The 72,089-nt window shown below is 34.7% G+C and overlaps 1 long non-coding RNA gene across 1 annotated transcript; it reads right to left on the bottom strand.

Moving 5' to 3' along the window:
- Positions 1-11,856: 11,856 nt before the first annotated feature.
- Positions 11,857-52,660, bottom strand: LOC147916459 (uncharacterized). Its single transcript, XR_015552925.1, has 3 exons — positions 52,407-52,660; positions 39,278-41,512; positions 11,857-13,114 (listed from the first exon to the last, which is right to left on the bottom strand). It is a non-coding gene; the product is annotated as an uncharacterized LOC147916459 (long non-coding RNA).
- Positions 52,661-72,089: the final 19,429 nt, after the last annotated feature.

The following is a 72,089-nucleotide window of genomic DNA, read 5'->3' as shown; positions in this document are numbered from 1 at the left end:
CTTTCAGTGTCTTTAGCGGGTGTGGGGAGCCCCAACACAGGTGGCTGCAAGGTCTAATAGCACATCCCTGTTGCAATTTTTCTTCTAAGTAAGTAGGCCCCCAATGTGGCTGGTTGTTAGGCTCAGGGGCTTACAATTGCTATAAGTCTCTGGACCATAAGGCTCTTGTCAGCTCTCTGAGGATTGCAGCTAGGTGGGGCTGGCCCCAGGCACAGGAGAGCCCAATTGTTTCAGGATTTATAAGGTGGGGCCGGGCCCCTATGTGGCTGTTTGAGAAGCACAAGTCTTCTGCAGCTGACATGCCCCGTTACCCACAGGGCCACACACACTGTCAACAAAATCCTGTCCCATGCACGTACCCCAACCCACTGAAGCGGACCCAGTCACCCCATGGCAGAGATACCACACACTCTACCAATGCCCCACACACTCCACCTGCCCCACAAAGTTGGACCCACTTGCCAGGCTGCAGAGAATCTAGGCACCCCACGTATGCAGGCCCACAAGTTGCCTGAGGGCTTGCTGTTGTGTGGGGCTAGTCCCTAGGGTGTGCTGCTTGCCTTGAGTGAGTTGGATTAAATCAGTGCTCTAGTGAGACTGACCCTAGGCTAGCAGGCCAGGGCGAAAAGTCCAATGGCATCTGCCATCATCTGTCAGCACGCTAGTACTAGGTCTCAACAATGGCTGCTGCCAATGTCCCAGTCCATGGAGAAGTCTCACCTCTCACTGAGATGTACCCAGAGCCTATCAGGTGGGTCTCTTTTCCCCAAAGGATTCTGCACCTTTCTTTCTGGTGATTTTTGGTTGCTTTCTGAAATGGGTGAATTTGTGCATGGGCCCTTTACGAGTTGTCTTTAATTTCCTTATGTCCCAGCTTTTCAGGTGGTATTCCTTGCTGTTGTTAGTAGCCAGCTAAGCCAGATATTATGACACTCATCTCAGTTGTGCTGGGTCCAAAAAATGCTTACAGCAGCAACACTTCCTAGCTCCAGTCCCCCACTCCTCCAGGGAAGGCTGTGAACCTTTGGATTGCCCCTGGGCAGCCGAGAAGCATTGCGGGTTGTGAAGGTGGTGGCTTTTTTTCTCTCCAGAAGGGAATTTATGCCTCTTTCACATCAATCAGGACTGTCGTTTTTTTGCAGGAGTTCCTCTTATCCAGTTTTCAGTTCTGTCTCAGGGGTAACTGTTCCAAGAGTAGTTGTAGGTCTGTTTTTTCTGTGGGAAGAGGTGAGTTCAGAGTCCGCCTAGGCTGCCATCTTGACTTCTCTCCAGAAAGACTTTAAATAATTGATCTAAGCTACCATCTCTTTAGATAGTAAAAGTTTAGTAAATCAAAGTAGAGAAAGAAAACAATAATGATTTTTCAATGAAATAGAAAACAAATGTTCAATAAAGAAAATCAATGAAGCCAAAAGCTAGATCCATCCATCAAATTTATAACACTCTAGAATTATATGGGTAAAGAAAAGAAAGAAATCAGCAACTGCCAATATTATCAATAAAAATGGGGAGTGGAGGGATGGGGGAGAGTCAATACAGACTCTTAAGTCATTTTGAAAGATGATAACAAGACATGAAAAATTTTATCCCAATAAAGTTGACAACTTAGATAAAATGGACAAACACCTCAAAAAATAAAACAAAACAGGACCTGGCAAAATCAATAGAAGAACAAAAAGGGAAACTGAACATTTCTTTACTAAAAATATTGAATCTGTTACAAAACACCTTCCCACAAAGAAAAATAATGGCCTAGAAACTGCTCCCAAAATTCAGGGGAAAATTCTACCAAATATGTAAGACAGTATCAAGACCATTTTAACAAACTATTTTCTAGTGAATAGAAATTAACAGATACTCATTCTCTGTTGGTCTGGAGGTGAATTTAATTGTCATTTTCCATACTGTGCTTACATTTCTCTCAGTACCAAAAGGAAATATTACTTCCTCCCTGGTATTTTCTTGATGACTAAAAGAAAAAGTCTAAATTAAATGTTAATTTTGACTTTAGTCACTAATGTCTATTTTCGCACCTTGCTGTTAGTGCAAATAGCTTTTAATTTAAATGCAATTTCCTGAGGGGACTTCAAATCAGTGAAGAACAAGTGGGAGCAGTGGCCCAGTTATTAGCATTTTTAGTTGTCACTATTCTAAGGAGAAAGGTAGAAAACAGCTGCCATTTGTCCCTCCATCTTTGCCGCATAAATTTCTCTCAGCTTCTCTGACGTATCCATCATAATAAATTCTACCATTTCCCACACGTTTCAAACCCTGTGCATGTAAAAAGTTGGTCCTTTTGTGAGGTGAGAGGTGGCGAAAGTCAGGAAGGAGGTCGTTGGCTGGCTTAAAAATGTTAATTCTCTTTTAAGGACCTGCATAACACTGATGAAAACAGGGAGGACGATGACAACATCATGATGATGAGTCCAATACCATAGTCCATTAAACTCCATGAAACATAGGCCATTGTCCTTAGTCTAAATACAGATTCTCTCATTTAAAAAAGAAAAGCAGCTTACAGGTGCCTGTGAATAAATTTGGAAGCATTTGTAAAGGCAGGTTTTGCTCTAGGCACAACCAACTGGAACATTTTATAGAATAACTATGCCCCACAGTTTCAATCTTTGCCTATAAGGGAATTCCTGATTGCTTTATACTGGATCTCTTACTAATAATACTCAAAACTTGAAGCTCCTGCTCTTAGATATTGCCTCTTAATGATTCTCTGTTCTCCTTAGTGCCACCTAAATTATTCAGATATTGGTTTATCATCTCTTCTCTATTGCCTCTTTTTGAAACTCCCCGCTGAGCTTAAATGTGCACAGAGGAATGCTCAGATAAAATAAAGAAGGAATTTTAGAGCAATAAGAATGCTGTCTTTCTCCACTCCAATATGAACATTTAAGACACATGTGAGATTCTTTTACCCCTGTTGGCTCTCACTTTTATTGCAACATCTTTACTCAAATTGGCAAAGTAGACAAACAGCTATTCCAGCATGATCTTTGTATACTAAACAACAGAGGATGGTGTTGCATTGATACAGCTAAATGGTTTTCTTTCTCCCAAGGTATCAGCCCACATATAAACTGTGTCTATTGTAGAGTCTGCTTTGTAGTTTTGTTGTTATAATGCATTTGGGAAAACAAAAAACAAAAAAGAGAAAGATATAGCATACTAATATGTTCCGTATAATATAGTCTGTGAGAATCTTATATAGGATTTAAACATGTCTCTAAATAATTCTAATTAGCTAAGCCATGTTTCTTTATTTCCACCTTAGTCTAAACTGTTAGTTTCCCTAGAACAGTAAACAATATTAATGAAGGCTAGCACACTAATCTTCAAAATATTCCTAAATTGAGAAATTGAAAATATTCATTATTTGAATGAGTTATTGAATGTTTGACAATAAAATTCTGATGGACTTATAATAGGTATTATCATCCTTTCTTTCACTTAAGAAAAACAGCCAAACTATATCCAGATAAGGCTTAAATTTATTAAAAGTGTTTAGCTGTCATTATACATATTTTATAGTCCTGAGAAATTTTGACATGTCATATGAAAAAAATTGAAGAAACTGATCTACTTGAATTCCTCCCCTAATAATGAGATGGGATTTATTCCCAATTGATCATCAGGGCCTTAATGGTCCCCTCAGTTTGACAAACTTTGGACTGGCTCTTACCTGACTCTAGGACCCTGACCTTCATTTTCTTAGCGCATTTACTTAAAAAAAACAAAACAAAAATCTTGTAATTGTAAATCATTTCTTTTCCTCTTTGAGATGTAAATCTTTTTAAAAGCCTTTTGCAAGTTTTACAACCTAGGACTGCCTTTCTCAAGGACCCAGGGGCCATCCTTTTGAAATGTAATCATTAAGGAAGATACCACTCTTATATATCAGTCTTTGTGGGAGGACAGGAGCCTAACATTGGTGTATGCCTTGCTCCAAGTTGTAAAAATACCATTTGTCACATAGATAGGAGAAAATTTACTTTCCTTTAGTCAAAGCCAAGATTCTCCACTATCAAAAATTCTACAACCTTTGTTTCAGTGGAGGCAAAGTCATACTGCATTCTGGCCTGCTCACCTGTTACACCAAACATAAATAAAGTCTTCCTTTCCTGCTTAACTTTTTCTGGTGCAATTTTTGCTTTGACATAATATAAATAAGTTGATATACATGTTTAATATAGAAAGCAGTCTAGTCTAAAATAAAGGTTCTTTATCTGTGAGACAAGAGATTTGAAACTTATTGCCATATTGGTTTGGTGTTAGGTAAATAACACCTTTTTTGTATTATTATACTTATTTTCTAAATATCTTTCCAGTTCTCACACAGGAATGCAAGGATTCTAAAAGCAAGCTTCCCAGTTGATTTAATATCAAGAAAACTTTGTTACTTGTCTTAATTTTTTTTTTCACCTTGTATCTAATTTTACTAGATTGGTTCTACCTCATATATGGGCCCTTGCTACAAACATATTATAACAGTGTATTTTATATATATATGATAACAATATAATATGTTGTATAATACAATGTAATAATATATATACACATATATTATATTATTATATATAACATGTTATATATAATAACATGTTATATATATAACATGTTATATATAATATATATTGTATATATTATAAGAAATTGGTTCACATGATTATGGAGGCTAAGAAGCCCCAAGATCTGCAGTTGGCAAGCTGGAGACTCAAGAGAATCAATGGTATAGTTCTAGTCCAAGTCCAAAGGCAAGAGAAGACGCATGTTCCAGATTGAAGAGAGTCAGGTAGAGAGACTGAATTTATCCTTATTCTATCTTTTTGTTCTATTTACTCCTTCAACAGATTGGATGAGGCCAACCCACTTTAGGAAGGGCAATCTGCTTTCCTCAGACTAAATCAAATGTTAATCTCATCCAGAAACACCCTCACAGACACACCCAGAATAATGTTTAACTAAATCTCTGGGCAGTCAGTGACCCAGTCAAGTTGACACATAAAATTAACCATCACAACTAGTGACTTCTACTCATGTTGTCTATCGAGCCTAAGATTCTGAATGGTTCAGGTTTGAATTTCTTTGATATTTTATTTTAAATATCTCTCAGTATTCACCCGAATTATTTCTTTGGGTCATTCAATGCCTAATAAAGTTATTTCAATCTTATTCTTATTCTAAATCAATATATCATTTAATAATCTTTATGAAAAATATCTTGTCAAATACCATTAATTTCCATTTGACTCACACTTAATTTACTTCCATTAAAGAAATTTTTCCATCTTGCATAACTCTTCTGATAAAATATCTAAGTAATTTAACTGGGAACATTTTGCTGTAATTTTTTTATAGAGAACTAACATGTTATATATCTCTAATAATCTCTATTTGGAATGTTCCATTATATTTCCATATATAGTAGAGGAAAAATATCTTCATTGGGAAATCCCATTCAGTGAAAATATTAAAAGGTATGTCTAGTTTTACTTGTGAGACTACTACATATTTTAGCTATAAAGAAAAACTGTGCTACACTCTAAAACATAATGAAAAGAAACAAAAAATTTAAAAAATGTTTCCTTTAATCTCTCCCTTTCTTCTATCAGAGATAAAATAAACAAAAGTGATTGTATCTTTCTGTATCAGAAACAGAAGGAAAGAAGTACTCTGATTTCTGATGATCTCAAGTGAAGATTATTTTATTGCAAATAAATATTTCAGATAAATTTTGTTTCTATTTAATGGCAAACAGATGAATTAAATGAAGACATGTAATTTTCACAACTTATATCTTTCAGTTAATTATTAGAAAAATTTCTAAATACAGTGTGCCGTGTAGTATGACTATTTATTTATAACACAAACACACACCTGTCTGTTCCTACATATACACACATACACACCCAACAAACACACACACAGAACTCTTGGATTCATTGAGAGTAAGAACAATGACTTTTTTAGTGTCCAATGTGTAGTAGATTATTGGTCTTTGTGAATGTTTGACTTTATAAATAAATACATTAGCACCTCATAGAGTTAAACAACAAGTTTAATAATTGTTTTCTGCAAAAAAGAAAGGGAACTAGAATTTTCAAAAAGGAATTGGGTTGAACCTGTAGATAAATTTGGGGAGTATTTCCAATTTCATAATACTAAGTATTCCAATCCATGATCATGGCGTATCTAAATTTCCTGAAAAATATTTTGTGCTTTTCAGTGTAAAAAACTTGTACTTCTTTTGTTAAATCTATACCCATTTACTTTTTCTTTTTGTTGCTACTGTAAATGCAATTGTATTCTTAATTTTGTTTTTGAATTGTTCATTGCAAGTGTATAAAATATAATTAAGTTTTGTATATTGATATTGCATTCTGCAACATTGCCAATCTCATTTCTTCGTTCTAATAGTGTGTTCTTGTGTGATTTTTCTTTTGATTCCTTAGGATTTATTATATACAAGATTATGCCATCTTTGCATAGAGATAAGTTTACTTCTTCCTTTCTAATCTGGATGCCTTTCTTCTTTTTCCTAATTGCCAATTCTAGAACCTTTAGTCTAATGTTGAATAGAAGTAGCATGAACCAACATCCTTGTCTTGTTCCTGATATTACAGGAAAAGCATTGATTTTTTTTACCATTAAATATGATGTTAGGCATGCACTTTTTCATAGAAGTACTTTACAGATTGAAGGAGTTTCTTCATATTCCTGTGGTGTAGAATGTTGTTATCATGAAAAGATGTTGGGTTTCACAAATATACTTTCTGTGCCTATTGAGATGACCACGTGTTTGCTACTTTTCGTCTTTAGTCTATTGATGCAGTATATGATGTTGATTGATTCTCAGATGTTAAAGTAACCTTTCATTCCTGAAATAAATTCCTCTTGGTCATGGTGTATAATGTTTTTTATGTTTCTGAGTTCACTTAGCTGCTATTTATTAAGAATTTTTCTGTCTATATTCATAAGCAGTATTAGTGTGTAGTTTTCTTTTCTTGTCATTTATTTGTCTGGTTTTGGCATCAGGTTGATACTGACCTCACAAAATAATTTAAGAAGTATTTCTTCCTCTTCTATTTTTTGGAAGAGTTGGTACTAATTCTTTTAACATTTGATAAAATTCATCAATGAAACCTTCTGTGTCTAGGCTTTTCTTTGTGAGGAGTTTCAAATTACTCATTCAGTGACTTTACTTGTTACAGGCTACTTAAAATTTCTATTTCTTCTTAATGCTGTCTTGGTACTTTGTGTCTTTCTACAAATTTGTCCATTTATTCAAGATTACATAATTTGTTAGCATACAGTAGTTTACGGTAGTCCATTCTAATCCTTTTTATTCTATAATGCCGTTAGTGATGTCTCCTTTTTCATTCCAGATTCTATTATTTAGAGTTTTTTCTCTTTTTTCCTCATCAATCTAACTAAAGGTTTGTGAATTTTGTTGATTTCTCAAAGGAGACACTTTGGATTTCATTTATTTTTCCATATTGTTTTTCTATTTACTGTTTCTATTATTTCCACTTTAATCCTTATTATTTTTTTCCTTCTGCTAGCTTTGGGTTTAGATTGCTCTTCTTTTTCTTGTTTCTTAAGGTGGAAGATTAGGCTATTGACTCGAGATCTTATTTTCCTTCTTAAAGTAGATACTTAAAGCTGTAAATTACCCTATAAGCACTATCTTACCTGCATCCCATAAGATTTGCTATGTTGTGCTTTCATTTTCATTCATTTCAAATTATTTTTAATAGACTTTATTTGTTAAAGCAGTTTTAGGTTCACAGCAAAATTGAGAGGAGGGTACAGAGATTTCCCCTATACTCCCTGCCTCTACACATGCATAGCCTCCCTGATTATCAACATACCCTACGAGAGTGGTATATTTGTTACAATTGATGTATGTACATTGACAGGCCATCAACCAGAGTCCATAATTTACATTAGGTTTCACTGTTGGTGTTGTACATTCTAGGGGTTTGGACAAACTTATGACATGTCACCACCATTATAGTATAACACAGAGTAGATTCATTGCCCTAAAAAAATTATTTTTTAATTCTCTCATAATTTCTTCTGTGTCCCATTGGTTATTTCAAAGTATGCTCCATAATTTCCACATATTTGTCAATACTCCAAATTTCCTTTTGATATTGATTTTTAATTTCATTTCATTTTAGAAAATACTTTGCATGATTTCAATCATTTTAAATTTATTGATACTTGTTTATGGTCTCCCTGGAAAATGTTTCACATGCCCTTGAAAAATGTGTATTCTGCTTTTGTTGGATGGAGTGTTTCATAGATATATTTTAGTTCTTATAAGTTTACAGTTTTGTTCAAGTCTTTTATATCACTATTGGTATTCTGCCTAATCTATCTATCCATTATTGAAAATGGGGCACTGAACTCTTCAGCTATTATTATTCAATTATTTCTCCATTTTATGTTAGCTTTTGCCTCATTTATTTGGGGGCTTTGTTTTTAATAAATATATCTTTATCATTGTTACATTCTCCTGATGAATCAACCTTTTGACTTTTACAAAATGTTCCTCTTTACTTTTAGTAATATTTTTTATTTTAAAATCTTTTTTTTTCTGATATCAGCATAGTTCCTTTAACTGTGTCATAGTTGCTGTTTCCATGGTATAACTTCTTCCATACTTTTATTTTCAACCTAAACGTTTCTTTAAAAAAAATCTTTCTCCAATAGACAGCTTATAGCTCAATCTTGGTTTTTTATCTCTACTTTTAACATTGTTGGAAAATCTCTGCTTTTCTATTGAAGCGTTTGCTTATATTTAGAGGGATTTCTGATAATGTAAGATTTATTCTAATCACTTTGCTATTTTCTTTCTACACATCTTATGAGATTTTTGTTCCTCTATTTCTCCATTGGTGCTTTCTTTTGTTTTAAATAGATCTATTGTACTGTATTTTTAAAATTATTTTCTTAGTGGTTTACTTTGGATTACAATTAACATCTTAACTTAAAACTATTTGGTCCAGATGGATATTAATTTAATTTCAATAATATACAAAAGCTTTGTTCCAATATAGCTTCATTTCTTCTCCTTCCTTTGTGCTATAATTATCATACAAAGTATAACTTCATACATTATATGCCAAAAAACATAGTTTTATAATCATTACTGTATGCAATTTTCTTTTAAATTCATATAGAAGAAAAGTGTTACAAATAAAAATACATTTATACTATCTTTTATATTTATCTGTGCAGTTTACCAGTAATCCCTACTTCTTCATGGTGGGTCAAGTTACTCTTTAGTGTCCTTTTATTTCAGCCTGAAGGACCTCTTTTAGTACTTTTTGTAGGGAAGGTCTTCTTGTGATGATTTCTTTCTGATTTGATTTGTCTTAATTTTTCCTTCATTTTTGAAGGAATATTTTGCTGGATATAGAGTTCTTCATTGAAGAACTCATATAGAGTTCTTCAAAGACTTCATAAAGTCTTTTTTGTTTTTTTCCCACCTTGAATGTGGTATCCCACTGCTTTTTGGCCTCCATGGTTTCCTAGGAGAAGTCACCTCTTCATCTTATTGACGATACCTTCGATATGATAAATTATTCTTTCTTTGTCTTTGGCATTCTACTGTTTGACTGTGATGTTTGTAAGTATGGATCTCTGAATTTTCCATACTTGAAGTTTGTTGAGCTCTTTTGATGTAAAAGATTTTATAAATAAATATATATATTTTGTATATATTATGTACATATATCTAAATAATATATACATAATCAAATATATATATTTGTATATATACAAAATTTAAATTATATATACAAAAAGTTTTCAGACATTATTTTTTAAATATTCTTTCTATCCTTTCTATCTCTGGAATTCCCATTATGTGTATGTTAGTGCAAATGACGGTGTCTGATAGGTCTCTGAGGGTCTACTTATTTTTCTTCAATCTAAATATTCAGACTAAATATTCTTATTTGACCTATCTTTATGTTCAGTGATTTTCTCTTCTGCAAGTTCAAATCTGCTGTTGTGATTTTCCAGTTTTAGTTATTTTACTCTTTTTCAATTCCAGATTTCCTTTTGGTTATTTTAAATAATTTCTAACTTTTTATTTTAATTCTGTTTGGTAAGACATTGTTCTCATGCTATATTTTAATTGCTTGGACATGATTTTCTATAATTATTTGAAGCTATCTATAATACCTGATTTAAATACTCTGTTTGATAACTCCAACAAATGGGCTTCATCAGGGATAATTTTGTTGACTTTTTTCAAGTTTGTGGACTATATTTTCCTGTTTCTTTGTGTGTCTCATATTTTGCTGTTGTTGAAAACTGGGCATTAAAAAATTTGGCAACTCTGGAAGTTAGAATAATCTATCAACAAAGTTTGTTGTTATTGCTGTTTGTGTTGTTATTTTTGCTACTTGTTTGTTTAATGATTTTCCTGGACTTGCTCAGTAATGTTTGTATTTTCCGTCATGTGCAGATTCTGAAGTCTCCACTTGGTCATGTTATTCATTAGCTAATGATCAAATGCCTTTGCCCATATATGTCCCACTCTTTGCTGAGGGGCTCTGTGTGTTTGTGGTGTGGCACTCTTTCAAGGCTCCAGCAGTCTGCAACCCTACCTCAGTCTCCACTTCTTGCTTGCCAAGAGCCTCAAGGTCAGCCAGACGTAAGAGATTAGGGCTTTCTCAGGTCTTTGCTAGTCATGAGCACAGTCTGCACATACATTTAGCCTTCTACAACCCAAAGAATATTTCAGAGCTTTCCAAGGCCCACTATAGACATCTCATTCTCTAAATTTTCCTTTTAAGTATTGTAGCCAGCCTTTTGTTTGCAAAAAATAGTATCACCATCTAGGGCAGTTGCAATGTTAAATAATTTCAGGCTAATTATTTTCAGCAAATGCTTTGGTAATAGGATTTCTCATTGAAGGAGCTCTGATTCAAATTAAGTAAAGACAATTCTTGTGAATGGGTTTTTTTTTTTTTCAGAGTGATTCCAGACAGATTAAATAGCTATTTGGGGATGGGGTTTTTTGGGCAACTACAAAGCCATTCTGTCACCTTCAGTGGCTGTTAGGCTGCGTGTTTTCGCAGTTGCCCTGGGTGTGAGACTGCTGCTTTTTAAAGGCTAACACAGCTCTGGAGAGAGGGGGATGGTAATGAATCAAGTTAAAACGCCACAAAGCTTTCTGTTCCCACTGGGACTCAGCTACTTTTCTGGAAGAAACACTCCTCAGACTGTTTAAAGCCTTTGATTAATTTGCAGAGGTCTGAAAATGTTGATTTTGACAATTCTACTAGGGCTCTAATTGCTTTTATGGAAAAGTGGCTTTACACAGGCCCTTCCTCTACCATTCTGGAAATGCCTCTCCACTTCCCCATTTTTAAATATAGTCTTTAAAATAAAGCATTCTCTTAACGCCATGTTTAGTATGACGAAGAACTAAATATATTTTTGTGCTTTTTAAATACTCTTTTCTTCTCTGGTGAAAAAAATGCCTTTTAATATATAATTTGTGTGAAATAGTAAAAAAACTAGGGGCCAGCCCCGTGGCATAGCAGTTAAGTGCACGTTCTCCGCTGCTGGCGGCCCGGGTTCCTATCCCCAGCGTGCGCTGACGCGCCGCTTGTCAGGCCATGCTGTGGCGGCGTCCCATATAAAGTGGAGGAAGATGGGCACGGATGTTAGCCCAGGGCCCGTCTTCCTCAGCCAAAAGGGGAGGATTGGCATGGATGTTAGCTCAGGGCTGATCTTCCTCACAAAAAAAAAAATCTAATATGTTTGCAATATATCTTTGCTGTATTATTTAAAGACTATTCAATTCTACAATAGAAAATAGGAGACACAATGAATAGAATAAAACAGCTTATAAAATGTACTAGAAAAAGTTAAAATAAGTACCTTATATGCATGCTGAACATAGTGAAGAATAAAAGAGCCAAGTATGCATCAAGCACTCATAAAACACATGAGACCCCAAAGATTCACAAAGCCTTAAATTAGCCATTTGTTTGTAATGCCTATTCGTGATACATGTACCTTCTGCTCTAAACACGCAGATAAAAGCAATAGTTGCTTAGCAGATAATCTATGAATTACAGTTAACAATCAAGAGTATTCTCCCTGCCTAAATCTTCTGCTTTCTCATTATTTCTGTTTACTAACGGATTCCACTTGTACAAGGCTTCTATTGCTTTCTCATTGTATTCTCTTTGTGACTTTTAGCTTCTTTCTCCATTAAAAATTAAGTAAATGACTAACTTATATCTTGTTCTACTCAAGAGAAGAAAATCTACTTGATTCCATTAATCACGATCATCATTATTTGGGTAGAGATTTAGTGCAGGACTTCTCAAGGACTGCTGATCTGGAAAGAATTAAGAGCCGAGTGCCTTAGATTAAAGTTGATTCTGGAAGCTGGGATATCCACACTGGTGGATATCAAGACACTCAATTGTGATCGGTGGACAGGATCAAAAGCCTAAGGATTACAGCAGTCTGGCATCTGACTTTTGGTCACACTACCCTTACAAGCCATGTCACAATTTGGGATTTTAACATTGCTTCCTATCCCTTATCCTTCTTGTCAGAATGTTATCAATGAACAAGATCATTTGATAGCTACTTACATTCTGAGAAACTTTTAGGTAAATGTTTCTTCTCAAAGAATTCCCTTCCATATATTGTTCTTGGTGAACCTGTGCCAAGTGAACTTGCATGAGCTTTAGAAGACAGAAGTGAAGCAGCAACCATATTAGGAAGGTAGGTACAGTCACCAGATCCTGTTGTTGCTCATAAAATTTTGCTGAAATGCGAGCTCACTCTGTTGGTTTGCAACAACATCTGTGTCCATAGCTCCTCCAAGAACCCTCATCTCCTCCTTTGGCTTCTCCAACTCCTGGACCAGGTGCATAATTAGTTCATGATGAAAGTATCCAACTTCTCCTGCAGGTCATCTGTATCACGGATGTTGGCAGCTTAGAGGCAGTGAGAGACCAACACAGGTTCCAGCTTTGTATTACAAGTTTCAAATTTCCTTGTTCTCTCCCACTACATGTTCATGTTTCCTTTCCAACTCCCTGTGCTTCTGAAGTCAGGCCTAGCCAGATGAAAAAGGAACATACAATGTTTAACCCACTGGCATAATTGGGTAAAGCCAAAGTATTATATTAAACTTCATATTCTATACCTGTCCTAGTTTTCATTTTCATATGATGCAATTCTTAATGTAAGAGCAGATCTGCCTTACGTCTTTTGTTGTGCTGTCTTGAGGTTATACATGATCCTTCATTAGCAGAAATTTGTTAACTTCATTTCCATTACAGTTACTCAACTCTTCTCTATTTCTGCTATCCCTATCAGTACCAATAAGCTGCCTCACGAAAGCTGAATGATGTCCTAAGAAAACACAGCAAGGGGGGCCTTTCAAGCTGTAGTATCAACAAGTAAGCAAATCCATGAATAATCAGGATTAAAAGGGTCTATAATTTAGAGCTGTAGAGTGTCTAAATTATAATAAATTGTGTAACACCATTATATGCAAAATTCTTTAAGAAAAATTACTATATGTTTCCCTCACAATTCCCCTTTGAGGAACAGAGTGATGCTGGAGGCCTCTTGTACAACTTGCAAGAGCCTACTCTATATATCTCTTTCCAATTCTCCTTTCAGTAATGTCATTTATACCACCAAATTGCCAAACACTACAAATCGCTCTCCCCCAATCAAGAGCCAGATTTTAGACATTTATCAGCAAACCACTTCAGATTTGTATCATTCCTGTATTATAAATATTAAAATAGAACCATAAAGCATTTGAATATTTTCCTCAGTGGTATAAAAACATGTAGTAAGAGAAGTAGTACAATAGCTATGGTTTTTCATCACAGTTTAATTTTTTTATTAAGGGCAAGTTTTTGACAAAATTAAAAAAAGGATGAAGAGCCATGGTTTGGTGAATACTGCCTTTGCAATAGTAGTTTCTCAGCAAAATTACTTTAGGAAGCTAGTGTGGATCATCAAAAAATAAACTGGAACACTGACTGAAAGAGTATTTTATATAAATAAATCCCAAGGATTTTCAAAGAACAAAACCATTTGATGAGAAATTTTTGTTGTGAGATTCGAATTACCACTTTTACTAGGTTTATTAGTTAGTACCTTATAATTTTCCAACTGCTACTTATGTGCTTCTTCTGCACATCAATATTTTTTATATTATTGAATAAAGTGTATCCATAAACACAAATTCAAATTTCTACATTCATAAATAAGCAAGAAGAAAAATACCATAGCGAATAATAAAATGCCTTAAAATAATAGTTAGATTTGTTTTGACTCAGAATCCATTAGAACAAGATATTATTTCAGTTAAATCTATCAGTTAAATGTCCTCCTCTCCCGAGAAAAAAAAAAAATCAAGGTATGATTTCTAAAGTTTTGATCAGCAATTATTTTTCACTGAATTTCTCCTCAAATTTGTATTTGATGGAAGAGTTCTGAATATATTTCAGTGCAAAACTTAAGCAAGAAAACAAAGCATTCATTAGCTTACACTTCATATTTGTTGAAAAGCATTGCATAGACTAATAGTTTAGATTTTAGAATTGTTTTATTTTTTTAAAAAAGCAGCTTACATGTGTATTTAAGATTAAAAAGGAGCAATAGAAGCATATATGAGAAAGAATACATGTAATAACTAAAAGAAAAGAGTCTCAAGAAATAGTAACTATGTTAATTAGCAAAACAATTCTCTTCTATACTAAGCAAATACACCTTAAATAACTTGAAAATGACGTCGTATAAATTTCCATTTGTTTCTATGGCAAAATTGTGTTAGCTTCACATAGCTATGCTTTTTAGGGCATAAATTTGTTCCAATGGATGACTACATTTCAGCCTAAACTAAACAAATGAAATAAGGAAAAGATATATTTGAAGCTGGAATATTTGATTTGTGTGCAAATAGTATTCACAAGAAGTCAAATTAGCTAACTCATTTTCTGTAGAGGTTATTTCCAAAGAGCACGGATAAAGTCCCAAAAGAAAGGACAATTAGCTACCAAATTCTTCAATGTTATTCAGTTTACAACAGACACAATTTTTCAGAAAGCTCCTAGAGCAAGCAAGAGCTAAATGTATTTTAATGGTAAAACATATCCTTCCAACTGTACTTCTTTGAGACAAGTCTCAACAAACTACAGTAGTGGCAAGAAATAGGTATTGTTGAGGTTACGTGCACAGTATCTGTCAAAATGAAATTAAGGAAAGTAAACAATCTAGTCAGAAAAAGACTCCTGAACTTACAGTATCTTTTATAGAAAAGATTTATAAATTCAGGACAATTTGTTGTCAGTGCCATCGAGTCAATTCCAACTTCTAGTGACCCTGTGTATAGCAGAGCGGAACCCTGTCCTGTCTTTTTACGCCATCCTCTCACCTTCTGGTGCTATACCAGACAATGTTTCAGTTTTTCATGTCCAGTTTTTTCAGAAGTGGGTGTCCAGGTCCTTCTTCCTAGTCTGTCTGAGTCTGGAAGTTCTGCTGAAACCTATCCACCCATGGGTGACCCTGCTGGTATTTGAAATACTGGTGGCATAGATTTCAGCATCACAGCAACACTCAGCTGCCACATTATGACAACTGACAGATGGATGGTGTGATTCCCGGACCAGGAAACAAACCGAACTGCAGCAGTGAGAGTGACAAATCTTAACCACTAGACTACCAGTGTAAGACAATAGGGCCTCTCAAATCAACATTATGTGAGTATTCTAATAGTGACATCACCCTTGAATCAGTTATCAGATAGAAAGGAATGAGTTCAAAATCACATCATAATCTCTTGCTAGTAGAAAATTCAGTATTCTTTTGAAATTATTTTTTAAAAAAATGTTCCTCAGTCTGACAATGATCTATGCTAAGTTCTAATCATATTTGCATAAAAACAGGAAGACATCATTAGATATAGGAAAAAGAAAAAAATATGCTAGAAGAATATTAGTAGATTGATGCCTTTGGAAATGCCCTGGTGATGGGGACAATTGTTTCTTTGAGAAACTTGGTAGCACTTGTTCTTTGGAGATCAGAATGACAAAGGAGGCTGATCACATGGAGTTGGAATGCCTGATATTAGTGGGGGTCCTGGGATTTCAGATTGCAGAGGCCAATTGTCTCTTTAACTAGGCAAAGCGGCATAATTTAAGCAGTGAGTAAGTGGCATTCAGGAGGCCTTAACTTAGAGGGAGCTCTGGCATTGATTAGTAAATCAATTTTCAGGGCCAAGATAGTTGGTCAAATGACTAAAGTTTTGCTTAACTTGTAGAATAAGAAAAATTGAAAGATATTATCAGCCACCCTAGTGGAAAATTTTGGTCTCTTGCTCAATGTTGTGATCAGAGCCACTTCATAGATACAAACCCAATGTCTGGAAGCTTGGTCCCATTGAATAGGGCCAAAAAACACGCAAGAAATTTCAGTACATAGTCTTCAATTCTCTGCAAAGGTATTTGTACGTATTTGGAAGGGTAACGGTGCACAAGGGAGAAGGGGATAACAAAGTATTTCAAAGACTTTTAGGTACAGATACGAGCTAACACCAATACCAGGAGCATGAACTTCTTTGACACGTTTTGGATTAGAGTTGGTGCTTATGAAAACAAAGAGCTAAATGGAGTATTGACGGAAGTTTAACTTATAAAAGTCAGGTGTCAGTTTTATATTTGATTTTGAAGGTAGAATATCTTTTTCTGGTGAAATGCAAATCAAAATCACAATGAGATGTCACTTCCCACCTAATAGAGTGGGTATAATTAACAGAAAAAAAGAAAAGAAGTTTTAGCAAGGACATGGAGAAATTGGAACCTTGTACATTGCTGGTGGGAAGGTAAAATGGTGCAACCAGAAGAAGGTTTTCTGTTCCTCAAAAGTTGAATATAAAACTACCACATGATCCAGCAATTCCATTCCTTGATATATACACAAAAGAACTGAAAGCAAATAGATATATTTTTCACCAATGCTCATAGCAGCATTATTTGCAAGAGCCAAAAGCTAGAAACAACCCAAGTTTCCATCCACTGACCAATGAAAAAGCCAAAATGTAGTATATACATACAATGGAATATTATTCAGTAATACAAAGGAATGAAGTTCTTAGACATGCTACAACATGAATACATCTTTAAAACATTATGCTAAGGTAGATAAGCCAGACATAAAAGGGCAGATATTGTAGGATTCCACTTATGTAGTATATCTGTATTAGGCAATTTCCTAGAGTCATAAAGTAGATTAGAGGTTATCATGGACTAGGAAGAGGGAGGAATTGGAAGTTATTGCTCAATGAGTATGGAGTTTCTCTTGGAGTATTAAGGTTTGAAAATAGATAGTGATGATCATTGCACAGCAATGTGAAAATAATGTCACTGAATCATACATTTAAAAATTGTTAAAATGGCACATTTTATGATATATATATCATTAAATATATATACCATTAAATATATTTAAATATATATTATATATATTACCACAATAAATTATCTTTTAAAAATGGTGCTGAAATAATGCACATTTATATGCAAAAATAAATAAATAAATCAATGTAGGCACTAAACTACTTACACTTTTCACAAAGATTAATTCAAAAGTGATCATATACTTAAATTGAAAATGTCTGCTACCACGTCTGATAAACCACTAGTATCCAAAACATACAAAGAACTCTTAAAACTCAACGATAAGAAAACAAATAACCGATTAAAAAAACGGCAGAAGATCTGAACAGATACCACACCAAAGAAGACATACAGATGGTAAATAAATATATTAAAAGATACTCAGCATCATATATCATTAGAGAACTGAAAATTAAAGTAACAATGAGGTGCCACCACACACCTATTAGAATGTCTGAAATCCAAAACCCAACCAGATGTGGATGAAGACACAGAGCAACAGGATCTCATTCATTGCTGGTGGGAATGAAAAATGATACAGCCACTTTGAAAGACAGTTTTCTAGTTTCCTGCAAAGCTAAATATAGTCTCACCATATGACCCAGCAATCACACTTATAGGCATTTACCCAATTCAATTGAAACTCTTCTGTATGATATTGTAAGGGTGAATTCATGACATTTTGCATTTGCCAAAACTTATAGAACTATACAACACAAAGAAATCTTAATGTAAATTATAGATGTTAGTTAATAATGGTGTATCAGTAATTATTCATTACTTGTTAATAGATGCTAATAATAAGTGAAACTCTGTGTGTGTGTGTGTGTGTGTGCAGGGTATACAGTAATCTTTGTACTTCTTGGTTTATTTTTACGTAAATTTAAAATTTCCTAAAAAATAAGGTCTATTAGTTTAAAAAAATAATAATGTTCTTTCTAGTATTTACCTATGAAATTTTGACCAAATGATTTTTCTCTGAAAATTAGTTCCTAGACAATAAAGCACTAAAGGAAGAGGATAATCTAATTAACTCTCTCTCCTCATCCTTACCTTTCCTGTTTTCGTGCACACCTTAATTTTTCTCGTTATTACTATGTCCCAAAATACTGCCCTGTAACCTGTAACCATCTTCTTTCTAAATCCTATGAATGAAGAAAGAAACGCAGTGTATTCATGTTGGACATCACAATAGCGTTGTTAAAATGACTTCTACTTTGTTTATACATTGATTAAAACATGAAATACTACTACGGAATTTATACTTCCATTACCATAATGTCCCAAAAGCAAATAGGTTTTGAGAAAGCAGAGCATGAATATATTTTATATCTCTTTTATTAAAACATTGGGTATTCAACTTAAAAGAGATAAAGTCTTTGTTTGTTTACTCTCTTTTAGTTACTTCACTGATGTAGATATAATTTGGTAAGATTAGAAGGCATATCAATATTTAATGATTTACACAATTTATTTCAATCTCTACATATTTAGTCAGTATGAATAAGGGGGCATAGGCATGCTCAATTTATATGCATAGGCCAGTTGTACTACTAAATCCTAAAAATTTCAGCCCTGATCCAGATAACGAAACATATCTTAAGGTGTATTTTTAGCATTCCTTTTTCATGGCAAGGAATACTTTAAATGATATAGTCATTTAAGAAAATAAGCAAGTTTAATAAGAAAAGTAGGATCCAACATAAAATTATTATTTCACTAAATATTTTTATATTTTGGTACTTTGCTTGTATATACAACATTAAAATGCTGCAACCATCATGGATATAAATTATCAAATAGAAATAAATTTAGAATGGAAATTGCATTTGACTGACTATGATGTATTATTTGTTGTAGTGTCAAAATTCATGAACAGTTTTTCATCATTCATTCTATACATGATTACTGAATGCTTACTGGGGACCAGGCATTGTTTTGAGTGTTGATTATACAGGGGTGAATGAAATAGTCAGGATCCTTGGACGTTGGATTATTAAACTAGTAAGTAAACAATTGGTTACAACATATTATAAGAACTGCATAGAAAATAAACAGTTTGCTACAGTAGAAATAAACAGAGAAATAGATCCTTTTTTTGAGATTATGCATTCAGGATAAACCTTTAAGAAGAAATAACATGTAAAATAAGATGAAAAATCTCAGAAAGAGATAGCCAAGAAAAGAAAAAGGAACAGCACATGTAAGGATCATCAGATAAGAAAGAAAGAAAATGTTCTATGAACTGAAAGAAAATCTATGTGCAAGGCAGAGTGAAGGTGGGTGAGTGACATGAGATGCAGTTGGAGATGTTAAGTAGGAATTGATTAATACAGAACGTGTTATAGGCTGAGTTGTGTACCCTAAAAATCCATATGTTGAACACCCAAGCCCCGGTAGCTCAGAATGTTACTGTATTTGGAGATAAGGACTTTAAAGAGGTGAGTAAATTAAAATGAGGCCATTGTGTTAGAGTCAGGCTCTAATCCAACATGACAGGTGTCCTTATAAGACAAGGAAGAGACACCAAGGACACTTGTGCACAGAGGGATGACCCTGTAAAGAGACATCAAGAGGGTGACCATCTGTAAGTCAAGGACAGAGGACTCAAGGGAAACCGACTCTGCTGGTATCTTGATCTTGGACTTCCAGCCTCCAGGACTATGAGCAAATAAATTTCTTTTGTTTAAGTCACCCAGTCTGTGATATTTTGCTAACGGTAGCAGTCACAAACTAATAGAATGTGCTAGGGAGTTAATTTGAATATTTGTTTGTTTTACAATGCAATGGGAAAGTTTTTATGCAGGAGTATGACTTGATGTGATTCACATTTTTTAAAGATTTCTTTGGTGTCTGGGTGAAGAGTGGACTAGAGAGCCGCGTTATGGCAGTGGGGAACCCAACTAAGAAGCTAATGAAATTAGCAAGTTGAGCAATGAGGAAGCCTGAATTCAGGTCTTATCAAGGGAGATGGATTCAAAAATATGTTTTAGTGATAGATCCTCAGAAATATTTATATATCACTGAGAAAGTGGAACAAGCAATTTTCAATGGACATTCCATACTTCAGTAAGTTTTAAAATATACCAGTTCTAAATGTATTTGTTTATTTCCAAAAATAGCTTTAGTCAGTATCAACAGTCCGTTCAATTCACGTATTTATCTTTTGAATAGTGAAGGCAGTAATATAGGTATTTGACGTTGTTTTTATTGTTTGTTTTATTGTGTTGTTGTTGTTTTGTGTTAGGTATGTGAAAGCTACAATTTTCATCTCTATGTGAAATTCAAAACCGCTAACTCTGTAGGGAAAATTACAAAGATTCCTTCAAAGTTAGAAATCTTTTTCATTTTTCAGACATAACGCCTTAAACAGCCCATATACTTCTATCCTAAGTATGTGGATTTTCAAGAATGCTTAATTTCATTTAATTAGAGCTAGAAGAAATTATTTACTATGCTATGAAATTATTTACAAATGCTAATTATTCACTAACACCTGATGATATATATCCCAATTTATGGAAAGTTCATTTAAGAATTTTTGACAAAAGAAGTGTCAATGATTGCTGGTAATGGTATCTAAGTACAAAATCCACAAATGGCAGAAGAGGTGAGCAACGCTGTACACAGACATCAATAATTCTAAGTTTAAATCATGGTACGTAATTAGGACATGCATCAAAAATCTAAAACTATAAGATATAGAATCAAAATACCTACGTATATACATATTAAAAAATCAAGAATCTCCTTTTATCTACACAACCCTAAATTCTTGTGTTTTCATTATTTTATAATGGTGAATGTTGATAAAAGCAGGTAATGCAATGTTTTCAAAGAGTAATAGAATTAGTTTAAAATGTACTATATCACCAAGGCATGTAATTACTTTATTTAAGAATAGATATGTACGTATGACAATAAAGATGCTCAGGGAAATCATGCTAACAAAATATAAAATATATACTTGAACATTAATGATGAGAAAAGAAGGAGCAAATCAACTAAATAAAGATAAGAATGGTAATAGGTTAAATAAAATGAAATAAAGGGCCATTTTGCTAAAAATAATATAGTGACTACTATCATATGCTTGTTAAATCCAAATACACATAGCTATAAAGCATTCATTTGAAGTAAATTGTACATCTAGGTCTTTAATGTGTTTTTGTTTTTTCTCAGGTAAATACTCCCTTTAATTCTCGGTCTCCATTATCATATGATGGTTTCTTCAGCTATAGTAACAGCATTGCCCACATTTCCTCGGCCATGTAGCCATGTCTTTCTCCACATAAGTCTTTATGTCATCTTATTTTTTCACCAGACCTCACCATTCTGGGAGTGCTAATGGGATCACAGTAACATTAACATGCCCATGCCAAGTGCCCCTCCCACATATTTTGAAGTGGGAGGAAAGACTTGTTACTTATTCATTGCTGAGCTCCTTTCCCTTGAAGACACTCACATTTCTCTCATGGATAACACCATGTCTTCTGGGTTTCATCTTTTTCCACTAGGCATCCACGGAACCAGCTGAAAAATCATTCTTTTCTCATAACTCTCATGCTTTCTGTTTATTCTGTTTATCCAGTTGCAGTTTCTGACAGAAACCCTTAATTTTCAATTAGTGCTGTGTTTCATACAAAGTGGAGGAGCCTTGCTTATTTCTTCCTCTTTGTCTTCTTCCTCTTCTTCTCACAAACCATGAACAAGAGCCTTAAGCATCCCTGCTTATACTCTACTCCAATTGTCATCAAAATTCTCATATAAATAAACCCTCCACTTCTTCCCATGTCTTCTCTTTGTGTGATGATCAGGCTTACTATTTGAGGCCAGGGAAGATCCTATAAGCCACACCAAGGTAGCCATTAATCCAACTTTATTCACTTCAGGTTATTAGAAATCCGTGATACAATACAACACCTCCAGAGCAAATGCTACCAGTTCACCAGAAAATGTTTCCATTATTCTTTAATTAAAGAAGTGGATATTATCTGTGCTCAACATAAATCTGTGTTTACATTTATTTGAAAAACATTTTTTTCTAAAATAATGTCAAGCAAAACAAAGGAAGACAATATATCGAATCATTTTGAGAGTATCAAAGCATAGTACTTGCTATCCTCTGAAACAAGGATAGGTTGAAAATTAAAGATAGATCTACTTTTTTGCTCTAGAACATGGTGATCAATTAAATGCAAATTATTCCAAAGTCTACTAAACACTTAGAGAAGTGTGCAGCTTGAAGAACATCTAAGTTTAATCAACAATGGTTTGTGATAGTTTACCTAGAGAACATCCAGGCTCCCAAAACTTCTGTAACAGAAGGGGGCCATCAGATATGTGGCCATGGATGATTATAGACAATGGAGAATTTTTTAAAAAGGCAAAAGAGAGCCAGAGTTGCCAATTCCCTAGGGAAATCCTCAAGAAGAACAAGACTTCGGGTAGCCAGATTGACAAAGGATCTCATGATAAAACCAGGCCAGGAAATTCTTGGCATTTATGCCCTTCAAGTTGTAGCTGTTTAACTGACTTTTAGGTGATCTCAGATGAAATTATAAAATAGATTTTTTAAAAATATATTTCTCCTATAATTCTCTTTCAAATGCTTGCCCTTCTGTTATTTATATCTCAGAAAGATCTCTAACTTCTCAGATACTCAGTAGCTAATCTTCAGATATAAAAGTACAGTACAATCTAAAAAAAAATTAAATTGTACTCTTTTTCCATAGCTACTGGAATGACTTGGTCTCAGAAATCAACAGCGAGTAAGGTAGCATGGTTTGTCTTTTTGATCCTCGTGCTGTCTCTTCTTCCTTTAGATTTGTTCAAAGTAGATGTGTCTTGGAACTTGGGTATATGGATAAAAGATGAGTAGGGGGTGCAGGACATTACTTGGGAGGATCAGTTGTAATATGACATCGATGTTCTGGAGCACAGATGCCAAATATCTTTTTATTCTTGCAGGTACTTTTTGTGTTTTTACAATCCATGATTGGAAACTTCTGATGTCATCTTTCCCAGCACAGACAATGGACTCTTTAATTCATTGCTTATAAATTCCTCATCAAATTTGGTTTCTGTGGATGGACTCCAAAAGACTCTTTCTGTTAGTATCATTTGTTACATTAAAAAGCCTTACCGAAGATGTCAGATACCTTCTAAAACATCCATTCTATCCCATAAGAAACATTTGATTATTTTTGACTCTCTATAAATGGAAGCACAGGATGGCCCTAGCTCTACCTCAGGGGCTGCTCCAGCCAACTATCTGATATTAAATTTTCCTAGATGAGTGTCAAGCATGGGTCCTTGCCTTCCGATCTCCAGAAAACATATGCCAAATATTCCTAGAATATCTTATCAATCTCTTTTCACTTGATATAGGGAGGAGAGAAGAGGAAAAAAACAAGGGAAACACTTATTCTCAATATATGTGTTCATCCTAAATAAATTTAATACATATATGCCAAGAATTGTGATATGTCAAGGGACATGGTGTCTTGATATTTTAGCAAACTTCATATGATTTCTAGGGCATTCATGATACTTTCTATTGTCAGTACCAATTCTGAAGCATAAAAGTTCCCATTTTAAGCGAATAGGAGCTCTTCTCTGACCTCAAAGACTAAGCTGGTCCTCATAGAAGGAGAAGGTACAGGAAGAGTGAAGGGTTTTTCCATATGAGCAATGTGATGACACTTGAACTTTAAGCAGTGATGCTTACGACTCCTGTTGACAATCCACGGAAAGAAGAAAAGAAAGAAAGTCCACCAGGTTCCTACCATTTAAAACCCAAGACAAAGCCAACGCAATAGAAGGCAGAACTGAGAGATGGAAAGAAACTGAGTATTGATCATATTCTTGGAGTTCTAAATCCAGCCATTCCTGAGTGGAACTTAACTTCTGGAATTGGTAACATATAAAAGCTAGTAATCTTCATTTTGTTTAAATCAGTGTAGACAGGGCTTGTAGACACATAGGGTGGAAAGAATTTTAATTGTTAAACAACCATTGAAAGAAGATGCCTCTAGCTAAGCTTCCTAATATGTGTGCTATAATTATATCTTTTTCTTCATCTTCACATACCAAAGCCCTTGTGATTAGGATGATGTACTAAAATCAGGGGCAGACTTAGGCCAGTGAAAAGAGAACATCTCACACACATATGTGGGAAACAAATGGATGAAGCTGACCTTCATACCACCCTATCATAACCAAAAGAGTATTTTATTGTTAGTGATATGATATAGCTGTCTATACACAAGGTAAAGTTATGTTTGGTATACTAAATATCTAATGATGACTAGTTCTAAACAGTACTATCTAGTTACTATAAATTCATCTAGAGCTAAAAATCTAAAACAAATAAAACTTTCTGATGGCAAATATCTGCTATAGGTTTTGTTTGAGCTTTAAAACTGGTAAAATTGACTTGACAAAAAATTTACATTTACAATGAAAATTTAGAAAATTTTAATATTTATATGTCTTTGAATATAAAAAGAAGAGAAAAATCGTTTTCAATGGAAATTTTGAAAAGAAAATATTCATAGAATCTAATTAATAAAAATGTATTGAAATTAAGATACACACAACATGAGACAATGTGAATGGTAGTCCCTACTGGGCTGATAATTCTAAAAGTCTAAGTGAAAAGGCTGCAAAAACTTTCCCCCAAAAAGTGTAAATTAGGGAAAGTCTCTGGGGACTAAAATGAGACAATTAATATTTATATTTATTTAATGGTAGAATTTGATAGTGTAACAATTGAATTATACTTCTCAGTTAAGTGGGGACTATTAACGTAATATAATTTTTTATATTTGATATTTGATGTTTATAATTACTTAAACAACGTTATCTTTCATCAAAATTGTATAGCTTCTTGCTTTAGAACCTATTAAATTAAATACAAGAAGTATAGCAATACTCATCATGCCTTTAAGCAAATTGTACACTCACAAGCATTATACATTATTCTTTTAAAAATTTCTACTGCCAACACATCTACCTAGCAAACACCATCAAGTATAGACACCACATCTCAGCAGTTACTGAGCAATTATTTTGTGTCAATCCTCATGAGTTTACACGAAGTTTTATTAGAAAATAATTATGCATAAGAGAGTTCTATGTTGTTTTGTGTTGTTTTGCAAACATTGGGATATTATGAGGAAAACTTTATTGCCCTAAATGTAGGCTTTGAGGAAATCATTCAATCAGATGATAAAAGCCCTCCTTTAGTTTTCTAAATGAGAATCTAATATTTTTTTCAGTAAATTCAAGTAGGGTTTCTTGAAAATTATCAAAATAGTAAAGTATTAAAAAGGAATATATTGGTATTTTACTATTCAAACAAAGAAAATCAGGTAGTCCCAGAATTTCAAGAATTCTTCAATCCAGAGGCAGATATATATTATCCAGGAACACCAGGGAACTGATTTGTTTCTCTCTTGGGATGACAATGTAGTCTTGCTGATAGTATTTGATTCAAGAACCTGTAAAGACCAATGTTTTGAAACATCCCCTTAAAAGAAAATACAATCAACAAATAACACTTTCATACTCTTTTCACAATTGTGATAAAAACTATAAAAGGGCAGTGGAAATTGAACCAAAGGGCAGGTATCAAATTGGGAAAGAGTTAATATCTTCTCATTGTTTAACGCATGAAATTGGTCTACTATTAGCAATAGACTGGGTGGACTAGATTCAGTTAGTATATGTAACAACAATTAGAGTATAATCCTATATGTAATGAAAATTCCATCCCAATTAAAGCGATAAATTTTCTGTCAGTCATATCCTAAGTAGCTGATGTTTTTATTGTTTTGTTTTTATATATATTTTAGTGTATGCTATGGGTTGAATTGTGTCTCCTCAAAAGATAACCTGAAGACCTAACCTCCAGTACCTGTGAATGTGACTCTATTTGATAATGGGGTCATTGCAGATATAATTAGTTGAGGTCACACTGGAGTGGGGTGGGCCCTTAATCCAATACGAGTGCTGGCCTTTAAAAGGGGGCAAGTTTGCCTACAGACACAGAGTTAAGATAGCCACGTTAAGATGGAGAAAGAGATTGAAGTTATACTATCACAAGCCGAGGAATGCCTAGGGCTACCAGAAGCTGGAAAAGGAAAGGAAGGATCCTCTACCAGAGGCTTCAGAGGGAGCATGGCCCTGCCAACACCTTGGTCTCAAACTTCGAGCCTCCATAACTGCAAAAGAATAAATTTCTGTTATTTTAAGCTATCCAGTTCATGGTACTTGGCTACAGCAGCCCTAGGAAATTAATACAGTGTATATGAAGTTATTATTAGCTAATGAATGACTAATAGTCAGACATCTTGAAGAAGATAATCCATTTGTATTACTTATATCTATAGTTTTATGATTTATAAATGATTTGGAAATCATAGAATTATACTACAATAAAATTGAATTGAATTCTACTATGCATCATAACCTAATAATGTGCTAAGATGTCCATGTTTGGGAAGTAGGTTTTATTAATTACATTTTAGAAATAAGCAAAGAGAGCTAGAAGAGAGACAGAGAGAGAGAAAAATGGGGAAACTGCAGTCAAGCCCACACATTTCTTATACCAGATCTTTCTGTTTTTTCATTCTGCCTCTGTAAGTATTTCTAAACACCTTGTCTGAACATATGTTTGGTGTACATTCAAAGTAGGAATTATTTGTAAGCTTTCTATTCCATAAGTTTTTAGAGTTGTTGGTCAGACAAATCACACATGCATGAATCAATTAAGAAACAATGAAAGGCAGTATATGACTAAATTTCAAATTGAATTCTTCTTTTGAAGGTAATTGGACAATGCATCATTATTTTCACACTAGGGCACAGAAGTACCTATTCTATAATTGAGTCTGTAGACTTAGTGAAGGTTTTTATATGAGGTCTTTACCATGAAATATTGTATAACTTGAAAATAGCACTGCTTAATGTCATTTTAATTACAAATAGATACAAATTGAACTCTGTGACAAAAATGTAGGAAAAAATCTAATGAAAATGTCTTGTTTGCTCTATTGCCTGGCATTAAGAGGAAATACCTATATAAAGCACACAGCATGAGTGTTAGGCATTCCATTCTATCATTTTTGTCATTAAGGGCATTTTCTATTTTCTTATCTAAATTACTTTTTTTCCCCTTTTTGACTGCCACTTTAACACTAACTCTATTCTGATATTTCCCATAGAAAATTTAACTTGTCATATGTGCATCATTTTAATTTAAAATTCATGTTAGCATTTAAAGCTCTGTGTTTCCAACAATAAATATGTGGAAGGTACTGCTGTGCTATGAAACCACTCTAACTGTATCTACTTGTGAAGTAATTTTTCTGTAAAGTTGTTATCCGAAGAAAATCAGCCTTTTAAGTATGAAAATAAAATACAATGACAAAGCTGTTCTAAATTAATGATTTTTAGTGTTGAAGTAAAATTTCACTAAAGGTATTTATTCCTATGTATTCCCCAGGTATCTGTTAGGCTTGGTTCATTTTTAAAGCATTTGCCAATCTTAATAGCTTTCCATGCTGTTTAGACATTCATCTTTGGGCTTCTGCCTACCTCTTCACTTCAGCCAAAATTGTTTTCTTTGTTTCTTTCTACCCTAAGCCATTTTTATATACAGGTCTCATTTATTCTAGTCAATTTCTATTCATTCTATCTCTCAGCCTAAGCGGTCTTCCTCAAAAAAGCCCTCCCTGGCAGCCTTCCCTTAGCACCACTCCATAGGGCCACAGTTGGTACCAGGAAAGCAGGAACGTGACTGTTCTGCTCATGTTCTTGTCAGAGTGTCTTAGAGTGTTCCAGGTACTCATATATGTACTGAATTATCTAGGGGACTTTCATGGTTGAATGCAGTTCCTACTGTAGCAGTTTCTAATCTTCCAAGAGGCACTCACCTGGTTCTGCTTCAACTCTCTCCAGTACATTTATCTCCCTAACATTTCCCCAGCCTCTACAAGTATGTCATCCGCCATCCTGCTAATCAAGTTAAAGCTCTGGGAGACACACTTGGTCCTTCGGGTTTCTCACTCTTCCCCCATCTTCAGTCTTTCAGCTAATAATATCAATTTTACTTACAAAATGTGTCTCAGATCAGCCTACCAATCCAAAACATCATCATCTCTTGCAATTTCAAAAGCCTGCTAAAAGGTCTCTGAATCTAACTTTCTATAACTTATTCTCCTTATAAGCTATGGTGATTTTATTTTTTTCAATTTAATGTTTGAATAGCTAGTTACCTTTAGATGAGTTAAAATTTAAGAGTTTCAGGACTGGTCCCGTGGCGTCATGGTTAAGTGCAGTGTGCTCCACTTCGGTGGCCTGGGTTTGCTGGTTCGGATCCCAAGCGCAGACCTATGCCACTCGTCGGTGGCCATGCTATGGCAGTGACCCACATACAAAATAGAGGAAGACTGGCACAGATGTTAGCTCAGGGTGAATCTTCTTCAAGCATAAAGAGGAAGATTGGCAACAGATATTAGCTCAGGGCGAATCTTCCTCACCAAAAAATAAATAAATAAATAAAACATAAAAATTCAAAAGTTTCAAAATTGAATTTGGCAAAAATTCTCCCAACATTCACCTGTCTCCCAGTCACCTGCAGAGACCATCAAGAGCAACAAATGTTAGCAGTTTTATTTATCTGAGATATTTTGAACATATACAAGCAAAAAATGTGTATATTTCTGTAATATATACAATAATCAGTACCATGCTTGTTTTTTTAAATTTAATACTGCATAGTGGAAAAAATTTCATATCAGAATTTAGTAAAATCTTTAATATATTTTATTTCAGCAGAATATTCCATTAAATGGATGTGGCATAATTTATTAAATGAGGCTCTGATTAAAGATATTACAAACCATGCTCCAATATTGTATATATCAATTTCCACATGAGCAATTGTGTTTACAGAAGAGACTCCTAGAACTCAAAATGCTGAGTCAGAGGGTATATGTATTTATAATTTTAATAGATATTGCAGAATCACAAAGCTGTGGCAATTTATAGCTTCACTAACAATGTATGAGGGGTTGCATCTTTGACATTCCAAGTACTGAAAGAGTGTCTATGCTGCTAAGTAAAGGGTGTGTTGTTAATTGACATGCTTATGCTCCCTTCTATGTTTGTTTGATGTTATATAACTCTTATCCTGCCAGCAGCTGCTGAATCAACCAGGGATGGTACTTTCCCCAAGGTGCAGGAAATCTGTATGTTGCCCCATAAATTATGATGTCTCTTGGCGCAAAAATATACCCTGAGAAATCTAATCATTTCTCACTAGTTTGAACTAAGAAGTCCTGAGAAAACGAAGCAGGGAGTGTTGAAAGCAGCACTTAAAAGGTTTTGATGTGGAATTTGGGATATGTCATGGGACGATTGGAGCAATGCTGCCACAAACCAAGGAAAGACTGAGACTACCAGAAGATAGGAAGAGTCAAGGAAGGACAGACTGTCGCACGCCACGAGCAAGGCAAAGTTATGATGGAAGAGAATGTAGTCATAAGCAGGAGGAGTAGATGATAGAAAAATAGAACACATGTGCAGAGAGAAGTTCAAGTGTCTGATATGAGGCAGGCTGTGCAGGCTGGATCACAGAACAGCCTCAGATCAAGAGAGCTTTGGAATTCTAGACCTAGTATTTGTGTATTCTTTAAAAAAAATCTTGTTGCAGAATTAAGACAAAGTATTTTATAATAAATCTGATGACTGCCCTTATTTCACCAACAAAAAAACAAAGTCTAGAATGTAGTGGCTTGCCACGATCACGCAGCCATTCCATTTACAGAGTCAGGTATACACCAAGATGAATAGTGTTTCCATTATTTAACAAATTGCCATGTTATAACTGTGTTTGTTTATTTATTTCTTCCTTTTCTTTCTTTATTTTTTCTTATAAAATAGTCTGATGTTTTAATTCTGTTCTCAGTTCCTATAGCAGCTTCTCCCTGAGATCTAAAATCATGAACTCTCTCTGCTTTATTTCTTATGCAGCTCTATCCTGCAACCTTCTACTTTTAGCCGTGCTTTTGCTCAATTTGCGGTTTGGTGTTACATTTGTTTTACTGATAATGGAGTTTAAATTTTTGTTAGTTCCTCTCCTTTGTTGTTTTGCAATGATCTGTAGGAAGAAAAGCAGGAAATGCCGTCTTCATGACTATTTTCAAACCAGAGGTGGAGTTTTCAATTTTTTTTTTTGCTTGAGGAAGATTCACCCTGAGCTAACGTCTGTGCCAATCTTCCTCTATTTTGTATGTGGGTTGCCACCACAGCATGGCCGCTGACAAGTGGTGTGGGTCTGCGCCCAGGAACCAAAGCCAGGCTGCTGAAGTGGAGCGTGTCAAACTTAACCACTGGGCCACAAAGCTGGCCCTGCAGTTTTCTTTTCAAAACATAAAGCATGTCATTGCTCAGCCTGAAAGCCTTCACAAACTTCCCCGTTCACTTAGAATAAAACACAAACTTCTAAAAAGTCCTACTCATTTAGAATTAGAAAACTCCTGATGACATATTTAACCTCATCTTATAGAGTCTAGCAACATGGAACTTCTTTGTATTTAAATAATATCACGTCATTCTTACCTCAGGTCCTATGATTTTGTTCTTCCCTGTTCCTAATGCACAATTCTCTCAGCTACTTCTCAAACATGCAGACAGATCTTCTTTCAAATGCTACTTTCTGGGAGAAGATCTTCCTGATAATGCCCTTCCGTCACACAGGATGCCTACTCTCTAAACCACCGTGGCCACTCATTTCTTTCCTAGTAGTTTTCAGTCTAACATATTTGCTTGTTTTTAGATTTTCTAGTTATGCAGGGTTAAAATGTAATCTCCATGGGGCTGAGCCTTTTCTGCCTTTACCACCGCCATATTCCTGGTACCTCGAACACATCGCAGGCACTCAATAAGTATCTTTTACATAAATAAATCAAAGACTATAATATTTTAAAGAGTTTTCCACTGAAAATTAAAAACATCAATGTGCATGCTAACTTGATGATAAAGTTTTATATTGGAAAAACTCAAGGAGGATTCTAACCCTTCATCGTCTTTGGGAGAACCCAACTTTAGACATAAATAACAGCATGTCGTGGAACAAATGGGAAGTCATATTACGTATATATGTAATTTTTACCTTAGGGCTTATCAACATTAATTAATATTAACTATATCTTTGGAAACAAGGTAGGGATATAGTAAATACAAGATATCAGGAGCAAAATAATGAGGATGGGGAGAAAAAAGTGGAGGAAAATAAATTTCTGTGATTACATTATTAGATGCTATTATGGGTTGATTTGTGTCTTCCCAAAATGATATGTTGAAATCCTGGCCTCCAGTATCTCTGTATCTGACCTTATTTGGAAATAAGGTCTTTGCAGATGTAGTCAAGTTAAGATAAGGTCATTAAATGGACCCTAATCCAATATGATTGGTATCCTTATAAAGAAGAAATTTGGACACACCCTCAGATATGCACAGAGGGAGAACTATGTGTAGAGAATTCAGGATAATGTCATGTGAAAATTGGAGTTATGCTGCCACAAGTCAAGGAAAATCCGAGGCTACCAGAAGCTAGCAGGGGGCAAGGAAGGATTCCCTCACAGGTTTCTGAGGAAGAAAGTCCTTGCCAACACATTTGTTTTGGACTTCTAGCAAGACTGTAAGACAATAAATTTCTAAGCCACCTAGTTTGTGGTACTTTGTTATGGTAGCCCTAGAAAATGAACACAAATGCCAAGAAAAGTTAGATTAAAAAATTAATTCATATAATTTCAAATGCTTATCACAAAATCATACCAAATATCAAGTAACTATTTGGAATTTTCAAAATAATCACCAGCAATCAGAAACAAAATTGCTCTCTCAGAAATAAAGAAATACTCCACAATAGAGTTGTCTTCATTAATATGTAGTGAAACACAACATTTTTCAGAATTCTTCTAATTCCATAACACAACACACCTGTACATATTAATGCCTACCCCCACCTCTATCTAGTATTTAGCATTATCAACAGACTTAAGGAAATACACCGTGTTTTCAGATTTTGCTTTTCTTTTGCTTTCATCAGGATTCCATGTGTTTCCTCATTAAGAAGGACTGTGCTCCTAGAGCCCGAAATTTCATGAAATAAAACAAAATATACATATTTATTACTTCATTCCCAGAAAAATATATTTAGTGATCTGAGTAAGCAAGGGATTTATTTGGTAAATTACTAGGATTTAGTAAGGACATTATTTCATAAATTACTAGGATTTAGTAAGGAAATTTCAAAGCATAGAATTTTAATGTTGAGGATAATAAGACTTCAACAAAGAAAACAGTTTTAGAAGAATAAAATGAGCACTTAAATCTTGTCAATTTGATAGTCATTAGAAATAAGTGAGGTTAATTTACACTCCTTGCCAATCTGGTTGCTAAAAACAGAATATCCTAGGTAAAGCTAATTTGAAAAAGAAGTATTTTTAAATACTATTGTTCTTTAAATTGAAACTAACTAAATAAAGTGGAGATTCTCTGATGAAGCACTGGACAAAAGAGCTAGTGAATAACCCGTGCAACCTCATCTCTCACCAAAACATCCCTAGAAGTAAATCAGTATTTTTAGAATAATATTAGTTATTCATAAACAACAATGTTGATCATTAAATAAAATTCTCTTTGCAGGTTGCTTACAGCATTATTGATGCATAGAAAGGTAAAAACTGTACATTTTAATTAGTTCGCTTAAAAGCAAAACAAATTTTTCTTGAAAAAATTACAAGCTTCTTATAATTTAAATTTATTAACTTTATAAACAGTGTACTTCATTTTCTTTTTTAAAAATTTCTTTGAAAATGTTCACCATAATGATTTAATCTAATAATCCAAATATTCCTAGGGCAATGGGAACAAATTTGTGCTTCAAGAAAATGTACAATTTGTATTCTTAATGTAAATCTTAATGTTGGGTGGCAATTGAGGATCAAATGTCAATGCGTTTCAACACCAAAGCCAATTAATTTATATTTTACTTTATTCGAAATATATCTTCCTTTCTTTTCCATTATTCATTCTTACTATTATTACCATCTTATAGCATATAAATGTGGCACAAACCTCACAGTCTTTAAATATAACTACTGTAACAAGTTTGTTTTTTATAGCACAAACATGGATATTGACCACAGAATAACTGAATTACATGACATAGAATTGTTTTATATTTACTAAACGTATTGGTATACGGTTGTGAAAGAAAGAAATAAATGGAAGCTTTTTGAAAAAGTGTATGTTTTATTGCAATGAAGAGAGAATATAGAAGTAGTGATAAAATCTGTTCAAGTTTACTGATAATAACAAAACTGCAAGGCTCCATTTTGGTAGTTGATGTCACTACAATAATTCCCTGCCATTTATCAAGTGAATCTGCCAATCTATTTGTCTAGCCATCCATCAATTCATCTATCCACAGATATACACATCCATACAGAATATTGATTATGATCTTGGAAGAGTATTAATTTAGCATAGTTATTTTTTGCTTAACATTGAATTTCTGTTTAAATCAAAAGTCTATTTTCTCTTATTGGGCATAACGGCATAATCTCACTATTAAAATTCAGATACACAGATTTGGCAAATTTAGCTTAAAATTAACTGTCTACAGATCTTAATAAGGGAGAACACTCTAGCATTGGAATAATTATTTCCTACTTGCTACTAAATTTTTTTAAAATTTCATAAAACAAATCTAACTGAAGAGATTTTTTATAATAAATTTCTGTTAATACTTTTGCATTTTCCTTACACTTTGTTATTTTTCCTCTCAACTGTTTACATATCCTCAAGATCTGACACAATCTCATTGCATTCAGGCCCTAATAGTAACTATTTATTCAAGAATTGGAAATAACAAGGATGATATATATCAGTAAGTATATACAATATTGATGAATAAGAAAAGGTGCTAATATTGTTAAATGACTATTCATTATCAAATGTGAATTAATGAAGTAACTAATGCTATGATAGGAAAACATTTAAAAAAAATGGTTATAAAAAATTAGAATTTAAAAAAAGAGCAGGGGCTGGCCCCATGGCCTAGTGGTTAAGTTCAGCGCGCTCTGCTTCAGCAGCCCAGGTTCATGGGTTCCAATCCCGGGTGCAGACCTACACCATTCATCAACCATGCTGTGGCCGCAACCCAGGTATAAAATAGAGGAAGCTTGGCACAGATGCTAGCTCAGGGCAAATCTTCCTCAAGCAAAAAAAAAAGAAAAAATGAGGAAGATTGGCAACAGATGTCAGCTGAGGGCTAATCTTCCTCAGCATAAAAAAGATAAAAATAAAAGTTAAAAAAGAGCACTGGAAAAGTCCAGAAACAAGCACCAAAAAGAAACAAATGATTCATTAAAATGTATCTGCAGCTCTTAATTTTTGAAATATTTATGCTATATTTTATTCATATATTAATGTATCAGTTTCTAAATAAACTATATACATTTAAAATAATGCACATAGGCAAGCATGAATATACTCATCATAAATAAACTTCATTCTTACATGTCAAATAATGTAGCAGTGTCAAGTGCAATTTTGAATTCCTTAAAAGTGTGAATAATTGCACAAGGGTTGTATCAAAATTCCCTGGTGTAAATACATTTACAAAGAGCACATTCGCCAGTTGAGGAATAGTGATAAGGCAATAAAGTGTAATGAACATCCACAAAATAATGAAATGCAGTGATTGTGTGCCAAGTAAAGCAAATGCTGTGGCATCCTGTTACATTGACAGGGAAACATGGCTATTATTCCAGTTGCTATTTACATATCTAAATCAAAGACTTGTCTAAGATAATGATAAAGTCCTTTGAGAAGACTTTAAACAATGCCTCTTAACAACTTTGAAATCCATCATTTTCCATAGCAAACTTTTTCTAAATATTTCAAAGAAAAAACACAAAGGAAAATGTGCAATTAGAATTGAAGCCAGCAATTTTCTAGAACTAATATTGTTTACTCAACAATTTATGAATCTAAAGTTTTTCCTAGTTAGTTTTTTAGAAACTTACTGTCTCTCCTCTTGTCTTTGGAGTGTCTTGTCATTGCAATTATATCTCAGTAATGAGAATGAAGCATCAAATATCTCCATAATTGTTGGAGTGAAAATGCCAAAACCCCTCTTGTTATCATAAGTGTATAAGCAGTTGTTAAACTAACAGCCTTTGAAATACGGTAAGTTTTTAGCATTTACATCACAAATTGTCGATAGCCAGTAATTTTAGAGGATCACATAAAGAATATTTTTAAACTTAAGGGTTTGCAATTACCTTTTCAAACTCATGTTGAGAAGCAATGTTGTGTTGTGACTCAAATTATCCATGGGAAAAATTTTGGTTCTGCCATGTAATAGTGGTGTGGTCTTGGCAAAATTCCGTTAATACTCTAGCTCTTAGTTTCCTTAAATTTAAAATGTGGAAAATAACAGAATTTATGTTGGCTACGCTAAAAAAATAACGCACTGCCTAGGGCATGGCCATGAGCCTGGTGCCTGGGGCATTCTGAATATGTCAAAAATATGAGCTATGAATTAAAAAAAGAGAAAAAAGTCACCAATTCATCATGAATTGAACAAATTCAGTTATTTTTGAGCACATGATATATTCATGGCACTTGGTCAGTTACAGTAAAAATGCATACCTTAATCAGATAGACTTCTGTTTCTAAGAAAACGTTAGGTAAAAGATGATAAGTATCAACAATGTATAAAAAGATAGTACATGACATCTAAATAGGATTTATCTATAGAATATGTATGATATACGATTACACGATCTATCTGTTTAATTTAACACATTACTGATTTGAGAAGGGAAATACAGATTTTAATTTCAGTTTAGCTAGAAAATAAATTCAGTAATATTGAACAAGCACTGGTGAATAAATATAAGAAAATAATAGAAGTAAAAAGCAAACTTCTTTAACTCAAAAAGAATATTTATCAAAATTTTACAAATATCAAACATTATACAACTTAGTTGAAAATTTGAGCCTTTTCTTTAAAATTAGAAACAGGACAATTATGCCTGCTATCATCAAAATGATTCCTACAGTGACCTGCAGTACTACCAAGATAAACCTAAAAAAGGAAAAGAAAGTATTAAAATTGGATATGAAGGAAAAAGAAAATGTAGATAGTCCAAAATATGTGATTGTTGACATAGAAACTACAAAACATTACCCCAGATAAATTATTAGAATTAATGAGAGTCGTAAAGTATTTGAATCAGTATTAAAAAAAAAAAGATGCTCGGACTGGCCCCATGGCATAGCAGTTAAGTGCTCGTGCTCCACTGCTGGCAGCCCGGCTTTGGATCCTGGGTGTGCACCAATGCACCGCTTTTTAGGCCATGTTGTGGTGGCGTCCCACATACAGTGGAGGAAAATGGGCACAGATGTTAGCTCAGGGCCAGTCTTCTTCAGCAAAAAAAAAGAGGAGGATTGGCATGGATGTTAGCTCAGGGCTGATCTTCCTCACACAAAAAAAATAAAATAAGATGCTGGGGCCTGCCCAGTGACATAGCGGTTAAGTTCGCACGCCCTGCTTCGGCCACCTGGAGTTCACAGGTTGGGATCCGGGGTGCAGATGGACACACCACCTGTCAAGCCATGCTGTGGCAGCGTCCCATATAAAGTAGAGGAAGATGGGCACAGATGTTAGCCCAGGGCCAATCTTCCTCAGCAAAAAGAGGAGGATTGGCAACAGATGTTGGCTCAGGGCTGATCTTCCTCAGCAAAAAAAAGAGGAGGATTGGCATCGGATGTTAGCTCAGGGCTAATCTTCCCATGCACACACACAAAAAATGATGCATTTGTTTATAACAGAAGTCTGGAAAATATAATTTAAATTAAAGGCTAGTTTATAATAGCCACCAAAAGTGTGAAGTACATAGAAATAGTTGTAACAAAAGATCTGCAATACTCTCATAGAGATAATCAATAAAATGTTCTTGAAATATTTAAACAAGATATAAATAATTGTTTATTTATTCCATCAATCCTTGATTAATTTTGGAGTTAATTTATTCATTCAATCATTAATATGTCATCTCTGTGGCAGTTTCTTTGTCGATAATATTATAATTATGAATCAAATGATATATTGGGCACTCTCTAGATCTTCAATTGTTTAAAGATTCCTTATAATTTTGAAGGGGCTTATATCATCATTTAAAAATATTCTTATATACTTTCACAATTTCAGGTTACATTATTACACTGAGTTATCAAACAAAAACCACAAAATCATCAATTATTATTTAAAATTAAAAGTATATACAAATAATCACTAAAATATTAGTGATGGCACATCATAATTAACATCTAAGATTGTCTTCAACAAATATTTTTGAGTACTTGCACTGGCACAGTAAATAGAATGAAATTCAAGCCTTTTTTTTTCACTCAGCTGTTGCTAGAACTACATTTATTTATTTATTTTTGAAATTATATTTCTTTATTACCCTTATTAGTTACTTTGCAGTTTGTACTTTGAATATATTATTTAATTTGCTTTTTACAATCTGATGAAGGCTACAGAACAAATATTATGTTAATTTTTAGCCTAAACCTTATGTTGCTATGTTAATATTATGCCATATTACATTTAAGGCAACTGAGGTCCCCAAGAAAGGAGTGATGAGGCTAGAATACAAAGCCAGTAAAAAATTAATTTACGCCTCTTGCCATTTACATATGAAGTAGTTATAGAGTCTGAACTCTAAAATTATAGAAGGATTTGTCATAATTAATCATAGTAAACATCTATTAATGAAAGGAGTTGTGTCTTGGCCTGGAACCCACAGCTCATTCTTTTTTTAGTATATTTGGAAGCATTTTAAAAGGGCCTCTACAAAATCAATTTAAGCCGTGTTTTCTCTTTCTGATAGTATTTTCTCGTTGTACCTAACTATGTTCTAGACTTTCATTCCATCATAAGTTCCTTCAGGACAGTGATTAGCTGATATTCATCTCTGTCTTTCTGACACTGTGTTTCTGTCATTCTGACAGAAAGGGCTCAATAAATTATTTATTAAATTGAATATTGTAATTTACATGAAGGAAAAATGCTTAGTGGCTAAGTACTGTTTTATTCCTCTTTTTTTCTCCTGCTTTATTGAGATATAATTAGCATATACCATTGTGTAAGTTTAAGGTGTACAATGTGATGATTTGATACACTTATATATTGCAAAATGATTACCACAACAGGATTAGTTAACACCTCCATCCCCTCACAAAATTACCTTTTTTTGTGTATGGAGAGAGCATTTAAGATTTACTCTCTTAGCAACTTTCAAGTATGTAATACAGTACTGTTATCTATAGTAACCATGCTGTACATTAGATCCCCAGAACTTATTCATCTTATTACTGGAAGTTTGTACTATTTGACCAACATCTCTCCTACTGTAGGTTGTTGCTTTGTGGTTACCATGAGGCTCACATAAAATATCTCATAGCTGTAACAGTCTATTTTACACTGCCAGCAACTTAACTTTGCATACAAAAACTCTACCCTTTTACTCCCCCAAACTTTTGGGTTATTAATATCACAATTTACCTCTGTTTATATTGTGTATTCACTAAGAAGTTATTATAGCTGTAGTTATTTTTAATACTTTTGTCCTTTAACCTTTTTTACTAGAGTTAAGTGGTTAACACACTACTGTATTACAGTATTATTCTAAATTTGACTATATACTTACCTTTAGCACTGTGTTGTATATTTTCATGTTTTTATGTTACTAATCACTGTCCTTTCATTTTAGCTTGGAGAACTCTTGTCGGTATTTTGTGTAAGGCAAGTCTAGTGGTGATGAAGCCCGTCAGCTTCTGTTTGTCTGGGAACATCTTTATCTCGCCTTCATTTCTGAAGAACAGCTTTGCCACACAAAGTATTCTTGATTGACAGGGTTTGTTTTCTTTCCACACTTTTACTATATCATCCCACTCTCTCACGGCCTGTAAGGTTTCTGCTGATAGCCTTATGGGAGAGGGAGTAAGCTTATCTTGTAAGTGATAAGCTTCTTTTCTCTTGTTGCTTTTAAGATTCTCTGTCTTTGATTTTGGACAGTTTTATTACAATGTGTCTTGGAGAAGATCTTTTTAAGTTGAATTTGTTTGGAGACCTATGAGCTTCATGAACCTGGATGGCCAAATCTCTCCTGGGACTTGGGAAGTTCTCAGCCACTATTTCTTTAAATAAGCTCTCTGCTCCCTTCTGCTTCTGTTCTCCTCCTAGGACTCCAATACTTTGTAGCTTGCTTCTCTTGATGGTATTCCACATTCACGTAGGATTTGTTCAGTATTTTCATTTTTTGTTGTTGTTATTATCCTCTGACTGGATAATTTCAAAGGTGTCTTTACATCACAGATTCTTTCTTCTGATTGATCCATCTGATGTTGATGCTCTCTATTCCATTTTTCTTTTCATTTATTGTATTCTTTAGCTTCAGAATTTCTTTTTGGTTCTTTTTTGTGACTTCTATCTCTTTGTTAAACTTGTCATTTTGTTCATGTATTGTTTTCCTGTTTTTGTTGCATTGTCTTTCTGTGTTTTCTTATAGTTCACTGTGCTTCCTCAAAACAGCTCTTTTGGATTCTCTATCAGGGGAACTGGAGATCTGCATGTCTTTGGGGTCAGTTACTAGAAGATTATTGTGATCCTTTGGTGGCATCGCGTTTCCTTGATTTTTCATGTTCCTTGAAGTCTTGTGTTGCTGTCTTGGCATGTGAAGTAGCGGTCACCTCCTCCAGTCTGTATTGACTGACTTTGGGAGAGAATTACCTTCTGTCAGCTCTGCTCCAGATTCTGAGGTTTTCTCAGACCTTCTACGGAGATGTCTGCTCCACTCTTCTTGCTCCCTCTTGTGGCAGAATTCTTAAGATTGTACACCCTCTCCATCCAGCAACACGCCAGTCTGAGGGCTAACAGTCTCCTTTTTGCCTTCCTACTAAATGCTCAAGTTTGTGGTCTCCTTGGTTTACAGGTTTGGGCTGGCTTTCTCTGTGTGCTCATTTGCCATCTGCCCAAGTGCTCCCTCTCACCGCCACTGGGACTGCGCACAAGGAGCCTGCCACAACGTAGTTGGGGTATGTGTAGGTGAGGTGAGCAGAGCCCTAGGGGTGCCCGTAGGCCAGTTGTGGGGAGCCACTGATAAGACATCCTGGCAGCTCAAGGGCTGGCCTCCTGATGGAGTCTGTGATGTGGTTGATAGGATCTGCATCCCTTTGATACCTTGTGAGCCCTGGCTGCTATTCTCCCAGCTGCTAACTGTCCCCCAGTTGTGTAGGTCATGACTCAGTACTTTAGATGGGAGGAAAGAGAAATGGACCTTTTTGGCTACATCTCACACAGCTTGGGAAGCTGGGCACCCATTCACACACTTTCACTTTCCCGCACGGGAGAAATCAAGGACCAAGAAGGGATTTATTGGCACTGAGCTGTGCCACTTTGGTGACAGAGGAGACACGCGTAATACCACAGTTTTCCTCTTACACTCTCCAATGTGTCCCATCTTCGATTCTTTTGCTCTAACGATGTGCTGGAACTTCTCTGCTGGAATCCTGGGCTTCCCCAAGCTCTCTCATCTGTGGGTGATTTTTTTAAGTCAGTGTTTTCCAGGGGCACCCAGACCATGGCTGAGTGGGGCTGGAGCCAGTTCATAGGCCATTCCACGGTCCATAGCTGGGACCCAGGTCTGTATGCCTGTTATCTGATGCTTGGGTGGGCGAGACTCCTCCCGGGTCCCTTGGAGTATGGTGCTGGATCCCACAGCTCCCACAAAAGTATTTATGTCCATTGATGGATGGCAAATTTTTGATGAGGGAGATATGAGCTAAGGATGTCTTGTTTGGCCATTTTGCTATGTTATTCCCAATCCAAACTTTCTTGAAAGTTATAGTGTTATTTCTTGTATGTGTATTTTCTTTGAAAATGCCTAATAAGTGTAGAAAAGTAAATACAAATATATCAAATACCCATGCCTCTTCCCAGAAAAACAAGCACACAGATCTGTTTTTACTTCATAAATTTGTATGAAGGAAATAAATAATTTCAGATAAATTTCACAGTATTATTCACATTTTCTGTCCCTTTAATGTCTGGTATTTGACTTAGTATACTTTAAATGCTTTATTTCCAGTTTCTTAGGAGAAGCCATTAATCTACAAAATTTTGTTTTGCAATGATTTTCTAAACTTTATATAACAATATAATTTTATATAAGAAGGATACAAAATGACAATATCTGCTTTTCCATTTTTTATCAAGTGCTTAGGAAGAACATAAGCAATACTTTGAGTAAATTAAAATGGAATTTGCTTTTTACCATGTCTCATAAATGCCAAACAATGAAATGATTTAGTTTTCAAAGTTATTATGTCCCAATTGATCTTCCAGGCAACGGACTTATTATTTAATTACGAAGATATGCACATTTATCAAAAGTTAGAACCATCTGTCTCAATTCTGCTTAATTTCATTGTATATTCATCATTTAGACAATCAGCTTATGACATAAGCCTCTACCGATGAGCAATTCTATACTGATTATCACTTAAGAACGTGCACAGGCAGACATCAGTCAACTCTTATTAGTCTGCTTTGAAATTAAAATTCTACTAGTAATAGGCTGCTGACTAGCCAGTCATCACTGATATTCGCAAGAAGAACCTCTGGCATTCCTCTATGGAAACCTAAAACTAACAATTTCTTTCTTTCAGCAAATTATATAAACTTAGAATTCTTCTTGAATTAAGAAGTAAATAAATTTAGACCCATGTACATATATTCAAAATGCTCACTTGTAGCTAGAAGGAGACAAAGAGAAAATAGTTATAACTTAAAGCAACTTTGAATAAAATATTTGTAACATTCATAAGATTTTATAATTCTGGGGAATTTATCAATAATCCTAGTTAGTGACTTTGGGTCAGATCACCAGATTAGATATTGAATACAATATCTTTTTCTGATATGTATGATTATTATTGTCAGAGATGAGTGAGAATATGAGGAATTATTTACTTAAAACATTTTGCCTCCTTTTGTGTATCTAGAATGAAGGTTAAAAATATCTCATGTTCTGTTATAGGAATAAAACACATTAGAAAAATATCTTATGTTATCTCATAAATAAGAACACAGTAAGTTACTGAAAAAAACCCACATATATCTTATATGTGGCACATCCCCGTGCCTGTCATTATGATCACAAGTAACACAAAAGACAGGCTCAAAAACTGTCTAAAGGAAAAATTGATTCCTTCCAATCAAATCAAATGTAATGATTTTATATATATAGTATATATATATAATAATTGTATAAAAATATATATTATAAAATATAACATATGTAAATGAAGCGCAAAACCATCTAATAAATTATTTTTAAATATAACCTTCTATTTTAATTTAATAGCAACTTATATGAAATGTTTAAGAGAAACTCTATGTTTCTAAACAGAGATAAGTGTTGTATATTATGTGGGAATCCAATTTTCCCAATTTATATCTGTCTAAGAGATTGACTGTCAAAATCATTGAAATCTCAACCAAGATGTTTGCTGGGAAGACAAAAGCCAGAGCCAGGCAGTGGGGGAAATTTGGAACCCCTGGCCAGGGAACTGAAATAGCTATAGAGTTAACTCATGGGAGCACTAGCAAGCAGTGTGTCATTTGGCCTCCAGATGGTGTGATGCACTCAGAGTGATATTAGCCAATGTGAATTTAAGAAGGAACCATATGTTGGATAGGACAGTATTATGAGCAGAAGTGGAATGTGAAGGAAGTCAGATATGTCAGTAGTTTCTTTTAATTCCTTCTTTTTAGAAAAGGTTTCCAGCCAGCAGCTGAATTTATAAATTTATTAAGTTTCTCCAGCAGAAAAGTATAGGTGAAAATATGATATTAGAACTCTAACCACACAGTTTGTAGTTGCACACCCATAGTGATACTGTAACACTTAGCAGGATAACTAAAAGAGAAAGTCAAGGGTATGTTAAAAATTGTTAACGATGGTGTGTGTGTATATATATACATATATTTATGTGTATATATATTCAAGGCTAACTTCAAACATCATAGATATGAACATTAAGATGATAAGAGCAATTCAAAACTAACTTCTTGAGACGTGGAAGCTCACAATTCTTTGTGATCGTCAAGATTGATAAAGAGAAAGATCTGGGCTGTCCTTTTAAGTTAAAGTCTCTGGAATAGAATGAGTCATTCACATTCCAGTGAGTCATTGTAATACATTATCTAAGACCAAATGCCCTAAAATTTTAGTATGCATAATAATTACTTGGAAAGTTGTAATAAATGCATATTCTGCCTCTTTCCCAGAAGATTTAAACAAACATCCTGAGACAGGTAGTAAGTGGTTCATGCTTTGAGATTTACTATTCTAGGCAGAGTAAAAGGTCATCATGACTGCTTAAAGGTATTACTTCCTCACAGAATTCTGCCCCTTAGTCAGATTACGTGCAAAATTGCAAAAGTGGCATGATGATTTAAGAAACTGAGAGAGGCTTCTGAAGGCAGCAATGAGCATGCTTGGTCGAAAGGTGTTATTTATCTGCAGTTGAACAGACATTGGAGGAAAAGTTTTCTACTTCATCTATATTTGTCTGAACCATTCTGAGTCATCGAATCAAAGGGACAATTACTCTAACTCCCAGATGTACCAGGCTATCCAAGGAATCAAAACAACTTCAGGAAGGAAAGGAAAACACAATTAAATCAAAGCTCAGAAGAAGATACACAGACACTCAAGTCCTTCAATACGTAATCTTTCCTTGGAAACATTTAATTATTTGAAAATTGTGCATTCTTTATTTGTCATTATCTGTAAAAGGCAAGAGTATGTATATATATTCCAAGATAATAACCACAAGATAACCTAAATGTGGATAATTATGAAGGTGAAATTTTAGAGATTGCTTGAGTACATTATCTTATCTCAGCTCACAGATCTATGAGGTCTCTTACACTTCTTATTGAATCTGTAATTCTCCTTAACAGAGAGGCTATGACATCATCAATAGTAGAAAATTTAAATTGCCATTTTAAAGTAAAGATCTTTCTTAATCTTAAGAAGAAGTTATAGTTATGTGAGAGAATATGTATTGCCTTTTCTTATTTAATTAATTTTTTATTGAGGTAACAATGGTTTATAAGATTATATAAATTTCAGGTGTACATCAATATATTTTGATTTCTGTGTAGACTACATTGTGTTCACCACCCAAAGTCTAATTGTCATCCAGCACCATATACATGTGCTCTTTTACCTCTTTCGCCCTCCCTCCTCCCCCTTTCTCTTCAGGTAACCACCAATTTATTCTCTCTGTCTATGTGGTTTTTTTTTTATTGTTTTTTTATCTCCTACATATGAGTGAAATCATATGGTATATGGCTTTCTCTGTCTGACTTACTTCACTTAGCATAATGCCCTCAAGATCCATCCATGTTGTTGCAAATAGCAACATTTCATCTTTTTTATGGTTGAGTAGTATTCTATTGTATATATATACCACTTCTTCTTTATCCATTAATCTGTTGATGGGCACTTAGGTTATTTCCAAGTCTTGGCCATTGTGAGTAATGCTCCAATGAACATAGGGGTGCATATATCTTTTCAAATTAGTCTTTAAAGGTTCTGTAAAATGAATCCAAATTACACATTATAGATACCAAAACAGCAACTTCCTATCCTCTCCTACCTGATTAATCTATTCAGAACCTCTCTCCACACATATCAGTTAGCAACTCAGTAAGCAGCAAAGAGTTCCTAATTTGTTATCTCTGCATAAAAAGAAAGATTTTATGTTTCATTATTTCACAATTTATCTTGAAATATATATATACATTTAATGTATCTTTTACTCCAATTTAAGGACAAATTATACCCCTTTAAGGCTGATATAAAGAATTCAATGTTACTTTGGATACTATCCTGCCATATCAGATGAAAAAGTGGTTAGTAATAACCGTTCTAAGGATAATTTCACATTTGAAATTATAAAATGAAAATGACAAATAATTTCCTGCATATTTATCTTCTCTTTATTTGAACCCATAATAAAGATTTAATGGCTTTTTGATGAACCAGAAAAATGTATTTCTGCCATTGCAAATGATAAAAATATAACACAGGGAATGAAAAATACTTTCAATTGTTATGTTGCAAATATAATCTTTAGAAATTAAATACATCAAACCATTGTCTCCTGACATATTTTTTTTGCAAGAAGTCAAGTCAATTTCACTGTTGCTCTTTTGAAACATAATCTCTCTTTTTCTCCTCAGATTGCTTTAAGATCTTTTATTTTTTGTCTTTGGTTTTCAGTAGTTTTTCTATCATGAGCATATGGCATATACTGCTTTGGGAATTGCAAGTCTCCTAGAATAGGTAGATTAATTTATTTTTCAATATTGAAAAGTTCTCAGCCATTATTTATTCAAATAATGCTTCTGCCTTATTAATTCTCATCTGCTTCTGAGACTTAAATATGTGTATTTAAGTACACATATGCACATATGCAAGCCTTTTCACCATGGATATATTTTGTTACCATGCTTTTCTCTATTTTTTATCATTTTTTGTCTCCATGTGTCATTCTTCATTTTTTTTCTGACTTTTCCTCAGTTCCTACTTTTCTCTTCAGAAGTTTGAAACTAATGCTAAACATAGCCATTGAGTAACTTACTTTCATTTATTATTTTAATCATTTCTATAATTTTTATTTGCTCTTTTTATTGTTTTCTCTTTTCCATTAAAGCTCTGATTAGCTTCTCTAATAAAATTATCAATCTTTTATTTCAATTCCTTCATCATAGTAAGCAGAGTTATTTGAAAGTTCACGACTGATGAATCACAGGTCGAGTGTTGTTTTTTTTCTATTTTCTCTACTTTCTTCTTGGTTATGGTTATACTGTTTTGTCTTCTGTTATGTCTAGCTAATTTTGACAGATTCCTATAAATTACAAATTAAGAATTACACAGTTGGACTTCCAGTTTCAGCTTCAATATGTAAAGAACTTGGAACTCATCATTCCCATTGTTACAAAAAGAAACATGTGAACAAAATAAAAATTAACAATTTTTCTTATATTTATTGGAAAGGTGGGATTTCAGGGCAAAACACCATCAAGAAATCTAGATAGATAGGCAAATCAAGGAAGTCATAGCTGAGGTCTTACCTAAAGCAGAAATTCCATCAACTAGAGCCCTAAACTAGTAAGGATACTTAAATGGTAATTCTGACAAATTGCTGGAGGCTGATTGTGGATTAGATTGAAAGTGAGAAACTACAGGGAGCCTCTATCTTAGAGGCACCTGTACTTTCATGGGTTTAAGTTTCGGGAACCCCATAAGGTTCTCACTGTGAATAGCCAGGAATGACTCCCCAGTAGCTCTGGCAAAGGATGGGGAAAAATGCCCATGTTGAAATATGCCCAGAGTGTTCTTTATAAAACCATCCTATTTTCCAGGGTAAAATACTTTCCCAGAGCCTTATCACATACAAGCTAAGGGCATTTCTTTGAGTCCAGCACCATCTATCCCTCCTTTGTCAGGTAAATGGAACAAAAAATATATAACACTTGTGAAGATAGAAGCCCAGAGACAAGCCCAACTAAAAATATTGAGATTTAATCATAAGATTATAGAACACTTCTCTTCCCACAAACCTTACCACACCAGCAGGGCACCACTGCAATAACAGTGGAATTTAGCTAAAAGAGCAGCAAGACCTAGACACTATTTGATAAAGAGTTCTTACAGAAGCCTAAAGACAACAGAAAACATAAAATAATGGACACTAGAGGATTCGAAGCCTTTGGCATACACAGCTACAATAATCAGTAAACATTGTCAACTCCTAGTAAGACTTACATAAAATATCACACTGCAACCCATTTACCTCAGTTCTTATTACTTTACATTTGGCTTTCAACAAAAGTTACAGAGGATACTAAAAGACAGAAAAAACACAATTTGAACAGACAAAGCAGGCATTAGAACCATACTCCAATATGACACAGATTTTGGAACTGTCAGACAGAGAATATAAAGTAACTATGATTAATATGTTAAGGGCTTTAAAGGAAAAATACACAGCACGTAAGAACAGATGGATATTGTAAGCAGAGAGATGTAATCTCTTAAGACAGAGTAAAAAGGAAATGCTTTATTCCAAAATGTCTTTGATAGGCTAACCAGGACACACAGCTGAGGAAAGTACAAGAGAGTTTGAAGATATGTCAACATGTAACATCAAATAATAGGAATACCAGAAGGAAAAGAAATAGAAAATGGAGGAAAAGAAATATTTGAAGTAATAGTTGATGAAAATTTTCCAAAATTAATGAGAGACACCAAACAACAAATCCAAGAAACTCAGAAGACACCAAGCAGAATAAATACCAAAAATCCTACATGTAGGCACGTCATATTCAAACTGAATAATACCAAACAGAGAAAATGTTGAAATAACCCTGGAAGTGGTATTGGGGCAGGGAAATGCCTTAACTTTGAAGAAACAAGGGTAAAAATAACAGTAGATTTTTCATCAGAAACAATGCAATCAAGAAGAAAGTGGAGTGAAGTATTCGAAGTATGGAAAGGAAAAAGGTACCAAGCTAAAATTCTATGTCCAGCAATATTATCCTCCAAAAGTGAAGGAGAAATAAACTTTTTCAGACAAACAAAAACTGACGGAAATCACTGCCAGAGACTTTCCTTGTAAAAAAACATGTTAAAACTAACTCTTCAGCAAGAAGGAAATGATATAAGTGAGAAGCTTCAATCTACATAAAAAAAGAAGAATATCAGAGAAGGAAAAAATAAAGGTAAAATAAATCTTATATTTTTCTTATTCTTAATTAGTACAAAAGTTAACTGTTTAATACTAGTAAAAAGGTATTGGCTGATTATAGAATATGGATAAATGAAATGAATGACAGTAATGATATAGAGATTAAAGGAGGAATTGGAAATACTCTGTTATAAGGTGCCTGCATTACAAATGAAGTGATATCGTTTTATTTTAGATGGTAATAGATTAGTTAAAAATGTACATTGAAAACTCTAAGGGAAATGTTAAATATTTTGTGAGTGTGTGAGGCAGATTGCCCTGAGCTAACATCTGTTGCCAATCTTCCTCATTTACTGAGGAATATTGGCTCTAAGCTAACATCTGTGCCCATCTTCCTCTATTTTGTATGTGGGATGCTGCCACAGCATGGCTTTGATGCGTGGTGTGCCGGTCTGCACCAGGAATTCAAACCTGCAAACCCTGGGCCCCCAAAGCAGAGCATGAGAACCTAACCACTATGCCACAGAACTGGCCCCTGGAAATATTAAAAATTTTAAGTGTGTTTGATATCCTAAGAAAGGATATAAAATAGAATTATATATAATTCTCAATTAAAATCAGAGAAGGCAGAAAAAGACAAGGAAGAAGTAAAATTAAGAACAAGGCAATGAATAGAAAATAGTTTCAAACATGGTAAATATGAATCCAACTAGTTCAATAATTATTTTGATATGAATAGTCTAAATACACTATTTGCAAGATCGACATTGTCAGATTGGATCAAAAAAAGAAGACCCAAGTATAAAATGTCTATTAAATAACACTTAAAACGTAAAAACTCTGCATGGTTAAAAGTAAAGGTATGGATAAAGATATGCAATACTAACCATAAAAACAACAACATACAAAGAAACAAACAAATAAGAACTAGAGTAATTACATTAAATTCGGAAAAAGCAGCATTCAGAACAAGTAAAATTTTCTGGGATAAAGAGGGATGTTACATGTTAATGAATAGACAATTCTCCAAGAAGATATGAAAATTGTAAATGCATGTAACAACAGAGCATGCAAATATGTGAGGCAGAACTAGGTACATCTGAAAGAATAGATAAGCCTACTAGTAGAGTTACAGAAGTCAACATTCCTTTTCAGTGACTGATAAATCAAGCAGGCATAGAATCAGTAAGGATACAGGTGAAAAACACCGTCAATCAACTTGATCTAATTGCCATTTATAGAATATAGAATATCCCATCCAACAATAGCAGAATACACATCTTTCTCAAGCTCACATGAAAATTCACTAAGATAGACCACATTCTGGGCCATAAGACATATCCTAACATAAATTAAACAATAGAAATCATACAAAGCATACTTTCAGACCGTAATGGAATTAGACTAGAAATCAATAACGGATAGTTGGTAAAATCTCAAAATATTTAGAGATTAAACACACACTTCTAAGTAAAATATAGATCATAAAGGATGTATCAAGAAAAATTTTTTAAATAATTTCAATTAGTTGAAAATAAAATGCAACTTACCCAAATTTGTGGGATGCAGCAAAAGCAGTATTTAGAGGGAAATTTATAGAATTAAATGCATATATTAGAAAATAAGAAAAATCTAAAAAGAATCAACTCAGGAAAATAGAGAAAAAAGAATAATTTAAGTATAAAACAAGCAGAAAAAAATAAATAAAAATTAGAAAAAAAATTAAAGAAACTGAAAACAGGAAAACAATTAATAAAACCAACAAGACTGACAGTGGATTCTTTGAAAAGATCAAAAATTATAAAACTCTAGCCAGGCTAAGCAATTAAAAGGAGAGAAGACAAAAATTAATATCAGCAATGAAAAAGGGCTCATCACTATGAATCACATGGACATTAGAAAGATCATAAAGGAATACTGTGAACAACTCTATGCCCACAAATTTGATAACATAGGTGAAATAGTCTCATACCTTGAAAGATATGAAGTACAAAATTTAACACAAGGAGAGAGAAATTATCTGCAAAGGTCTATATCTATTAAAGAAATTGAATCTATAATCAAACTCCTTTCAAAAAACAATTGCAGCAGGCCCAGATGGTTTCACTGGTGAATTCTACCAAACATTTAATGAAGAATTAATATTCACCATCCATGATCTCTTTCAGAAAATAAAAGCAGAGAAAACACTTTCAAACTTATTCTATGAGGCAAGCATTATGCTAATATCAACATCATAGAAAGATATTACAAGAAAGGAAACCTACAAACCAATATCTCCCATAATCATAGATGGAAAAAATGTCAACCAAATATTAACAAACTGAACAAACAATGTATAAAAATAAACATACACCACAAACAAGTGGAATTTATTCCAGGTATACAAGGCCGGTATAACATTTTAAAAATCAATCACACCTCATCAACAGGCTAAGTTAGAAAAATCATGTGATTACATTAATTGTTGCAGAAAATCATTTGACAAAATCCAACACCCACTCATGACAAAAACTATCAGAAACTAAGACTAGTTTGGAATGTCCTCAACTTGATTACATCTATAAAAAATGGATGAAAAACTGGATGCTTTCTCTCTAAGACCAGGTAAAATGTTGACTCGATACTCCAATTCAACATAAAGAAAAGTAAGTAAAAAATACGCAGATTAGGAAGGGAAAAATAAAATTGTCATTGTTTACAGATGACATTGTTAAATATGCAGAAAACCCCAAAGAACCAACAATAAAACTCCTAGAATTATTAGATGAATATAGCTAGGTCTCAGGATACAAGGTTTATATATATATGAGTTGTTTTCCTTTATACCATCAATGAAAAATTCAAATTTAAAGTTAAAGGTAAACAATATCATTTACATTAGAACCAAAAAATTAAATATGTAGATGTAAGTCTAGCAAAATATATATAGGATCTATATGAGGAAAACTACAAATCTGTGATGAAATAAATCAAAGATATAAATAAATGGAGAGATATTTTATGTTCATGGATACAAAGACTCAATATTGCTAGGATATTCTCTCCAATTTGTTGAATAGATTCAATGCAATCCCAATCAAAATTCCAGCAAGCTATTTTGCAGATACAATCTGACTCTAAAATTTATAAGGAAGACAGAAGTCTTAGAATAGACAACATAATATGGAAGAAGAAAATGTAGTTGGAGGTAGTATATTACCCAATTTTAAGCCTTAGTATAAAACTACCTTAATCGACATTGTATTGGTGTCTGAAAGAATAGATACCAAGATCAATGGAACAAAATGGAGAGCCTAGAAATCAATCTATTTGAATATACTCAACTGATCTTTGAAAAATGAGCAAAGGCAATTCAATTGAAAAGGGATACACTTTTAAACAAATGGTGTTGGAAAATTTGAATGTCAATATGCATAAACAAAAACAAAAACAAATCAAAACAAAACCCTAGACACAGACCTTACACCATACACCAAAAATAATTCAAAATGGACCATAGGAGATCGAGTCAAGATGGCGGCGTAAGCAGACTCAGAACTCACCTCCTCCCGTGGACACAGCCAATTTACAACTACTCGTGGAAAAATTACCCCTGAGACAGAACTGAAAACTGGATAAGAAGAACTCCTGCAACAACGGACAATCCTAACTGAGGTAGAAGAGGCAGAGACTCACTTCTGAAGAGGAAAAATGCTGCCTTCACAAGCCGCCAGCTTCACGGCCGCCTGGAGCAGTGCACAGGTACGCAGACTCCCTGGAGGCGCGGGGCCCTGAGCCGGGAGCACCCCCGCTGTGGGCATTTTGTGGACCCAGCACAATCGAGACCAGTGGCATAATATCTGACTTTGCCTGCTACTAAAGCATTGGGGAGTACCCCCAGAAAACCCGGTTCACAAAGAAACTAAAACCTGCTCTTAAAGGGCCCAAGTGCAAACACACCCGTTTCAGAAAGCATCCTAAAATCACCGGAAAGAAAGGTGCACAGTGCTTTGGTGACAAGAGACTTACCTAATAGGCCCTGAGTGCATCTCGGTGAGGGGTGAGACCTCTCCAGGGACTGGGACATTGGCGGCGGCCATTGTTGTGGCCTGGTGTGAGCGTGCTGACACAGACACCATTGGAGTTCTCCCTGAGGCCTGCTAGCCCAGGGTCTGCTCCACCCGCTAGAGCACCGATTTAATCCAGCTCAGCCAGGGCGGGCAGCCCACCCTAGAGACTGGCCCCACCCAACAACAAGCCCTCAGGCAACTTGTGGGCCTGCATAGATTGGTGACTGGATTCTCTGCAGCCTGGCAACTGAGCTGACTTGAGCGGGGCAGGGTGTGCACAAGGAGCGGGTGGAGAGTGTGGGGCGGTGGCGGAGTGTGTGGGGCTCCTGCCGTGGAGAGACTGGGTCCAATTGCGGAGGTCGGGGTGCTCACACGGGGCAGGACTGTGTTGACTGTTTGTGTGGACCTGTGGGCGGCAGGGCTTGTCAGCTTCAGAAGACTTGTGCTTCTCAAAGACCCAAATAAGGGGTTTGCCCCACCTTCCAAAGCGTGAAACAATTGGGTGCTCCTGTGCCTGAGGCCAGCCCCACCCAGCTGCAATCCTCAGAAAGCTGACAAGAAACCTAATAGGCTAGAGGCTTACAGCAATTGTAAGGCCCTGAGCCTAACAACCTGCCACGCTGGGGGCAGGAGCAGGAGACGTAGCTGACCTACCTGATACGTAGACACAAGCACAGGGAAAGAGGCAAAATGAGGAGGCAAAAGAATACATTCCAAGTAAGGGAACAGGACAAAGCCCCAGAAAAGGAACTAAGTGAAACAGAAATGAGCAACCTACCTGACAGAGAGTTCAAACTAAGAGTGTTAAGGATGCTCACTAATCCGGGGAGAAGAATAGATGAACTCAGTGAGAATGTCAACAAAGAAATGGAAGATATAAAAAAGAACCAATCAGAAATGAAGAACACAATACTGGAAATGAAAAATTCATTAGAGGGACTCAAATGCAGAGTAGAGGATACAGAAGAACGGATCTGTGAGCTGGACAAAAGACTAGAAGAAATTACCCAAGCTGAACAGGTAAAAGAGAAAAGAATTAAAAAGAGTGAGGACAGTCTAAGGGACCTCTGGGACAACATCAAGCGCACTAACATCTGTGTTATAGGTGTCCCAGAAGGAGAAGAGCGAGACAAGAGGGCAGAGAATCTATTTCAAGAAATAATAGATGAAAACTTCCCTAACCTAAGGAAGGAAACAGACATCCAGGTACAGGAAGCACAGAGAGCCCCAAACAAGATAAACCCAAAGAGGCCCACACCAAGACACATCATAATCAAAATGTCCAGAATTAAAGATAAAGAGAGAATCCTAAAAGCCGTAAGAGAATGTCAAGTTACATACAAAGGAAACCCCATAAGGCTATCAGCTGACTTCTGAGCAGAAACCTTACAGGCTAGAAGAGAATGGCATGATATATTTAAAGTGCTAAAAGGAAAAAACTTACAGCCAAGAAGACTCTACCCAGCAAGGTTATCATTCAAAATGGAAGGAGAGATCAAAAATTTCCCAGACAAGCAAAAATTAAAGGAGTTTCTCACCAAGAAACCAGTGCTACAAGAAATGTTAAAGGGACTGATTTAAGGGGAAAAGAGAAGATCACAAATAGGAAAAATTATCTATTTCCATGATAAGAACATAAAGGATACAAATGCACAAAAAAGAGGTTAGATATGATATCAAAAACATAAAAGGAGGGAGGAGGGGAGTTAAAGAGTACAGCTTTCAGACAGAGGTCAAACTAAAGTGACCATCAATTCTGTATAGAAGAAGAAAGGAACAGAGAAGGACTACTAAAACACTGAGAAAAAAAAGTTAAAAAATGGCAGTAAGTACATACTTATCAATAGCTACTTTAAACATCAATGGACTAAATGCTCCAATTAAAAGGCATAGGGTGGCTGACTGGATAAAACAACAAGACCCATATATATGCTGCATGCAAGAGACACGCTTCAGACCTAAAGACACTCACAAATTGAAAGTGAAGAGATGGAAAAAGATACTCCACGCAAATGGCAATGAAAAGAAAGCTGGGGTAGCAGTACTCACATCAGACAAAATAGACTTTAAAACAAAAACTGTAAAAAGAGACAAAGAAGGGCATTACGTAATGATCAAGGGAACAATCCAACAAGAGGATATAACACTTGTAAATATCTACGCACCCAATGTAGGTGCACCTAAATATATAAAGCAATTATTAACAGACATAAAAACAGAAATAGAAAGTAACACAATAATAGTAGGGGACTTTACCACTCCACTTACACCAATGGATAGATCATCCAAACAGAAGATCAATAAGGAAACATTGGCCTTAAATGACACACTAGAACAGATGGACCTAGTAGATATATACAGAGCATTCCATCCAAAAACCGAAGAATATACGTTCTTTTCAAATGCACATGGAACACTCTCCAGGATTGATCACATATTAGGCCACAAAACAAGTCTCCATAAATTTAAGAAGATTGAAATAATACCAAGCATCTTTTCTGACCACAACGGTATGAAACTAGAAATCAACTATAGGAAGAAAATCAGAAAAGCCACAAATACGTGGAGATTAAACAAAATGCTACTGAACAACAACTGGGTTAATGAAGAAATCAAAGAAGAAATCAAAAAATACCTGGAGACAAATGAAAATGAAAATACGACATGCCAGAATTTATGGGATACAGCAAAAGCGGTTCTAAGAGGGAAGTTTATAGCGATACAGGCCTATCTCAACAAACAAGAAAAATCTCAGATAAACAATCTAACAATGCACCTAAAGGAACTGGAAAAAGAAGAACAAACAAAGCCCAAAATCAGTAGAAGAATGGAAATAAAAATCAGAGCAGAAATAAATGAAATAGAGACCAAAAAAAAATAGAAAAAATTAATAAAACCAAAAGCTGGTTCTTTGAAAAGATAAGCAAAATTGACAACCCTTTATCTAGACTCACCAAGAAAAAAAGAGAGAAGGCACAAATAAGTAAAATCAGAAATGAAAGAAGTGAGGTTACAACAGACACCCCAGAAATACAAAAGATTATAAGAGAATACTATGAAAAGCTATATGCCAACCAATTCGACAATCTGGAAGAAATGGATAAAATTCTTAGAATCATACAACCTTCCAAAACTGGATCAAGAAGAAGTAGAGAATTTGAATAGACCAATCACCAGTAAGGAGATCGAAACAGTAATCACAAACCTCCCCAAAAATAAAAGTCCAGGACCAGATGGCTTCCTTCATGAATGCTACCAAACATTCAAAGAAGACTTAATACCTATCCTTCTCAAACTCTTCCAAAACATTGAAGAAGAAGGGAAGCTTTCTAACTTGTTCCGGAAAGCCAACATTAATCTGACACCAAAACCAGACAAGGACGACACCAAAAAAGAAAATTACAGGCCAATATCACTGATGAACATCGATGCCAAAATCCTCAACAAAATACTAGCAAATCGCATACAACAATACGTTAAAAAGATTATACACCATGATCAAGTGGGATTTATTCCAGGGATGCAGGGATGGTTTAACATTCGCAAATCAATCAACGTAATACACCACATTAATAAAATGAAGAATAAAAATCACATGATCATCTCAATAGATGCAGAGAAAGCATTTGACAAGACACAGCATCCATTTATGATAAAAACTCTGATCAAAGTGGGTATAGAAGGAAAGTACCTCAACATAATAAAGACCATATATGACAAACCCACAGCTAATATCATCCTCAATGGTGAAAAACTGAAAGCTATCCCTCTAAGAACAGGAACCAGACAAGGATGCCCACTGTCACTACTCCTATTTAACATAGTACTGGAAGTCCTAGCCAGAGCAATCAGGCAAGAGAAAGAAATAAAAGGGATCCAAATTGGAAAGGAAGAAGTGGAACTGTCACTATTTGCAGATGACATGATTTTATATATAGGAAACCCTAAAGAATCCACCAGAAAACTTTTAGAAGTAATAAACGAATATGGTAAAGTTGCAGGATACAAAATCAACATACAAAAATCAGTTGCATTTCTGTACACTAACATCGAAGTAGCAGAAAGAGAAATCAAGAATACCATCCCATTTACAATTGCAACAAAAAGAATAAAATACCTAGGAATAATCTTAACCAAAGAAGTGAAAGATCTGTACACCGAAAACTATATAACATTTCTGAAAGAAATTGAAGAAGACACAAAGAAATGGAAAGATATTCTGTGCTCTTGGATTGGAAGAATTAACATAGTTAAGATGTCCGTACTTCCTAAAGCCATCTATAGATTCAATGTAATCCCTATCAAAGTTCCAACAACATTTTTCACAGAAATAGAACAAAGAATCCTAAAATTTATATGGAACAACAAAAGACCCCAAATAGCTAAAGGAATCCTGAGAAAAAAGCACAAAGCTGGAGGTATCACACTCCCTGATTTCAAAATATACTACAAAGCTATAGTAACCAAAACAGCATGGTACTGGCACAAAAACAGACCCACAGATCAATGGAATAGAATCGAAAGCCCAGAAATAAACCCACACATCTATGGACAGCTAATCTTTGACAAAGGAGCCAAGAACATACAATGGGGAAAAGAAAGTCTCTCCAACAAAAGGTGTTGGGAATACTGGATAGCCACATGCAAAAAAATGAAAGTAAACCCTTACCTTACACCATACACAAAAATTAACTCCAAATGGACAAAAGACTTGAATGTAAGACCTGAAACTGTGAAACTTCTTGAAGAAAACATAGGCAGTACGCTCTTCGACATCGGTCTTAGCAACATCTTTTCAAACACCACGTCTGACCAGGCAAGAGAAACAATAGAAAAAATAAACAAATGGGACTACATCAAACTAAAAAGCTTCTGCACAGCAAAGGAAACCATCAACAAAACGAAAAGACAACCTAACAATTGGGAGAAGATATTTGCAAACCATACTTCTGATAAGGGCTTAATCTCCAAAATATGTAAAGAACTCATGCATCTCAACAACAAAAAAAACTACCAACCCAATTAAAAAATGGGCAAAAGACCTGAACAGACATTTCTCCAAAGAAGATATACAGTTGGCCAACAGACACATGAAAAGATATTCAAAATCACTAACTATCAGGGAAATGCAAATCAAAACTACAATGAGATATCACCTCACGCCTGTCAGAATGGCTATAATTAACAAGACAGTGAACAACATGTGTTGCAGAGGATGTGGAGAGAAGGGAACTCTCATACACTGCTGGTGGGAGTGCAAACTGGTGCAGCCACTATGGAAAACTGTATGGAGATTCCTCAAAAAATCAAGGATAGAACTACCATATGATCCAGCTATTCCACTGTTGGGTATTTATCCAAAGAACTTGAAAACACCAATTTGTAAAGGTGCATGCACCCCTGTGTTCATTGCAGCGTTATTCACAATAGCCAAGACTTGGAAGCAACCTAAGTGCCCATCAAGGTACGAATGGATAAAGAAGCTGTGGTATATATACACAATGGAATACTACTCAGCCATAAGAAACGATGAAATCCAGCCATTTGTGACAACATGGATGGACATTGAGGGTATAATGCAAAGTGAAATAAGTCAGAGGGAGAAGGTCAAATACCGTATGATTTCCTTCATTAAGTAGTAGATAATAACAACAATAAACAAACACATAGGGACAGAGATTGGATTGGTGGTTACCAGAGGGGAAGGGGGGAGGGAGGAGGGTGAAAGGGATAATTCGGTACATGTGTGTGGTGATGGGTTGTAATTAGTATTTTGGTGGTGAACATGATGTAATCTCTGCAGAAATAGAAGTATAATGATGTACACCTGAAATTTTTACAATGTTATAAACCAATGTTACTGCAATAAACAAAAAAATTAAAAAAAAAAAGAAATGGACCATAGACGTAAATGTAAAACTCTAAACTCTAAATTTTCCAGAGAAAAATGTAAAGAAAATTGAGTTGACCTTTTCTTTTGCCATGAGTTTTTAGATACAATTCCAAAAGTATGATTGATGAAAGAAAAAATTGTTAAATTGGACTTGAGTAAAATTAAAAACTTCTGTTATGCTAAAACACTGCCAGAAGAATGAAAACTCAATCCACAGACTGGGAGAAAATATTTACAAAACATTTATCTGGTAAAGGACTTAAATTCAAAAGGCACAAAAGACACTTAAAACTTAACAATAAGAAAACAAACAGCTCAATTAAAAAATTGGCAACAGATCTGAGCAGATGCCTCACAAAAGAGGATATAGAGATGGGAATAGACATATGAAATGATGTTCAACATCATCTGTCATTACAGGATGGAAAACTAAAATAATAATAAATACTACTACACACAGAGTTGACCGGCTAAATTCCAAAAAATCTGACAATACCAACTTCTGGCAAAGATGTACAGCATCAGGAATAATCATTCATTTTTGGTCAGAATCCAAAGTGGCATAGGCACTTTGGAATACAGGTTAGCAGTTTCTTGCAAAGCTAAGCATAATCTTAGCTTATCATCAAGCAATCATGATCCTATGTATTGATTTCACTGATTTGAAAATTTACGTCCACAGAAAAACCTCCATGTGAATGTTTATAACAGATTTATTCATATTGCCCAAAACTCAATACCATCAAAAATGTCCTTCAATAAGTGAATGGATAAACAAACTGTGGTACATCCACACAATGGAATATTATTCTGCAATAGAAAAAAATAAGCCATCAAAAAGAAAGAAACAAATGCATACTGCTTAGTGACGGAACCCAGGCTGAAAAGGCAATATACTCTATGAATCAGCTATATGACGTACTGAAAAAGTCAAATCTATAAATATGGTAAAAAGATCAGTAGTTGCCAGGAGTTTGGAGGAGGAGGGGAGGGTTGAATGGGTGAAGCACAGGGGATTTGGGGGAGCAGTGAAACAATTCAGTATGGGACTGTAGTTCTGGGTACATGATATTATTTCTTTGTCAAAACCTGCATAACTTTACAGAACAAAGAGCAAACCTTCATGTATACAAACACAGATTGTGACGAAGCAATTTAATTGTATCATATTTGTATGAAACAATCTCCCTGAATGTGGTCAGAGGAAAATGTGCTGATCTAAATAATTATGAAATGAGTGGAGTCTGTAAGACTAAGGCAAAAGAAACTAAATAAGCATCATACCTTAGCTTATAAAGTTGTTTCCCAGGGGTGTAACAAGGGGTCTACAATTCTGATACTGCTATACATGTATACTTGAATTGAACAATTAAGCAAATTGACGGTGGATGGTTGAGGGTGGGTTTCTCAGTGTTGGAACGTGGAGTTACAGATAAGCAAGGGGAGGAATTTAGAATGATCTATGTGGTAATGGATTAGAGTTTGAGACATCAGAATGATCTCATGTGTTGCTTAATATATGTGTGAATGCATGTATGTGCCGTTATTTGTAGAAATATGTATGGATATGTATTATAAGAGGTTAGTATAGAAGCAAATATTTCCTTGCTGTGTCAGGTGAGATGGCCTAGAGGCAATGACACTCCAGTAGCAATGATTACACCCAGCACGCAGATCTAGATTTCTAATGCCATCCTCAATTAAAAAAAACACAGATCTTCTTGGGGAAATGGCTAATTCTAGGACTGGGCAGGAAATATGCATGATGAACCTGGAGCATCTGGTTGTACCAGAGTGTAAGTGCTCTAAAACAAAAATAAAAACAAAAGCCCACAATGATGGGAGTATGTCAAAGGGACACAGGCGCCATCTCAAAGTGCTCCCAATGGTCATAACTGGAACAATATGAGCAGCAAAATAAATACAGTAGTATTGGATTATAACCCAACATATAAAATAAACAACCGTTAGTCTATTCTGATATGAATCAATGATCGAATTAATAACTAAATAGAGGAGAAGACATAAACATCCTCGTTGAGAAATCCAAAAAATTATGTAGATTCTCCACCCTAAATGAGGGGGACACACTCCCCACTCCTTAATTTTGAGTTATTCATACCGACTTCCTTCCAAAGAGTACAGTATGTAAATAGGGCGGAAGAAGGGGTGGGAAATAACTTTATAGTGGAGAAACCTGACAAATATTATTTCTGCTATATGACTGTGGTTAATATCAACAATTATAAAACATGTTGATAGTATGTACCATTGATGTGATGAAAATGTCACTTTACCTCTGTGGTCTTCCTCCCCAAAACCCATAACCCCATTCTAATCATGAGAAAAACATCAGAAAATCCCAACTGGGGGATACTATACACAACATCTGACCAGTACTCATCAATAAATGTCAAGGTGATCAAAAAGTAGGAAAGTGTAGGAAACTGTCTTAGCCAAGAGGAGCCCAAGGAACCATAACAACTAAATATAATGTGTTAATTCTGGGTAAGATATTGAAACAGAAAAACAACCTTAGGTAATAACTAAGAAATATTACTAAAATATGGCTTTAATTAATAATAATGTGTCAATATCAGTTCATTAATTGTAACAAATATACCATACTAATATAAGACACTAATAAAAGGGGAAACTGGGCAGGAGGCATATAAAAATTCTTTGTACTACCTTCACAATTTTTCCTTAAATTTTAAACCATTTTAAAAATTAAAGTTTATTATTAAAACATTTTACAATTAATTTAAGGGTATGGATGATGTTATCTTTATGCAATAACATTTGCATTTCCTTCTAACAAGGCTTCCAGAAATAATAATCTCCCTATCCACTTAGAATTCTTCGAGGATTGGTATATTTGTTGCTTATTCTTTCTCCTTAGGTGTCTTCCTTTGCGATCCCAAGCCAAAAGTTATTTTTTTTCTTAAAAGGAACTATTTTCATTGGAAACCTTGATCTACAACTTTTGTTTCTCTAGCCTGCTGAATCTGCCAAAACTCAGCAAAGTATGCCTGCTCTCAAAACAAACAACAGGCAATTCTAGAAAAATGTGGCTCCACATCCTCAGCTCACTTTGGTGAGATTCCCATCTTTGATTTAGCTGGATCTTGGTTTCACATTTCCTGGTTGCCTGCATCTTTCTTATACATCTTCAAACAGATTTTTAAATAATACTATATATATATATTTTCTAAATAGTCTCAGGAGGTTATCAGACCAAACCCTTTATCCACCCTTACAATAAGCATATCCTTAAGATATGTTTTTAAGCATAAAACTACATTCCTATGAGGTCTCCATGGTAATTTAGCTTTGAAATACATTTCTAGGCCATAAGTAGGTTATCCTATATTATGAGATCCTTCAAAGCTCTGAATTTTGATGGTAAGACTAATAAAATAACAAATATGTCTTTGACATATTTAACAATTGTGTTTTGGAATCCACATCTCCTTAATTCTAATCTATTGTCCTTCCCACTATATCATACTTTGCCTAGACTGAATAATATGCTTTCATCTGCTTCCTCATTCTTTCTTCTAGGAAAGCATTGTTGAGTGATAACTGAATTAGAAGGAAAGTAATAGGAAAATCTTTATAGATACAGATTCTTAACACCGTCTTCAATCCAACAGTGACTTCTGCACTTGTGTATATGGTGGACTTCAAGGGATAAACCAGTGAGGCTAGCCAAATAAAGGAGAATGGGTAGAAATTTATCTCCTTCATTTAAGCTTTCATCTAGTCACTGTTATATTGTAGTTTTAAAAAAATCTATAATCTGTATGAGAATCTAGATTAAAAATAATTTGGTAGTTGTCTTTTAATGACATTTACTAATTCACTAATTGATTATAATTTTTTTATTCACTAATTGATTATAAATGCTATATTTATTAAAACTTCAAATTTTTTAAATGCCATATTGCTATGATTCACTGTCAATTAATACAAATAGATTTGATTTGTGTATATTAACTGTGCATACTGCAACATTGGTAAACTTATTTACTAGTCCTAGGATCTAATTTGTAGATTCTTTCATATTTTCTACATTCTACAAAGACAATCATGCTACCTTTCAATACAGAAAATTTTATTTCTTCTTTTACAATTGCATTTTTTTTCTTGCCATATTGCTTACCCTTGATTTGTTCCTGATATTGGAAGTAAACAGTATTCTTTTTTCACTGTTAAGTATAATGTTAGGTGTAGGAATTTTGTAGATGTCCTTTATCAGATTAAGGAAGCTCCCTCTATTCTTAGTTTTTTGAGAGTTTTTATCATGATAGATTGTTCAATTTTGTCAAGTGCTTTGTCGGCATTTATTGAGATGATCATATGATTTTCTGTTTCTTAGTCTATTAGCATCAGGATTTGCATTGATTGAGTTATGAATGTTGAGCCAGCTTTGCATTGCTCGGAAAAACCTCCCCTGGTCATGGTCTAGTATCACCTTTGTAAATCAGTGGATTTAATAACACAAAATGCAAGATTCTTGTGTCCAGACAAAGACTGGGTGAGTAATGTATATTAGTGTTGATGACTTCTGTCAACCATCCTTCACTTAGAAACTGACTTAGAAATGTGTTAACAACAGTGCAATTCACAGGAAGAAACAATTAAAATGAACTGTGCTACTATTTTCTAAACAATAGCAATATTTGTCAATTATAAAATCTGATGAGACAAAAACATTTGAAGGTATAGAAACATACATTGATATTAATATATGCAAATTCTAAGTGCACCACAGTGAATGGTGTGCAAGATAAGAGACATAATTTTTTTTAAAAAATTTATCTCAGTAAATAGAGCTACAGTTATTTCCAGCTGTTTTCAGGGATACAAAACCATACAAGTGAACTATTATTGAGTGTGTGCAGTTCCTCATGTATATTTGGGGATGAGATTAGAAAAGAAAGATGTTGGTTGCATAAGGGAATTCTTCTACTCTATTGTCATCTTTGACTATAAGTACTATTCATTTAAAATAAATAAGCATAATGAAACTTCCTGGAAAGATATTTTAGTAGAATTTCTTGTAGATAATTAGTTTTATAATAGATACATAATTTGAGCCTGAAGTAATAATGCAAATTAATTAACTTTTATTAAAAATAGTGATATATCTTATGCTCACTGCCAACACAATTTTTAACAAGCTAGATAATCCAATGACATAAATGAAAACAAATCAAATCTTTATTCTGTAATTAAAAACAAATTAGTCAAGTGAAGATGCAATTATTTCCATAAAAATGAGAAAACTATCTCATTTCCTCATTTTGTCTGAGAGTAACATTTTAGAAATCTTAAAATATAATCATCTTTAGAATAAGCTTTCACAATTTCATAAATTATAAGTTTAAAAATATACTTCTGGGGGTCAGCCTGGCATTGTAGTGGTTAAGTTCGCATGCTCCACTTCAGCGGCCTGGGGTTCATGGGTTCAGAACCCCGGGCACAGACCTACACACTGCTCATCAAGCTGTGCTGTGGCAATGTCCCACATACAAAATAGAGGAAGACTGGCACAGATGTTAGCTCAGGGACAATCTTCATCAAGCAAAAAGAGGAAGATTGGTAATAGATGTTAGTTTACAGCCAATTTTCCTCACCAAAAATAAAATAAAATTCTGTAGGAAGGTCAGTAATTTCATGTTTTAAAGATTCTAAAGTAAACACATTACAGGACTAAAATTCATATTGTTTGAACATTTTTATATCAGAAGTTAATGATTTGAGGAGATAATGATATGTATAACCATACTAAACTAGTTTTCCTCCATCGTGAGCCACCCATTACATATAATTAATTTTCTCCATGTGCTTTAAAAAATGACTAACAACACTCAGTTTTCTCAATAATTCTGTTAATCCCTAAAATGAAAACACAGAATCAGAAGAATTAAATAAATATTTGTGCAGTTAATAGAATTTCTGACAAGTTATTAAGACCTTTGTTCAGATTTTGCTTGTCATAGCATTTCATGGATGCTAAAAATATGTTCTTTCCAGAATTTATTCCATAAGTTTATGAATTTATGTTAATTTTTCTAAAGAAAAATTATATTTACTTTTCTTAAATAAGGAAAAGAAGGAAGGAAGGAAGGAAATCCCACCTCCATGTCTTCCGTGGTCCTGGCCTTGCCTTTCGGGATGTTCTTGTATGTCCATTCCCCCCTAAAATACAACTGAAGTAGATACTATGGGGTATAAACCATTTGGAGCCATATAACTTCTGCATAATGTTTCTTGCTAGTGAATATTTGGTAATCCAATAGTTATTTTTGGTTTTTGCAAGACAGACTCATGTTTTCTTAGGAAAACTTAGTAGGCTCATAGTATCTGCTTTCAGTCAGTTCCACGTGCAGTGACTATTCCCAACATTCTTTTCTATACATTGTTTTTACATCTACCCTATTCCTTTTCATGCTAGCTCTGCTTGTGTTAGGTAGCCCACAGTGAAACACAGCTCATGGTATTTACACCTGTGTGTATCTTCCCACTTTGACCCTGGTCCTGACTATGTGACATTCTTCGGCCAGCGAGGCATTAGCAAGTGTATTCCAGAGGCTTGGTAAGTGCTTACACTTTGGGGCTTGATATCTTGGAATGTGCTTCTTGGAATGCAGCTGTGATGAAGAAAAGAAGCTCAGGTCATCTCAGTGGTGATTGGCCATATGGATACAGACCCTGGAAAAAGAAAGGCTTTTTGGATGTCCCAGTTCCAGCTAGCTGTATGCAGCTACATGAGTGACATCTACCCTTGAAGAAAAGAACAGCCCAGATGATCCCAGGCAACCCACAGAATCATAAGTAATAATAAATCATTTGTTTTAAGCTAAGTTTTGGGGTGGTTTATAACATAGGAAGAGAAATGCCATATTTCCCCTCCTTTCTCATATTAAAGACCATTAGCTTGAGTCCATCTAAAATAATATAGTTGGAAAAAGGCTGGTGGGAGACATCATCCTAATCTCTCACTTTTTGGATCCTAGAGAGTTGGACTTTCCAAAGCTTTGAGTCCCCCGATCTCTAGACTCTATTCTCTTTCATCTCTCTTTGCAACTTGCTGCATTATGTTGTGTTTTTTTTTGTAATACCTTACTAAATTCTATCATACTAATAGTTGGTTGTTTTAACCATTTTCCTTAAAGCTATTGACTTGGTGGGACTACCTTGCTAGCTCCGGTAAGTGAGTTTTTCCACCTGTAATTTCTGCTTCCTCTTTTCCTGCTGTTAAATCACCAAACCAGTGGAACATGTTTTATACTATTGATGGGCAGCCCCCATTCCAACATGTTGATTTGCTGTAACAAGGAGACCCAAAACACAATAACTTAGTAAGATGGAATTTTACTTTTGTCTAATGTAGAATGTTTCTCTTCCATGTTAACATTCAGAAAGCTAGGTTCCCTTTGTTTTCTTGTTTTTTGATGGTTTGTTTTTGCTTTTTGTTTGTCTGTTTTATGGTCAACTCATAGACAGCCTCAATATCTGCATTACTGAAACTAGGTCACATGTACAACTGCACTGTGGCTTAAGGGAAAGGGAAGGAGACCATGCAGAAGGTATGGCTTATTCCTAAGGCTCTGTTCCTGGAAGTCACACATATCACTTTTGTTTGTCTTCCATTGGAGATAACATGACCACTTGGCTTTGACAAAAACTCTCTCATCAACCAAACTTTAGTCAGGCTCCTCTAAGACCTTTTCTCTTCTAGGCTTTGATCGAGGCCCCGACCATACCTTCAGCCTGCATAGCCCTCTCTTAGCAAGAATCTTGCTACATCAGTTTAGTGAGAATCCCCTCTCCCTTGATTATCTGATCACCTTTGATATCTGATTAAGTTCTTACCCCCCCCCCCCCCCCCGCTGTTGATATCTAAGTCCTTGGACTGTCTTTAGCAAGAATCCTGTTAGGTCAATTTGGCAATAAGTCCCCTACTTTTGATGTCTACTCTTAGTAATTTTCTATCCACTGACCCCCTCACTCTGCTCCTTGGCTATACATCCCCACTTGTCCTCATATTTGGAGTTGAGCTTGATCTCCCCCCTATTGCAAGACTTGAATAATGTCTTCCTTACCATTTCAGCAAGTGTCAGAATAATTTTTTTAGGAGTTTCACAAAACTGAAAGAGAAATTTCAAAATATAGTGTCACGGGGCAGCCATGTGACTGGTACTTATAGTAATACGAGTGAAGGGGAGAAATCATATTGGTAGAGAGAGGGCTATCTTTGCTACATGACTAATGGATATAAGAAAAATTCATACTAGTCCAACTGTCACAAGATTAGCATAAGCATCAAAATTAAATAGGAATATTTCCACCCTACTACAATTATTTCTCATTTTGAATAAATTATAAACAAATCATTTCATTTAAAGTAGTTTACTAGAATTCCATGGAGCACATTTACAAGCTTTACTCATATAATTACTTACTTGAAATAATTATTACATAAAACCTATACTAAATTTAAATAGTAGTTAAAATGTAAATAGACATCGGGAAAATAAAGGTATATCTTTAAGATGCTTTAACTTAATGTTCCATTTAAGTATCTTATCAACAGAAATTTTATTTTGCAGTACAAATATATATTAACTAAGTAATTAAGTTGGTCACAGTTCTGTTAATTTTCCACAACTTCCTTTCTAGTAGGCTCTTATTAATATTAGTGAGCTAGTGAATTTTAATCCACAGTTGTCCTTCACGTATATAGGTAAAGAGATAAGCATTTTAAAACAGGCAAATATTTTTAAAGTAACTTTAAATGATAAATTTAAGCAAGAACTTTAATATGCAGAAAAATGCATATTGCTGTTAAAGTAATATTGTGAGTCTTAATTCATATTCAAATATTTTCTCTTTAGTAACTTCAAAACAAAGAGAAAGTGATTTGAACAGATGTGATCTTGGCAGGATTCCACTTTTTACAGAACACCATGTTGAGCCACCACAGGCCTAAAACCCAAGGAGAAGAATAAAGAGTGAGTTTTATGAAGTCCCAGAGGATGCCCAAAGCTTATTTATCACATGGCATGCCTCAGCACCTCAAACAGGATAGGTAAAATAAATGTTCCATGCAAGTGAAAGACACCGAAAAGCAAACAATAAAATATTCCTGTCAATGAATAGAAAGGAGTGTTTCTCTGAATTCAGTTCCACAACAAAACAGGGGAAACCTGTATATATGTTACAAAATAAAACTGAAACCTTTTCCTTATATATTCCACAGCAATCACGCCTTTGTGTTATACAGATCTTCTTTGACTTATGAGGTGGCTACATCCCAATAAACCTATGATAAGTTGAAAATACGCATTTAGTGTTGAAAATGTATTTAATGCACCTCACCTACGGAACATCATAGCTTAGCCTAGCCTACCTTAAATGTGCTCATGACACTGACATTCGCCTACAGTTGGGCAAAATCATCTAACACGGAGTCTCTTTTATAATAAAGTGTTGAATACCTCATGTAATTTATGGAATGCTGTACTGAAAGTAAACAACAGAATGGTTGCCTGGGTGCATAATGGGTCAGTGTATTGGTTGTTTATCCTCGTGATCACTTGGCTGACTGGGAGCTGTGGCTCGTTGCCCCTGCCCAGCAATCATGAGAGAGTATCATACCACATATTGCTAGCCTGGGAAAGGATAAAAATTCAAAATTTGAAGTATGGTTTCTACCGAATGCATATTGCTTTTGCTCCATCGTAAAGTCGAAAATTTGTAAGTAGAACCATCGAAAGTCAGGAACCGTGTCTATCAATTAAATACATTTTTTTATTCATTAAATACACGTTTTCTTCTCTCTCTCTCGTCTTTTTTTTTTTGTTAATCTGCAGTTGGTCTGAGTCACTGTCTTGGTACAAACTCCCCACCTGACGTTCCCCTAAGGGTAATGCTATCACTGAAAACATATGGCATTTTGCATTGGCTGACAGCATAGGCGCTGAAGTCAGACTGCCTAGTTTGCATTCCAGCTCCGTCATTTATTAGGTGTATGACCCCGGGCAAGTTACTTAATTTTTCTCTTCCTCAATTTCTTCATCTATAAATGGGGATAACAGTAGTATTTACATTATAGATTTGGTGTCATAAAAATATATATTTGAAATCTATCGTCTTGTAGAACAGTGCCTAGTTCACAGTAATCCATGTTAGCTATTTTTATTTATTAAGGACATGTATTTTGAAAGTCTCTTCTTTGTCAATGCACCAACACAAAGCCACTTCACTCATGGAGCTTTTGGGCTAATGGAGAAGCTTAACATCAAACAAGGAACTAAAAGGATGAAGCTGGGGTGGGCCATGTTACTATACAGTGGGGGGGTGTGGGGTGGCAAGGATGAATAAGCTGGGCTCGAGTAAGTTCAGAGAAGTCCTACTTGATAAAAAGTCCTACTTTTCAAAATTGACTTGAAAAGATAATAGAGTTGGCCAAGTAAAATGGAAAATAAAATTATTCACTTGGAAGTGAAACATAAGTAAAGAGAGAGCATGTTTCAGAAAGACCAAAAAATATGCCCTCTATAGCTGAAACAATGAAGCAGGAGTCTATGAACTCAGCATGAGGCTGGGTGAGAGGCCAGACAGTTCAGCCATCTAAAGTGTTTGTATTTCATGCGCGCCTCCCATTGCACCATTTTGTAAGAGGATAACAGCATCAGATTCATATTTTTGCGGCACCACTGGGGGAGCATGATTTAGCAGGGAGTTTGTTTTTATTTCTGTCCTAATTTTGTAACAAATTTGTGATGTGACCTGGGGGAAGCCACCAACTTCTCCAAAGGTTTCCTTGTCATTAAAATGAGAAAGTTAGGCTAGGAATACTCCGAGCTCCTTTAAAATTAGCCCCAGAGGAAGGGTTAAGTTTCCATTCATTTAACCTAAACCTGAACCTAGGAATCTATCAGGAATGGAGGCAGCTCCACAGATGGCCTTCACGATCTTCTGCTCACCTGGGGTCTGAAATTCTTTCCACGCACCTGCTCAGTTTTTGTGTTTTAATCCTCTGATTCCTCTGCTTATTCACGGTCCCTGCTGCCAAATAATCATAATTAGCACAGATCACACCATGACCTCCTCAACTCCTCTCCTATTTCATTGTGGCATGCAGATATTGTAACACTAATTGCCTTTTTTTTTTTTTTTGGTGAGGAAGAAGATTGATCCTGAGCTAACATCTGTTGCCAATTCTCCTCTTTTTGCTTGAGAAAGACTGGCCCTGAGCTAACATCTGTGGCAATCTTCCTCTATTTTGTATGTGGGTCATCACCACAGCGTGGCTTGATGAGTGGCGTAGGTCCACGCTTGGGATCCGAACCCTCAAACCCTGGGCCACCAAAGCGGAGTGCGCCCAACTTAACCACTACGCCATCAGGCTGGCCCCTGCCTTTTTCTTTAGTATCTCCAAATTCAAATTCCTGAGAGACTATTTTGTTAATACTTTTGGGTGGTATATGGATTGTATGACCTCTTTTGTAAGGTTCCATGGAACAACTTCATTCAGCTTTGGCTGGGATGGAACTAAAGAATGAGTTGGGAGGTCATGTAGGAGACATTTTCACTTAGAATGAGGGATTGTAGAGGCATAATATAAGTCAGTCCTTTAATACAAAGTATGTGTACTCTTTTAGGACTTAAGGTTTCAAAGATGCCTCCACTCTTATGTATTGCAGATGAGGCTGTAAATTAGTAAGCCCGTCATAGGGAGAAATTAGGAACTATCAAAATTTAATATGCACATTCACTTTGACCCAGTAATTCTATTCCTGGAAGCTTATCATTGAGGTATACACACTCGGGTACAAAATGAGGTTTGGACAAAGATGTTCACTGCAACCTGGCTTGTAGGAGCAAAAGAAGAGAGGCAAAGTAAACACCCACCAATAGAATATTTAGTATATTAAATACAGTACACCACATAATGAAATTAAAAAGAATAAGGCCACCCTACATACAACAGTAGAGAAAAAAGATTTCATAAATAAATATGGCAAAGAAAGAAAAGACAAAAGAATGCACAAAATTATATACACATAGATGCATGTGATATCTTTGTCAGGATACATAAGAAACATAAGAAACAGATAATAGTTGTGACCTCTGATTGGGTAGGAAAAGAGAAGTTTGACAGTTCTTTTCTCCCCCATACACCCTAAAGAAAGTTTTATAATTTGTAACATGTGCAGGCATTACCTACTTAAGATAAATAGGTATATAATTTTAAAATATGCACTAACATATCTCTAATATACATAAAACTTGAAACACTCTTACCCGTTCCTAATAAAGAGCAACTTTTTTTTAACAAGCAAATTTTATCACTGTGGGGAAAATATTCACTTTCTCTTTACATTATGCTGTCTCACTTCTCTCTCTCCCTTTCAGTAACCTGCCACAGCTTAATCTCAATTAACATTCCTCCAGACCTAGATAATACTTAATTGAGTTGTAGAAATACCAATATACTGATAAACGAGAATAGTTGTACATCTTTCTGTGTTTTCATTTTCACGGTTTATAAGAATATCCCTGTCTGTCAATATCTGTGGATATTTTTATGTATGAGTGTGTGTTTGGATATCAAAAAGCATCATTAACATTTCCAAAGGCACCATAAAAAAAGCTTCAATGTTCTATCAGGTAATGTCATAGGTAATATTCCCGGATTTAGAGTAAGTATATTGCTCTTTCATAGCCATTCTCAAACTTCTTAACCACTACAGGTCTTATATTTACCTCTTAACTCATTCTCTCATATACAAAAAAAATTATATTTTTATAGATCTTCAAACTTTTCTTGGGAATACCTCACTAATAAGGCTTTTACATACTAACCTCAAAGTTAATAATTATTTGTCTTCATTAAACTTTCCATTACCCTTAAAATTTACATTAATAAAAAAGAGTATTAGAAATTTGATTTAATCTCTTTAATAATATGAAATAATATATTCATTGTAGAGTTAAGCATTAATTTTAAACACTTATCACACATTGTTAATATCAAAATAAATTTATGAATACATAAATGACATTTATTGTTGAAGGTGAGATTACAAGTTAATCAAAACGCTGTTTCTAATGAATGTGGTTGCTAGATCATATTGCTAAGTTTGAGCTACAAGTTATTAATTCATCTATTTAATATATCAGAAGATTAGAAACTATCCACTGAAATTTAATTTCCAATTATAAATTATGAAATTACATATAAATATGTGTAGATTTGTGGAAACGTAAGAACCCAAATGAGAAATGAATTGTATTTTAGTAGACCTCCTGTGTTAGTTGAACCTCTCTTCATCACTGATGCAACTCATGACACCAACAATAGTGCCGGCCAAATGGAATTAGCTTTATCCCAAGGTGAGAAGAAGGCACCAGAAACTATTGTTATTGGCTTTCGGAGTTGGTACCATAATTATTGCTGCTTTCTCTACAGCATTACTGTACAAAAGACTGAAGAAACCTCTTTGAAATAGTTTTATCACTATCCCAATAAATTGATATAATCAAAAAACAATGCATGCACACTGGGCTTTCCATCTCTACCTCCTAGCGATGTGACCTGAGGCAATTCAACCTACTTTTTTTGGTCTATTTTCTCTTCTGCAAAATGAACGCAAGAACCGTGAACCCAAGGAGTTATTCAATGAAGTGAAGGCGGAAGAGATTTGTATACTCCACAGCAATTACAAAAAT

Source organism: Ceratotherium simum, chromosome 8, assembly GCF_057802395.1.
Source record: "Ceratotherium simum simum isolate JZ-2026a chromosome 8, ASM5780239v1, whole genome shotgun sequence".
Lineage (NCBI taxonomy): Eukaryota > Metazoa > Chordata > Mammalia > Perissodactyla > Rhinocerotidae > Ceratotherium > Ceratotherium simum.
Note: the sequence above shows the minus strand (reverse complement) of the source record. Positions and strands in the feature narration are given on the sequence as shown.